General features: G+C 45.6%; 2 protein-coding genes across 2 annotated transcripts in view; one reads left to right on the forward strand and one right to left on the reverse strand.

Moving 5' to 3' along the window:
• The window catches only part of LRRC10B (leucine rich repeat containing 10B), a 13,106-nt gene extending 11,323 nt beyond the window's left edge, over positions 1–1,783 (reverse strand). The window contains exon 1 of the mRNA XM_068259784.1: positions 1,657–1,783. Coding sequence (XP_068115885.1) covers positions 1,657–1,783 — 127 coding nt within the window. The remainder of the gene's footprint in view (positions 1–1,656) is intronic.
• A 28,928-nt stretch (positions 1,784–30,711) lies between these two features.
• On the forward strand, positions 30,712–60,013 carry LOC137538860 (6-pyruvoyl tetrahydrobiopterin synthase-like). Its single transcript, XM_068261242.1, has 6 exons — positions 30,712–30,994; positions 37,303–37,382; positions 41,442–41,464; positions 47,128–47,184; positions 53,179–53,249; positions 59,328–60,013. The coding sequence occupies exons 1-6, from the start codon at positions 30,900–30,902 to the stop codon at positions 59,449–59,451; spliced, it is 450 nt and encodes a 149-aa protein (XP_068117343.1). The 5' UTR covers positions 30,712–30,899; the 3' UTR covers positions 59,452–60,013.
• Positions 60,014–60,948: the final 935 nt, after the last annotated feature.

Consider the following 60,948-nt stretch of genomic DNA (forward strand, 5'->3'; position numbering starts at 1 on the left):
AAAAGATGTAGGGGGGCATGGCGGAGTGAGATAAACGCCAAAAGTCACGGGGAAAAATCTGGATTTGATGCAAAGCAGCGTTTTAAGGGCAGAAATCACATTGAATGCTAAATTGCAAGCCTAAAGTGCTTTAAAACATCTTGTATGCGTATACCTCAATCAGGGAGTGTAACTAGAGTACTGCTTCACACTGACACACCAAACTCACTGTGTAAGGTACCGCAAACAGCTGTTTGTGTTGTGACAGCCGTGCTGGAATGGTGCGCACCATGATGAAGAGTGCAGGTGATGGCGGCTTTCCAGCCCATATGGTCGCCGGGCTGAGGTAGCTGATTTGATCAGCTGGACAGTGACTGTCCAGCTGATCAAATTTGGTCTGCCCACAATGAAGCAGTGACCTTATTATCGTGGGTGTGCAACCCCCCCCCCCCCCCCCCCGAGAGAGACACTCATATAGCCGGCGGTCATTGCTTCATTGTGATACGCAAGCCCCTTCACCGCGGAAAGGTAATGATCACGAAGGGGAATTGGCACATGTACATGCCTTTTGGTTTTGTTGTTGCGGAGAAGGCAGTCAAGCAACCTGCGGGCAGAGGTGCTGTGTGGGGAGCAACTTAGTCTTGAGGCATGCAGTCACATGGCGTGCAGGCAGAGATACTGTGTGTGGGGACGGACTTAGTCTTGGGGCGGACAGTAGGCCTCCGGGATCCATGCCTCATTCATTTTGATAAAGGTGAGGTACTGAACACTTTTGTGACTTAGGAGACTTCTCAGTGACAATGCCTACAGCTGCGCTGAAGGTCCTTTCTGACAGGACACTTGAGGCAGGGCAAGACAGAAGTTGGATGGCAAATTGGGACAGCTCTGGCCACAGGTCAAGCCTGCGCACCCAGTAGTCCAAGGGTTCATCGCTGCTCAGAGTGTCTACATCCACACTTAAGGCCAGGTAGTCGGCTACCTGCCGGTCCAGGCGTTGGTGGAGGGTGGATCCTGAAGCGCTAAGGCGAGGCATTGGACTAAGGAATATCCGCATGTCCGACATCACCATGAGATAGCTGGAACGTCCTGTCCTTGCCAGTGTGGACATGGGAGAAGAATTACTGGCAGTGGTACCTTTATTGCGTTGTGCTGTGACATCACTCTTAAACGCATTGTAAAGCATAGTTGCCAGCTTGTTCTGAATGTACTGCATCCTTTCTGCCTTCAGGTGAGTTGGTAACATGTCCGCCACTTTGTGCCTATACCAAGGGTCTAGTAGCGTGGCCACCCAGTAGAGCTCATTCCCCCTGAGTTTTTTTTATACGGGGGTCCCTCAACAGGCTGGACAGCATGAAAGATGCCATCTGCACAAAGTTGGATCGAGACGTACTATCCATCTCCTCTTGCTCTTCCTCAGTGACGTCAGGTAAGTCCTCCTCCACCCCCCAGCCACGAACAATAACACGGGAACGTTGAGCAGCACAAGCCTGCTGCGGTTGTTCTTCTTCTGCCGCCGCCTCCATCCTCATCATCCGAGTCTGACTCCTCTTCCCCACACAACATTTCCTCCTCCCCCCCCCCCCCCCCCCCTCTGTGCTGCCACAGGTTTTGAGGAAAAATCTGTTTCTGATGACAATTTATCCCACAACGCTTCCTCCCATAACTGTTCCTCTTCACGCTCCTCCACAGCTTGATCGACCACTCTACGCACGGCGTGTTCCAAGAAGTAAGTGTATGGGATCAAGTCGCTGATGGTGCCTTCACTGCGAATCACCAGATTGGTCACCTCCTCAAACGGCCGCATGAGCCTGCATGCATTTCGCATCAGTGTCCAGTTGTTGGGCCAGAACATCCCCATCTCCCCAGATTGTATCCTTCTACTGAAATGCAGGGTACATGTGTCAGCTTTCCCAAATTCAACGCGTAAATGAGATTGCTGCCGTTGTCACACACCACGTTGCCGATCTCCAGCTGGTGCGGGGTCAGCCACTGATCCACCTGTTTGTTAGAGCAGCCAGGAGAGCTGGTCCAGTGTGACTCTCCGCTTTGAGGCAAGACATGTCTAAGATGGCGTGACACCGTCGTACCTGGCATGCAGCATAGGCCCTGGGGAGCTGGGGCTGTGTAGCTAGAGAGGAGATTGCAGCACCAGGAGAGTTGAACTGCCACTCAGCCAAGGAGGAGGAGGATGACGACAGCGAAGAGGATGTAGCAGGAGGAGAGGAGGTGGCAGGAGGCCTGCCTGCAAGCTGTGGAGGTGTCACAAGTTGGTCCGCTGCACAGCCACGTACTCCCTGCTTGCCATCAGTCATCAGGTTGACCCAATGGGCTGTGTAAGTAATGTACCTGCCCTGACCGTGCTTGGCAGACCAGGCATCCGTGGTCAGGTGGACCCTTGACCAAACGCTGTGTGCCAGGGATGACACCACTTGCCTCTCAACTTCACAGTACAGTTTGGATATCGCCTTTGTAGAGAAATAATTGCGACCTGGCATCTTCCACTGCGGTGTCCCAATGGCCACAAATTTACTGAAGGCCTCAGAGTCCACCAGCTGGTATGGTAACAGCTGGAGAGCTAACAGTTCCGCCAAGCCAGCTGTCAGACGCCGGGCAAGGGGGTGACTGGCAGACATTGGCTTCTTCCGCTCAGATTTCCTTCACTGGCACCTGGCTGCTGTGGGCAGAGGAGAAGGAACCGCCCAAGGGCAGAGGCAGAGTGGAGGAGGGTGGCTGTGAAGGTGCAAGGGAGAAAGCGGCTGAAAATGAAACACCTGAAGGAGGAGGAGTAGAAGGAAGGTGGCTTTTTTTTTTGTGTGCTGCTTTTGCTCAGGTGCTCTTCCCATTGCAGTTTGTGCCTTTTCTCCACGTGCCTTCATAAGGCACTTGTCCCTACGTGGGTGTTGGCCTTTCCACGGCTTAATTTTTGGAGGCAGAGAGAACAGATGGCATTGCTCTGATCTGAGGCAGACACACAAAAAAAATTCCAAACCGCTGAGCCCCCCTGGGGTGATGGCACTATGGTGGCATCAGCAGCTGTCGTTGCAGGACATGTTGGCTGGCTGTACATAGGTGGCGATACATGCCGCCGGACACTGCCACCAGCTGTTTCTGACGACGAGCTCCCCTTGCTTCTTTCAGGAACCCGTCTCCTCCTACTCCTCTCTGACTCCCCCTCTGAACTATCCCCCTGTTCACCCCCTCTATTGGTAACATACGTGGGATCCGTGTCATAATCATAATCATCCTGCCCAGCTACGTTTGCCTCAGACACCTCCAAAACTGCACCAACAGCAGGTACTTCATAATCCCCCTCCGCACACGTTACGTCCATAGTGTCGCCTAACTCAGACATATGAGGTGATGTAACTTGCTTAGCACCTTCATCTGTAACAATAATGGCTGTGCATCAGTGATTTCCCCACCAAATAACTCCTGCGAACTGTCAAATGTAGCGGATGTGGTACTTGGAGTAGTGCTGGTGGCTGCGGAAGATGAGGTTTTCTGTGTTAGTCAACCACGTCCTGACAATCTTGGGAGATGATGGGACGTGCCTTCTTCTGAGCACTGTACTTTGGCCCAGGGCCGCACAAAATCACATCACCACGACCTCGCACAGACCTGCCGGGTGGCCTTCCTCTGGGTCTGCCTCTGCCTCTACTTCTTCCTCTACCTGTTTTGTCCATATTGAGGGGGGGATGAAGTGAAAGGTATGCATTGACTTGCGTAATACAATGTGCAGTCACACAGGTGCAGTTAACAGGTATGCACGGAGTGGTGTATCACACTGCATGCGCTCCTGTAGGTGGGTGGTTGCACAGTGAACAACAGGTAGGTATATGCAGTGGGTATTACAATGTGCACCTGTCACACACACAGGTAGTAGTCATTGAATGTGCTGGGCCTGGCAGTGGCACACACAGTTGGAATTACCAAGGCTGTCTATGCAACACAAGTGTCAGTGGGACACACACACACAACAAAAATAGATCACAAGAACAAGATTAGCTCTCAAAAGAGCTGTTGTGGGGTGTTTTTTTAGCAATAAGAATCAGCAAGGAGTAAGCTAAGAAGCCTACAAGGGCCTAACTAAGCTTTCCCTATAAGAGTCTGCAGCAGCTATCTCTTCACTAATTACTGCAGGCACACGAGTGAGTGAAAATCCTGATGCTGCCTGCCTTTTATAAGGGGGGGGGGGAGCTCCAGGAGGGAGTGTAGCCTGATTGGCTACAATGTGCCTGCTGACTGTGATTTAGAGGGTCAAAGTTGACCCTCATGATGCACTATGGGGGCGAATCGAACTTCCGGAAAAGTGTGCGGTTCTCCGCGGTCGCGAACCACGGATGTTTGCCAGGAACCATTCACCGCCAAACCGTTCGGGCCATCTCTACTGTGTGTCTGTATGAATGGCTGTCACGGTACAAAGATTTTGGTCTTCTTTGGTGCTCACTGCCTGCTGGCTGAAAGTGGTAAAATGTAAATAGTCATGTATAATAGTTTACACTTATTTAAAAGAAAAAAACATGCATGGAAATGTTTTAGTACAGTACACACAATCTATATAAAGTGAGTTGCAAAAGTATTCGGCCCCCTTGAAGTTTTCCACATTTTGTCATATTACTGCCTCAAACATGAATACATTTTATTAGAATTCCACATGAAAGGCCAACACAGTGGTGTACACATGAGAAGTGGAACGAAAATCATACATGAATCAAATTTTTTTTTTTTACAAGTAAATAACTGCAAAGTGGTGTGTGCATAATTATTCGGCCCTCTTTGATCTGAGTGCAGTCAGTTGCCTATAGACATTGCCTGATTAGTGCTAATGACTAGAGTGCACCTGTGTGTAATCTAATGTCAGTATGAATACAGCTGCTCTGTGAGGGCCTCAGAGGTTGTCTAAGAGAATATTGGGAGCAACAACACGTGAAGTCCAAAGAACACACAAGACAGGTCAGAAATCAAGTTATTAAGAAATTTAAAGCAGGCTTAGGCTACAAAACGATTTACAAAGCCTTGAACATCCCACGGAGCACTGTTCAAGCGATCATTCAGAAATGGAAGGAGTATGGCACAACTGTAAACCTACCAAGACAAGGCCAGCCACCTAAACTCACAGGCTGAACAAGGAGAGCGCTGATCAGAAATGCAGTCAAGAGGCCCATGGTGACTCTGGACGAGCTGCAGAGATCTACAGCTAAGGTGGGAGACTCTGTCCGTAGGACAACTATTAGTCATGCACTGTACAAAGTTGGCCTCTATGGAAGAGTGGCAAGAAGAAAGTCACGTTTGCAGTTTGCCACAAGCCATGTGGGGGCACAGCAACCATGTGGAAGAAGGTGCTCTGGTCAAATGAGACCAAAATGGAACTTTTTGACCAAAATGCAAAACGCTATGTGTGGCAGAAAACTAACACTGCACATCACTCTGAACACACCATCCCCACTGTCAAATATGGTGGTGGCAGCATCATGCTCGGGGGGTGCATCTCTTCAGCAGGGACAGGGAAGCTGGTCAGAGTTGATGGGAAGATGGATGGAGCCAAATACAGGGCAAACTTGGAAGAAAACCTCTTGGAGACTGCAAAAGACTTGAGACTGGGGCAGAGGTTCACCTTCCAGCAGGAAAATGACCCTAAACATAAAGCCAGGGCAACAATGGAATGGTTTAAAACAAAACATATCTATGTGTTAGAATGGCCCAGTCAAAGTCCAGATCTAAATCCAATCGAGAATCTGTTACAAGATCTGAAAACTGCTGTTCACAAACGCTCTCCATATAATCTGACTGAGCTGGAGCTGTTATGCAAAGAAGAATGGGCAAGGATTTCAGTCTCTAGATGTGCAAAGCTGGTAGAGACATACCCTAAAAGACTGGCAGCTGTAATTGCAGCAAAAGGTGGTTCTACAAAGTATTGACTCAGGGGGGCCGAATAATTACGCACACCCCACTTTGCAGTTATTGATTTGTAAAAAATGTTTGGAATGATGTATGATTTTCGATCACTTCTCACATGTACACCACTTTGTATTGGTCTTTCACGTGGAATTTCAATAAAATTTCTGCATGTTTGTGGCAGTAATGTGACAAAATGTGGAAAACTTCAAGGGGGCCGAATACTTTTGCAACCCACTGTATATAAAATCGTGTGTGTGTGTGTGTGTGTGTGTGTGTGTGTGTGTGTGTGTGTGTGTGTGTGTGTGTGTGTGTGTGTGTGTGTGTGTGTGTGTGTGTGTGTGTGTGTGTGTGTGTGTGTGTGTGTGTGTGTGTGTGTGTGTGTGTGTGTGTGTGTGTGTGTGTGTGTGTGTGTGTGTGTGTGTGTGTGTGCCGCGATCACGCGAAAACGGCTTGACGGATTTGAACGAAACTTGGTATACAGATCCCTTACTACCTGGGATGATATATTCTGGGGGTCTCGTGTCCCCCCTGCACACCTGGGCAGAGCTACAAACAGCAAATCAGATTCCACCCATTTAAGTCAATGGAAAAAATGTGAAAGGCTGCCATTCTCACAGTAATCAAGGCAGAGTCCCCACACATGGCACAGTTGGTCACTTGGTGACCGAGGTTACAAATCCAGGAAAAGTGGGTGGAGCATAAAACAGCCAATCAAATTTCAGCCGTTCATTTTAAATGGGAAAATGTAAACTGCGGCCATTCTTAGACAGTTAATCACAGAGTTCTCAAACTTGACACAGTTGGTCACTGGGTGAATGTGATTAAGATTCAAGAAAATAGGTGGAGCCTACAACAGCCAATCAAAATTCACCTGTTGATTTTCAAGGGGAATATTTAAACTGCTGCTATTCTTACACTTTTAACCACTTGCCGACCGCGCACTCATACCGCGCGTCGGCAAAGTGGCAGCTGCAGGACCAGCGACGCAGTATTGCGTCGCCAGCTGCAGGCTGATTAATCAGGAAGCAGACGCTCGGGCGAGCGGCTGCTTCCTGTCAATTCACGGCGGGGGGCTCCTTGAATAGCCTGCGGGCCGCCGATGGCGGCTCGCAGGCTAAATGTAAACACAAGCGGAAATAATCCGCTTTGTTTACATTTGTACGGCGCTGCTGCGCAGCAGCGCCGTAAGGCAGATCGGCGATCCCCGGCCAATCAGCGGCCGGGGATCGCCGCCATGTGACAGGGGACGTCCCGTCACTGGCTGCACAGGACGGATAGCGTCCTGTGCAGCCCTGATCTCCGGGGGGGGAGCAGGTAGGAGAGGGAGGGGGGAATTTCGCCGCGGAGGGGGGCTTTGAGCTGCCCCCCCCCCGCCAGCCACATGCAGGCATGAGAGATCGGACCCCCCCAGCACATCATCCCCCTAGTGGGGAAAAAAGGGGGGTGATCTGATCTCTCTGCCTGCTACATGATCTGTGCTGGGGGCTGCAGAGCCCACCCAGCACAGATCACTCAGCACAGCGCTGGTCCTTAAGGGGGGGTAAAGGGTGGGTCCTCAAGTGGTTAATGGCAGAGGCTTCAAACATGCTACAGTCGGTCATTGGGTGACTGGGGTCCAAATTCACTAAAGGGGCGGGGCCACATACAGCCAATCAGATTTCCTTGGTGGATAAACTGCTTCCATTCACAAATTTTTGATGCCAGGAACCTGACAGCTCTCAAACTTGGTCATTGAGTGACTGTGTGTCAAGGTTAGAAATAGTGGGCAGAGCCAAAACAACTTTTACTGGGAAAATATAAACTGCAGCCATTCTTACACCGTTAATGGCAGGGTTCTCAAACTTTGCACAGTTAGTCATTGGGTGACAGATTAAGATTTTGGAAGGTGGGTGGAGCCTACAACAGCCAATAAAAATTCACCTTTTGATTTTCAAGGGGAATATTTCATCTGCTACCATTCTCTTATACTGGTAAAAGCAGATGCCTCAAACCTGGTACAGTTGGTCACTGGGTGACTAGAGTCCAAATTTAGGAAGGGGGCGGAGCCACAAACAGCCAGATTTGTTTATTTGTCAATGGGAATATACAAAGTATTGATACCAAGGACCCCAAAGCTGATAAACTTGATAATTGAGTGACTGTATGTCAAGGTTAGAAAAAGTGGGCGGTGCCAACAACTTCATTTTTTACATTGCAGGGTTCCCAAACTTTACACAATTGGCCACTGGGTGACTGGGATGAATATTCAGAAATGTGGGTGGAGCCTACAACAGCCAATTAAAATGTACCTATTGATTTTCAAGGGGAATATTCACATTGCTACCATTCTTACACTGTTAGTGGCAGAGGCCTCAAACCTGATACAGTCAGTCATTGGGTGACTGGGGTCCAAATTCACTAAAGAGGTGGAGCCACAAACAGCCAATCAGATTTGTTAGATTGATTTCAGCCATTCTGTTATTGGCAGGGTTCTCAAACGTGACACAGTTGGCCACTGGGTGACTGGGACTAATATTCAGAAAAGTGGGTGGAGCCTATATCATCCGATCAAAATTCACCTTTTGATTTTCAAGGGGAATATTTACATTGCTGCCATTCATGCACTCTTAATGGCAGAGGCCTAACATCTGCTACAGTCAGTCACTGGGAGACTGGGGTTTAAATTCTGAAGGGTGCGGGCCAAAAACAGCCAATCAGATTTGTTTAATTTCAATTGTAAAATGCAACTTATTGATGCCAAAGACCCCAAAGCTCATAAACTTGGTCATTATGTGACTGTATGTCAAGATTAGAAATAGTGGGCGGAGCCAAACACAACTAACTTTACATGGGGAAATGTAAACTGCAGCTTTTCTTACACTGTTAATGGCAGGGTTCTCAAACTTCACACAGTTGGTCACTGGGTGACTAGGATTAATATTCGGAAAAGTAGGTGGCGCCTACAAGAGCCAATCAAAATTCACCTATTTATTTTCAAGGGGAATATTGAAACTGCAGCCATTCTCACACTGTTAATAGCAGAGGCCTCAAACCTGCTACAGTTGGTCGTTAAGTGTTTGAGGTTCAAATTCAGTAAAAGGGCGGAGCCAAAAACAGCCAGATTTTTTTGCTTGATAAACTGCTTCCATTAGCACAATTTTGATGCCAGGAACCCAAAAGCTCACAAACTTGGTCATTGAGTAGTGACTGTGTGTCAAGGTTACAAAAAGTGGGGGGAGTTACAAACAGATTTTTCTGGGAAATTGTAAACTGCAGCCCTTCTTCACTGTTAATGGCAGGGTTCTCAAACTTAGCATAGCTGGTTACTGGGTGACTGGGATTAAATATTCAGAAAAGTGGGTGGAGCCTAAAATTGCCAATCAAAAATCACATGTCACTTTTCAAGAAGAATATTAAAATTGCTGCCATTCTTGCACTGTTAATGGCACAAGCCTCAAACCTGGTACAGTCGGTCATTGGGTCACTGAAGTTCAAATTCAGAAAAGGGGACAGAGCCACAAACAGTTAATCAGATTTGTTTCATTTCATGGGAAAATACAAATTATTGATGCCAAGGACCCCAAAACTCACAAACTTGGGCTTTGATTAGTGACTTTGTGTCCAGGTTACAAAAAGTAGGCGGAGCCAAAAACAAATTTCACTTTGAAAGTGTAAACTGCAGCCTTTCTTACACTGTTTATTTCAGGGTTCCCAATCTTTGCCCAGATGGTCACTGAGTGACTAAGATTAATATTCAGGGAAGTGGGTGGAGCCTATAATGGCCAATCAAAATTCACCTGTTGATATTCAAGTGGAATATTTAAATTTCTGCCATTTTTACACTGTTAATAGCAGATGCCTCAAACCTGCTACAGTTGGTCATTGGGTGACTGGGGTTCAAATGCTGGAGAGGGGTGGAGCCACAAACAGCCTATCTGATTTCTTTAATTTCTATGGGAATATACAAATTATTGATGACAAGGACCCCAAAGCTCACAAACTTGGTCATTGAGTGTTTGTGTGTTAGGGTTAGAAAGTGGGCGGAGCCAACACCAGTCAAATACATACCCGGGCAACACCGGATCATCAGTGGGTGGAGACAAATACAAATTTCACTGGGAAAATGTAAACTGCAGCCATTCTGTTAATGGCAGGGTTTTTAAACTTTGCACAGTTGGTCACTGGGTGACTGGGATTAATATTCAGAAAAGTGGGTGGAGCCTACAAAAGTGAATCAAACTTCACCTGTTGCTTTTCAAGGGGAATATTATTTAATTGCTACCATTCTTGAACTGTTAATGGCACAGGCCTCAAACCTGATACAGTTGGTTATTGGGTGACTGGGGTTCAAATTCAGAAAAGGGGGTGGAGCCACACACAGCCAATCAGATTTGTTTCATTTCAATGCAGATTATTGATACCAAAGACCGCAAAGCTCACAAACTTGGTCAGTGAGTAATTGTGTGTTAGGGTTAGAAAAAGTAGGCAGAGCCAACACCAGCCAAATACATACACGGGCAACGCCGGGCAATCAGCTAGTACAGAATATAATTGTTGTCCCCCTCAGTGACTTATAAAGTTAAAAATAATAATTTTATCAAGATTGTTGCCTTAAAGGAGTTATCAGGGCAAATCTATGAAAAAGAGTGGTACTTACCGGGGGCTTCCTCCAGCCCCAAGCTCCCAGGACCTCCCTTGCCGCAGCTCTGAAGTCAGCCGTTCGCCGGAGCTCCGACCCGGTCCCCGGCAATGACATCAGAGCGACCTCCAGGTCGCTCTGTACTGCGCGATCGGCGCTGTCAATCACCGCCACGTGGGCCGGAGCGGACTGCGCAGGCGCAGAATTACTGCGGAGGTCGCTCTGATGTCATTGCCGGGGTCCGGGTTGGAGCTCCGGGGAACGGCTGACTTCAGAGCTGCGGCGAGGGAGGTCCTGGGAGCTTGGGGCTGGAGGAAGCCCCCGGTAAGTACCACTCTTTTTCATAGATTTGCCCTGATAACTCCTTTAAACAAAACCCCACATTTCTGACACCAGCATCTAATTCTGCTGAATTTAACTACAGTGCTGTCAGATCTACTGTTGCTACTTTGACAAGCATAAGGCCTCATTCAGATCATTTACCACAGATGACTGTGCGATCGGAACGCAATGCGTATGATCGCACGTCATCTGCGCTACTATGCCGTGCAGATCCCATTCACTACAGTGAATGAAATCTCTGCTGCGATTTCCTAAAATGCATGCAGCAGTGCGACAGCGCAGCCCATATTATTATTATTATTATTATTTAGTATTTATATAGCGCCGACATCTTCCGCAGCGCTGTACATAGTATATATAGTCTTGTCACTAACTGTCCTTCAGAGGAGCTCACAATCTAGTCCCTACCATAGTCATATGTCTTATGTGTACGGTATGTATCATGTAGTGTCTGTGCTGTAGTCTAGGGCCAATTTTTTAGGGGGAAGCCAATTAACTTATCTTTGTGTTTGGGATGCGGGAGAAAAACGGAGTGCCTGGAGGAAACCGACGCAGACACGGGGAGAACATACAAACTCCTTGCAGATGTTGACCTGGCTGGGATATGATGGGAACTGTAGAAGGGCTGTCTATGCCCTTCTACCATTCTTGCATGTCGCACACTATATGCACGCTGCCAAATTGCACATGGCAGTGCGTATAGTCTGAACGAGGCCTAAATGGGAGCTGCGTATATAGAGAGAAGTAGGTGTCTACTTATTAACTGGAGCTCAGCGGCTCCACCTAGGGACCAGTGGAACAACTAACCATGTGTAGCAGCCTAGATGCTCCTCTATATTCCCATCCTTAGGTGTTTGTTTAGTTCTGCCGAGCACATGGTATCATCTGAATTAGCAGCCTTAGTCTATATACAAATACATATGTAGTTGCTTTATAATGATAGGGCAACCGTCCGTGTGAACCGGCCTTAACTCATGAAAAGTGTTACAAAATATGAAGTCTCTTCTGGTACAATGCGTAGGTTTTTCTTTGCCTGGACTTGGGTGTCAGTTATTCTGCCATTACTATGCAGTCACATTTTGTTAGAAATGTTATTTTTCTCCTTGTTATGTGTGTCTGAAATAGCTGGCTGTGTGACATGGATCTGATTTTCTGTAACAAATGCTGTTACTCCATTCATTTTCACACAGTCAGCTGAGATCTTGATGACTGAGCGGAACCACCTCCGGAAAGTAATGTGCTGATCACATGGGCTGGGATGGAACTGTTACTGGAAAGTGGAGGGCATAGGGTCCAGTGAGAAGGGATAACAAAATCAATAGGATATCCAAAATCCTACTAGGCTATATCCAGGGTATAATTCGTACATTTTGTATGAATGTAACGTACTGTACACCTTAGATATCAACACAATAAGATCAATTACTATCGTAAACATCACGCCATAAAATCCCTGTAAACCCTAAAAAAGCCTGACCAAAGGGGCTCCTCAATGCAAACCAAGATATTCCATGCATGTGGACTGCAAGATCCAGTCCAGAATTTGTTAGTACTGTAATCGTATATCTCTTGCGCCCAAGAAGTATGTATAGCCGATTACAATGAAAATAGATTGCTTCCAACACATATCATTGGATCCCACTTCAATAACCACTAGGGATAGTCAATGAGGTGCAGATAACTCTGGGTTGATGCAGGATTATGCAAATATAATGCAGCTTGAAAATGGACTTATCAGATTCCACCTTGGCAGAAATGGATAGGTCCATTTTCAAGTTGTATACGAAGTTTGCATAATCGTGCATCAACTCAAAATTATTTGCATGTCATTGATCATCACTACTAGCTACCAAATGTGGTAATCCCACATTAAATGCATTACTCGGTCCTGGTAGTGTCGGTCATTGGGTGACTGGGCTTCAAATTTTAAAAGGAGGCGGAGCCACAAACAGCCAATCAGATTTGTTTGCTTGATTTTAATGGGAAAATGTAAACTACTTCCATTCTCACATTATTTATGCCAAGGACCCCAAAGCGCACAAACTTGATCATTGACTGTGTGTCAAGGTTAGAAAAAGTGGCCACACCCAACAACAACAACCAAATACATACCCCAGCAATGCCGGGTCTTCAGCTAGTAATTACATTAAATACATGTTTTAGTACGACTAGGGTAACTGATGGGTTTCTGACCAGAGTATTGCTGGGAATACACCATGAATTTTTTTTTTTTTTGCAGGCAGATGGTTTGATCTGATTTTCGATCGTTTTACTGATCGATTTCTCATAGAAGTGAATGGAAATCGATCAAAAAAACAATCGGAAAAACAATCGGACAGTAAATCAGCTGTTTCTGCTGTTTCTGAGCTCTTCAGAAAGCCGCTACTGCGCCTGCGCAGGATTACGGGAGGTAAATATTGCAGGTGCTACATCCATGTCGTCTGTAGTTTCAGGGGAGACTGCGCTCGATCCCGGAGGGTGAAGAGGATGAGGCAACCCTCATTAGGATCCAGAGACTTCCCCCTCCTGTTGTAGGTATCTCCCAAGGTTGTATTTTTTTTTGTTTTGTTTTGTTACAGTGTCTCTTTAATTACCTCTTCTGTGAACCTCTTGATGCAGCCCCCTCCTCTTGTCACCCACCCTCCCCCTTAGATTGTAAGCCTTTGGCAGGACCCTCCCACCTTGTGTATCTTACCTTATTGTGCACTCTGCCCACAGAATAACAGGGACTTGAATTACTGGGACTGCTACCCCAGTGTATTGTCTGGCTTTATCTTGCTGCTTATTACCTGTGTTGCGTTATCCCTCCTATTATCAATGTTTGTAACTTTATCTATTGCCCAATGCTGCGTAATATGTTGGCATAATATAAATCCAATAAATAGTAAAATAATTTGTTAAAAGGAGGACACTATTCTTCTTCTTGTGATTAATCACTGGGGAATGGGTGGCCCAGCAATGCATTGCTTAGATCACAAATCTAATCCGAAACAGTGCTGCATATTATGGAGTTAAGAGTTCATGGGGTATATTTCATGGGCTAATTATTTTAATGGGGAAAATGCAATAAAGTGTAATTTTAATAGGGGCACATCTGCTGGTCTACAAATTTAAAAAGGTTACATGTGGAGTTCAGATTTCACAAGGATGCGCATAATGGGATACAGTTACTGGGGACACATGGGGTTGCATATGAATGTTTGTTTTTTTTTATACAGAAAGGGATGAACATGAGAATTGCATATGTGAGGGAGCTCTTAATGTATTGAAAAGTTCTCCCATGCCCACTTCTGGGTTACCCCTACTAGTTGCTGTGGTGCTCCACCAACTTGGAATTAACGGTAACTCATGTCACCCAGCTGAATAGCATTGCATGCTGCTACCCTCACTGCATCACCAGCAGGTGGTTTGTGATATACGAAATGGGTGGTGGGGGGGCACGCCTTCCATCTTACACTTTTGGGAGGGAAGAGGGTTCAGTGAATTACTGCATCTTCTCAGTGGAACTTAACTTGGGGATCACTGAAAGGTTAATCCTTAGTTTTTATTGTGTGAGCAGGGCCGGCCCTCTCATGAGGCGGGGTGAAACGTTTGCCTCAGGCGGCAAACTTCTAGGGGCGGCACCCGCCCGTCCGTGGGGGGGGCGGCCGCTGAGCCAGAGGGGTAGCGGGCAGGACGGGGGTATTGGGCCTAGCGGTGGGGAGGGGGGTCGGACCCCCCCCCTCCCTCACCTGGGTCCCCCGTTCTGCGCTCCCCTCCAGCTTAAATAGGAAGCAGCCGATGCCCAATAGTAAGAGGCACGGGCGGGAAGGACTCACCTTATCCGCGTTCCAGCGTGCGCTCCACTGACGTCACTTTCTGCTTCGCCATCCACTTAGAATACAGTGGGCGGCGATGCAGGAAGTGACGTCAGTGGAGCGCACGCTGGAACGCGGAAAAGGTGAGTCCTCCCCGCCCGTGCCTCTTACTATTGGGCATCTCATTTAAGCTGGAGGGGAGCGCAGATCGGGGGACCAAGGCGAGGGTCAGGCGACCCCCCCCCCCCTCTCCACCGCTAGGCCCAATACCCCCGTCCTGCCCGCTACCCCTCCGGCTCGGGGGGGGCAAGGGGGTTATGCGGCGGCGGCGGCAATTTTTTTCTAAATTTGCCTCAGGCGGCAAAAAGTCTAGGGCCGGCCCTGTGTGTGAGGAGAGCTGCCTTGACAGTGCTCCTGCCGTCTATTCACAGCTACTAATAAGAACTGATTAGATGCTTTATTCTGGCTAATTAAACACAGAACACAGAGCAGTGAATTTCTTCAACTATGTGGTATAAAGACTTTTCAATGTGTGCTATGAAAGAGTTTGAGTCTGCTTCAAGTTTATGAAAAGAGGGCTAGAAAGATGACAAAGCACAGAATACACAAATGATGGAGGGACCGAATGTATAACTGTTGCCATCCTTATGTACCTAATACAGAAAGTGATCATGGAGATAAACAAGGGGTGAAAGTTTTGGCCGTGACTTTTTACCAGCTGATTTGCCTCTTTACAGCGGTCAGTTTTAAATACAAGTGTCTGATTCACCATTTGTTACGTCCTTACAAGAAATACGGATGAAGCTGAGCTGGCCATAGATGGATGAAGGAGCCCTTTATCTACAGATATATAGCATTGACGTCACACTGCATTACCATAACAGGATTATTACGCAGTGTGATGGAAACATTAGGCCCATGACTGGAAGAGATTGGTGTTGGTGAAGATGTGGTCAGACCAGATGTCATAGGGTTTGATTTTTGCTTCGCCTGAGCTGATGAAAATAAATGACCCAGAGAACCTGGCCGAATGTATTATTGTCTGTTTTTCTAAGGCAAATGATTTCTACTCTTATCTGACTCGTATCAAACAGCAAGGCTAGCAAAGGTGTGTGTGTGTGTGTGTGTGTGTGTGTGTGTGTGTGTGTGTGTGTGTGTGTGTGTGTGTGTGTGTGTGTGTGTGTGTGTGTGTGTGTGTGTGTGTGTGTGTCACACATGTTTTCAGGCCCAGATTTACACAGGAGCCTATAGGCACAGATGTCCTGGCACCTTAGACTTCGCCCTCCCGAACCTACAAATTCCCACCAATCCGCACCCCAAGTGTGCTGGCTGGTTCAGCTGTCACTTCTCCCTTATTTCTCTTGCCTATCATAGGTAGCTACAAATGCCCCTTAGCATTAGGTAGCCAGAGCCATCCTCGGTATTAAGTAGCTAGAGGTGCCCCTGACTGAAGGGAAATCTGGTCAGTGGACTGCTGAGAGCATGGTCAGTAACCTCTCATTTCCATTTAGCATAGGGAATGAGAGAGCCGCCTTTCCAACAGCAGGCGCTTGTAGGCACGTGCCCACAGTAGTGCCTTATGGTAAATCCAACCCTGCATGTTTTGCTATATGTGTGTATTGGAATCAAACAAACAAAAAAACGGAGGAAAAAAAGCAAATTGAACAAAATGTCACACAAAACTCCAAAAATGGGCTGGACAGAATTATTGGCACCATTTCCAAATTGTGGATAAATAAGATTGTTTGAAGCATGTGATCCCCCTATAAAACTCACCTGGAGCAAGTAACAGGTGTGGCCAATTTAAAAATCACACCTAAAAGCAGAGAAAAGGGAGAGCAGTTCATTTAGTCTTTGCATTGTGTGTCTGTGTATGCCACGCTAAGCATGGACAACCGAAAGAGGAGAAGAGAACTGCCTGAAGGACTGAGAACCAAAATTGTGGAAAAATATCAACAATCTCAAGGTTACAAGTCCACCTCCAGAGATCTAGCTTTGCCTTTGTCCACAGTGCGCAATATTATCAAGAAAGTTGCAACCCATGGTACTGTAGCTAATCTGCCTTAGCATGGACAGAAGAGAAACATTGATGAAAAGTTGCAACACAGGTTAGTCTGGATGGTGGATAAGCAGCACCAAACAAGTTCCAAAGAAATTCAAGCTGTCCTGCAGGCTCAGGGAGCATCAGTGTCAGCACAAACTATCTGTCGACATTTAAATGAAATGAAACACTATGGAGGACCCCACTGCTGACATAAAAAGCAGGACTACACTTTGCCAAAATATACTTGAGTAAGCCAAACATCTTGTGGACAGATGAGAACAAGATAGAGCTTTTTGGTAAAGCACATCATTCTGTTTACCAAAAACTGAATGAGGCCTACAAAGAAATTAACACAGTACCTTCAGTGAAATATGGTGGAGGTTCAATGATGTTTTGGGGTTGCTTTGTTGGCTCTGGCACTGGGTGCCTTGAATGTGTGCAAGGCATCATGAAATCTGAGGATTATCAAAGGCTTTTGGGTCGCACTGTAGAGCCCGGTGTCATAAAGCTGAGTTTACGTCTGAGATCTTGGGGTTTCTAGCAAGACAATGACCCCAAACATACGACAAAAAGCACCCCGAAATGCATGGCAACAAAGCGCTGGAGAGTTCTGAAGTGACCAGCAATGAGTCCAGCTCTAAATCACATTAAACATTTGTGGAGAGATCTTAAAGGGAACCTTAACTGAACGGGGGGTAAAGAGTTTCACTTACCTGGGACTATTACCAGTCCCCTGCAGCAGTTCTGTGCCCTCGGAGCCGCTCTGGAATCCTCCGGTCCCCCGCTGTCACTTAGTTTCGTTTTTGACGACTCACCCGTCGGCCGGCCGGCATGCGTATTATTGGATGCATTCCCTACTGCAATTAGCGTCCATTGCGGACCGCAATGCATACAAAAATATGTGTTGCCACATTCCGCATGCGTAGATATGCGGCTATTTTTGTACGCGTTGCGGTCCGCAACAGCGCTAATTGCCGTAGGGAATGCGTCCAATAATACGCATGGCGGCCGGCCGACTGGTGAGTCGTCAAAAACGAAACAAAGTGACAGCGGGGGACCGGAGGATTCCAGAGCGGCTCCGAGGGCACAGGACTGCTGCAGGGGGCTGGTAATAGCCCCAGGTAAGTGAAACTCTTTACTCCCCGTTCAGTTAAGGTTCCCTTTAAAATTGCTGTTGGGAAAAGGCGCCTTTCCAATAAGACCTGGAGCAGTTTGCAAAGGAAGAGTGATCCAAAATTCCAGTAGAGAGATGTAAGAAGCTTATTGATGGTTATAGGAAGTGACTGATTTCAGTTATTTTTCAAAAGGGTGTGCAACCAAATATTGAGTTAAGGGTGCCAATAATTTTGTCCAGCCCACTTTTAGAGTTTTGTGTCACATTATGTCCAATTTCCTTTTTTTTTCCCTCGTGGTTTTTTTTTTTTTTTCAATACACACAAAGGGAATAAGCAAGTATATAGCAAAACATATGTTACTGCAATACTTTTCTGTTAGAAATACTTTATTTTCTGGAAAAATGTCTGAGGTGCCAACAATTTCCACCATGACTGTAGCAAGGATTGCTGAAAGGTTAGCAAAGCAGTGTGTGTGTCTGTAGCTCTCAGATGCATCATAACAGAACATAGCAAGGATTGCTGGAAGGTTAGTGAAGCAGTATGTGTGTCTGTAACTCTCAGATGCTTCATAACAGAACATAGCAAAAGATTGCTTGAAGATTAGTGAAGCAGCGTGTGTGTCTGTAGCTCTGATGCTTCATAACAGAACATAGCAAGGATTGCTGGAAGGTTAGTGAAGCAGTGTGGTGTGTGTGTCTGTACCTCTCAGATGCTTGATAACAGAACATAGGGCTGGTGCACACCAAAACCCGCTAGCAGATCCGCAAAATGCTAGCAGATTTTTAAACGCTTTTTTTTATTTTTATGAGGCGTTTTGCTAGCGTTTTGCGGATTGCTGCTGCGGATTTCAGTATAGTAGATTTCATATATTGTTACAGTAAAGCTGTTACTGAACAGCTTCTGTAACAAAAACGCCTGCAAAACCGCTCTGAACAGGCGTTTTTCAGAGCGGTTTGCGTTTTTCCTATACTTAACATTGTTTCTACGCATCCAAAATCCAAAAAATGCCTCACCCAGGCATTTTTCGTTTCTGCAAAACGCCTGCCGCTCTGGTGTGCACCACCCCATTGAGATACATTGACCAAGCAGATCCGCAGCCGCAAGCGGATCTGAAAACGCCCAAAAAGCCGCTCGGTGTGCACCAGCCCTTAGCAAGGATTGCTTGAAGGTTAGTGAAACAGTGTGTGTGTGTGTGTATGTCTGTAGCTCTTAGATGCATCATAACAGAACATAGCAAGGATTGCCAGAAGGTTAGTGAAGCAGTGTGTGTCTGTAGCTCTGAGATGCATCATAACAGAACATAGCTAGGATTGCTGGAAGGTTAGTGAAGCAGTGTGTGTCTGTAGCTCTGAGATGCATCATACCATAACATAGCAAGGATTGCTGGAAGGTTAGTGAAGCAGTGTGTGTCTGTAGCTCTGAGATGCATCATACCATAACATAGCAAGGATTGCTGGAAGGTTAAGCCTTGTATTCATATTCAATGGAATGTCACCCGGCAGGGATTGGCACCTGACCCCTCAGGCGACATTGCAGGGCCAAGGATTTACAGATGTGTCTCTAGCCTGGTTCTGTCTCTATGCAGGGCGCAGGAGTGATATCAGCTGTGGCCAGAGTAAGTGGTCAACTCTCGGCTGAGTTTCATCAAGTTTGTGTACGGGGCTTTAGTGTAACACTCATCTGTGTAATATCAGATCATAGCAAAGCGTGATGAAAGATTAGTGAAGGTATTATGAGGGTCAACAGATATTGAATACCATGTGCTGAATGTGTAGGTAAGCCCTCATACTACATGGAGGTGGTAAAATTGGTCAGTGATTGGATATTCATAATTGAAGTGTGTACCAGGCTTTACTCTCCTCTATGACCCAGGTGATAGTGGCAACATTTGCCAGTTATAGGAAACTGAACACCTGGGTGCTCCTATGTTAGTCAAGTATAGAAAACACACTTCCCCCAAGGGAGGTTTGTAAAGGATGTGGACTTTTGTGGGGGGCAGCGTGTCTTTTGCACAGATGAGGGGCTACAGAGCACATAATTTGAGAACCTCCCTTAGAGGCAGGATCTTTCTATATAATTGTTAAATTTGGTGCTCTGGTCCCTTTAAGGCAGAGTTCCCCAATCCTGTCCTCAGGGCCCACCAACAGTACATGTTTTGCAGAAAACCACAAACATGCACAGGTGGGGTAATTAGTGTCTCAGCAGAGCTCATTAACTACCTCTGTGGATTTCCACAAAACATGCACTGTTGGTGGGCTTTGAGGACAGGGTTGGGGAACACTGCTTTAACCACTTGATGACCCACCCTTTACCCCTCCCCCCCCCCCCTTAAGGACCAGCGCTCTTTTTAGTGATCTGTACTGGGTGGGCTCTGCAGCCCCCAGCACAGATCAGGGTGCAGGCAGAGCGACCAGATCGCCCCCCTTTTCCCCCCCTATGGGGATGATGTGCAGGGGGCTCTGATCGCTCCTGCCTGCCTGAGGTTTGCGGGGGGGGGGGCACCTCAAAGCCCCCCTCCGCAGCGAAATTCCCCCCCTCCCTCTTCTACCTTTCCCCCCTGGTGATCCGGGCTGCACAGGACGCTATCCGTCCTGTGCAGCCAGTGACAGGCTATCCCCTGTCACATGGCGGCGATCCCCGTTTACTACGTTTACATCCCCGATCCTACGTTTACATTTAGTCTGCGAGCCGCAATCAGCGGCTCGCAGGCTATTCACGGAGACCCGCTCCTTAATCTAACAGGAAACAGCCGCTTGCGCGAGCGGCCTTTCCTGATTAATTAGGGAGGCACCTGGCGACGCAGATTTGCGTCGCTGGTCCTCCAGCTACCACTTTGCCGCCGCACGGTATGAGTGTGCGGTCGGCAAGTGGTTAAGGTGCCAACTAATGATACAATTTTGATTGTACAATCTTCTATACAATATGAGGGAATACTGAAAGTATCGATTTAAAGTGTATTCACTTCAGTTTACCCTTCTACTACATACATTTGGTAAAATTGTACAATCAAGATTGTATCATTAATGGGTACCTTTAGTATCAGGCAAGTCTTAGTAACTGCAGGCTAGGTTTGCTTTATCACCTTTGTTCTCCAATGTGATCCAGCTCTTTGATTTATTACAGCTTGCTAGGATGGGTGGATGGAGTAATCTGACAAGCATTTTGAGGATTGATTTTTAGGAAAACCACTATATTTAAAGAGAAACCGTGACCAAGAATTGAACTTCATCCCAATCAGTAGCTGATACCCCCTTTTACATGAGAAATCTATTCCTTTTCACAAATGGATCATCAGGGGGCGCTGTATGACTGATATTGCGGTGAAACCCCTTCCACAAGAAACTCTGAAGCCCAAGGTACTCCTGGCAGTTTCCTGTCTGTGAACCTTGTTGCATTGTGGGAAATAGCTGTTTACAGCTGTTTCCAACTGCCAAAACAGCAAGCAGCAGCTACATCACCTTCCAGCAGTAAAAATGTCACCATGTGATAAATGTCAGAATGTAAATCAGGGATTTAAAAGATTTTACAATGGGCAAACACTGACTAACTAATTTATACATAATTATTGTAAAAATAAAGCACTTTTTTATTACATTATTTTCACTGGAGTTCCTCTTTAAGAAAGGTTTGCAGACCTTGCCTGGGTGAGGCTTGTTTTCCATGAGCAGCTGAAGGTAGTGAATTCACCACCTGTCAGCTGCTCTTGGCCGGCCACTTGCTGGCATGGGTGGTGGACAGGCGCCCCGCGTGGAGTTGCATCAGAGCACAGCGTTTTGTGGCCGCTGGGTAACGCTGCAGCATGTCAACGCCGCCATTTGGGTGCATGTAATTGCAGCTGAATGGCGCTTGTGGCTGGCAGCCGGGCTGCTGAACTGCTTGACAAACAAACAGATCAGCTGCATGTGGGAAAGAAAGCATCGGACAGATTGGGGCGCGTGTGTCTCCTGCATATATCTGGTGCTGCCATTGACTTAATTGAAGTTATCGGTAAGCTGTCGCAAAAGCAGAATTTGTTTTTTTGGGGGGTGTTGTGCAAGGGGAAGGAGGTGCAAGTAAGAATTAGGAGTCAAGGAGGGGGTTTGTGCGGGGCGGTTAAGGGCTAGACACCAGGAAGGGGCTTTGAGGGGAGCAGGGTTAAAGGTTAGGTATCAGGAAGGGGCTTTGGGGGGAGGGCGGGTAAGGATCAGGAAGTGGATTTGTGTGGGGGCAGCGGTTAGGGGTCAGGCAGGGGGTTTATGCAAGGGGGTGGTTAAGGGTTAGGTGCCAGGAAGTGGGTTTACGGGGGCGGGGGGGGGGGGCAGGGTTAAGGGTTAGGTGTCAGGAAGGGGGTTTATGCAAGGGGGGTGGTTAAGGGCTAAGCGTCAGGAAGGGGGTGTGTGCTAAGAGGGGGTGGTTAAGGGTTAGGCGTCGGGAAGGGGGTTTGTGCGGGGGGGGGGGGGGGCTGGGCGGTTAGGAGTTAATAGTCAGGAAGGGGGTTTGTGCGGGCAGTGAGTAGGGGTTTGGCATTAGGTAGGGGCATTGTGCTGGGGAGGGGGACGTTTAAGTGTAAAGGCTCATACACACATCAGACTATAGTCTTTGGAAAATGAAAGATCACAGACCAATCTTATCACCCTTCATGTAGTATGAGAGCCATACTCTACACAGTCCACATCAGAAAAAAATCTTTGCAAGATGCTGCACACACAGATGCTGTACAGACACAAAAGATCAGTATCTGCAAAAGATCTGTTCCTGCCAAAAATCCATTCCTGCAAATTGCAATGATAGTCTATGAGATCTGCAGATCATCATACACACATGATTTAACTGACATTCATCTGCAGATCAAGCAATCATCTGCAGATCTGAAAATCCATCCTGGTGGATCTGATCTGCAGATGAATGTCAGTTAAATCATGTGTGTATGATGATCTGCAGATCTCATAGACTATCATTGCAATTTGCAGGAATGGATTTTTGGCAGGAACAGATCTTTTGCAGATACTGATCTTTTGTGTCTGTACAGCATCTGTGTGTGCAGCATCTTGCAAAGATTTTTTTTCTGATGGGGAGTTCAGCTCCATAGAATAGACTGTAGGTATGGCTCTCATACTACATGGAAGGGGGTAAAATTGGTCTGTGATCTTTCATTTTCAAAAGACTATGGTCTGATGTGTGTATGTGGCCTTAGCAGTAGTAAAATATCGGTAACATTTACTGATATTTTACTATTGAACATGAACACTGTACATAGCAGAATATTCTGTGTATGCGGAAAAGAGATTTTTTTCAAATGCCTGTAAAACAACTCATTAGCACTGTTGCCTTGCAGCGTTAGTGTCCTAGCCAGGAATTGAACCTGGGATCCTATCTGCGAGGGTAGTTATATGTCCTTGTCATATTTCCTTTGAAAACACCATCTTTCTCCCTCAACCCAAAAAAACATACTGATAATGAATAACTGTTAATTAGCTTCTCCTCAAAAACTGGCCTAGACTATAACATGGATGCAAGTGCCCATAATGGTACAATTTTTAGTGAACGATCGTATTTTCAATCATTTTTGGGGCTGTGTTCCTTTGTGACAGTTTCTCTCGAGGCCTAATTGGACTATACAGTGGCTTGCGAAAGTATTCGGCCCCCTTGACGGTTTCCACATTTTGTCATATTACTGCCACAAACATGAATCAATTTTATTGAAATTCCACGTGAAAGACCAACACAAAGTGGTGTACACGTGAGACGTGGAACGAAAATCATACATGACATTTTTTACAAATTAATAACTGCAAAGTGGGGTGTGCGTAATTATTCGGCCCCCTGAGTCAATATTTTGTAGAACCACCTTTTGCTGCAATTACAGCTGCCATTATAACCATAAAACTATTTCCTGGCAGAGAACAGCACCTGAGTTCAGAGGATAGCTTTAAAAAAGGTTAATAGTTTATATAATTTTCTACTTCAAAAATAACCAACACTACTGAAGCTTTTCTGACCTTCTACCCAAATCCATAGTCAGACATATTGCTTTCTATGAGGGAGAATGGATGCGCTGCTACTAGTCTCCACCCCTAATATACCGATTTGCAAAGTGTAAATGCCTGATATGCCTCTCATCCTTCCATATATTTTAGCTCAGGGACACTGGAAGATGACGTGAAAGACTGTTATTGAGCAAAAATTACAAAACATTAAAACCCACTTTTTCAGCTTTTAAACATAAAATAAAACTGGGGTATCTAAAAACAACAAAACTTTTTTTTTTTTTGTATGAGGATATATACATTTGTTTCATCAATTTATTTAAACCTCAAGTTTACTTTTAAAGTACCGCTAAACTGGGTTTTGAACAATTTACTTTTTATACAGTTTAATTTCTGGTGCTGTGACATATGTCACAGCGCCATCCTCCTCCACCTCCAATACCCTCTGTGTCCCCCACTTTTCTTAGCTTTCAATTATGGGTGGGGAGGAAGTGTCCAATCCTCCTCTCTGCTTGTCCTTAGCTCTGCCCACTTTATGCATAGTTTATAGTTCCTGATCTGAGTACTGCACACAGCGTACAGGAGAACTGTTGTGTACAGGCTTGTGATAATAAAGGTCAGAGCGATATTGTACTAATATACACCTATGGCTGACTGGCTGACCTATCCTGGGGGCACCTTTTCGCTAGCTAATCTATACTGGGGACTCTTAAGGCTGGCTGGCTTAACCTATAGTGGGGAAACCAATGGCTGACTGGCTAACCTATACTTGGGACAAATATGGCTGGCTGGTTAACCTATACTGGGGGCACCTGTGGATGACTGGCTGACCTATCCTGGGGGCACCTTTTCGCTAGCTAATCTATACTGGGGACTCTTATGGCTGGCTGGCATAACCTATAGTGGGGAAACCAATGGCTGACTGGCTAACCTATACTTGGGACAAATATGGCTGGCTGGTTAACCTATACTGGGGGCACCTGTGGATGACTGGCTAACCTATACTGGGGGCACCTGTGGATGACTGGCTAACCTATACTGGGGGCACCTATGGATGACTGGCTAACCTATACTGGGGGCACCTATGGATGAATGGCTAACCTATACTGGGGGCACCTATGGCTGACTAACCTATACTGGGAGCACCTATGGATGAATGGCTAATCTATACTGGGGGCACCTATGGCTGGCTATCCTATACTGGGGGCAGCTATGGATGTCTTGCTAACCTCTACTGGGGGCACCTATGGCTGGCTAGCTAACCTATTCTGGGTAGTAACCTTATTATGTATAAACGGAAACAAAAAGAACAATATCCTCTGAAGAGTACCACAACCACCACATAGACTTTATACCAGTACAAGGATATGTATATCAAAAATATTGAAGAAACTTGAAGAATTTATATGCAAAAATACAAAAAGTCTTTATTGAAGACACCACTTGTGCAAAAATGTTCATAAAACAGAAAACATTTCCCATAGCAAAGAATGGTGAACATACAGCCGTGATAAACATCACACCTATACTGGGGGCACTTATGGATGACTGGCTAACATATACTGGAGGCAACTATGGCTGCCTGGCTAACCTATGCTAGGAGCACCTATGGCTGGCTAACCTATACTGGGGCACCTATGGATGGCTGGCTAACCTATACTGGGGGCACCTATGGCTGGCTGGCTAACCTATACTTGGGGGCACCTATGGCTGGCTGGCTAACCTATACTGGGGGCACCAATGGCTGGCTGGCTATCCTATACTGGGGGCACCTATGGCTGGCTAATCTATACTGGGGGCACCTATGGCTGGCTAATCTATACTGGGGGCACTAATGGATGACTGGATAACCTATACTGGAGGCACCTATGGCTGGCTGGCTAGCCTATACTGGGGGCACCTATGGCTGGCTAGCCTATACTGGGGCACCTATGGATGGATGGCTAACCTATACTGGGGGGCACCTATGGATGGCTGGCTAACCTATACTGGAGGCACCTATGTCTAGCTAACCTATACTGGGGGCACCTAAGGCTGGCTAACTTATACTGGGGGCACCTATGGCTGGCTAACCTATACTGGGGCACCTATGGCTGGCTAACCTATGCTTGGGGCTCCTATTACTGGCTAACCTATATGGGGGCACCTATAGCTGACTACCTATATTGGGGCACCTATGGCTGGCTGGCTAACCTATTCTGGGTAGTAAAAATGTACAGGATAAAATTCGCTAAAATCGTTTAAAAAGTTCGGGAGGCGGTGGTGGACCAACCAACCCAAAACAGACACGATGCTGTTAATTAAGATAGTAACAATGTATTCACATACTCCTAGATATAATTTTTTAAACAACTTTTATCCTGTTGGTGCCTCTGTACATCTCTACAAATCAAGATATCCACCCCGGGTGGAGGGGTGTTGCACCCTCTTATTCCTCTATCCACAGAGAGCGACATCTTAGTCCTGAATGAGGACAGGCCTAAACTCCTCACCTGCCTCTACAGTGGTTGCCTTAGTGGTAACGTTGGTTTGTAAGTATAATACTTAAGATTCATATTTTCTCCCCTTTTCCAATACATACTACACTACGGTATATTGGGCTCTCGGTTTTCTGCTTTCTATTCTGGGTAGTAACCATATTCCGTATAAATGGAAACAAAAAGAACAATATCCTCTGAAGAGTACCACAACACCCACATAGACTTTATACCAGTACAAGGATATGTATATCAAAAATATTGAAGAAACTTGAAGAATTTATATACATAAATACAAAAAGTCTTTATTGAAGACAACACTTGTGCAAAAATGTTCATATAAGGTATCCTTCAGGAAACATTTTCCATAGCAAAGAATGGCGAACATACAGCAGTGATTAACATCAAGATTAGTGCAGTTGTAAATATTGAGGCGACAACATTGACTTGTTTTGTGATAGATTCTTCATCAGGCCTCCACATATAAAGACAAATCTGTGTAGTTGACACATGTTCTTAAAGGGACTCCGAGGAGTAAAAAAACAAACAAAATCAGAACTTACATGGGGCTTTCTCCAGCCCACCGTAGGTCGGGAGGTCCCCCGGCGTCGTCCTGGCTCCTCTCCCGGTCCCTCCGCAGAAATCCCGACTGGCGACACCAGGGCCGATCACTGCTGTATGTTCGCCATTCTTTGCTATGGAAAATGTTTCCTGAAGGATACCTTATATGAACATTTTTGAACAAGTGTTGTCTTCAAGAAAGACTTTTTGTATTTTTGCTTATATTTTTGCTTATAAATTCTTCAATTTAACACCCTCTCCTTGGGAGCAATTTAGCCGAGAAACCGCCCTGTCTTCACCTACTATCTTGCTGCCGTGGGTTACTGTGTTTATCCTATTAGGTTAATATTTTTAGTTAGTTCTGATTTCGGCAGGGAAGTGGGGTACATAGAGGGGAGCAAATGATTGTAATTCAGCATGAAATTACAAAGCAACCTGTAAGGGCTTATTTGACCTGTGGTTCCACAGAATGCTCTGAAGATTGTATTTTCATGATCTTAAAGGGAAGTTCCGAGGAAATTTAAAAAAAATAAAAAATCCACTTACTCTGGGGCTTCCTCCAGCCCCTGGCAGCTGACCTGTGCCCTTGCCGCAGCTCCGTTAGCTTCTGATCCCCTCCGGTGCAGATGCCAACCACGCCTGCATCCTCCTGCGTTCCACTGTGCGGCTTCCTGAGTCACACTGACGTTATCCGGGCTGTTCTGCTACTGCGCCTGCGCAGTACAGTCCGGATGACGTCAGTGCGACTCTGAGAGCCGCTCGCGCAGTCGGCACATTGCGCCAGAGGGGACTCCGGACCACCAGCGTGGAGCGGAGCTGCAGCATGGGCACAGGATGGCTGACAGGGGCTGGAGGAAGTCCCAGGTAAATGGATTTATTTTCCTCAGATGTATCCTTTAAGGATGCGAGCTGGGTATGTACTCTTTCTTATCCAGAGATATGGATCTGTGATACATTTGTCTTTATCTAAGAAGTAATGAGTGGGAGGTCAATAAGAAACTAATTTGCTCTTTTGGATCTGTTGGGTTATTATTTTTATAATGCCAACATCTTCCGCAGCGCTGTACAGAGTATATTGTCTTGTCACTTAACTGTCCCTCAGAGGGGCTCACAATCTAATCCCTACCATAGTCATATGTGTATGTATCGTAGTCTAGGGCCAAATTAGGAGGAAGCCAATTAACTTATCTGAATGTTTTTGGGATGTGGGAGGAAATCAGAGTGCCCAGAGGAAACCCACACAGACACGGGAAGAACATACAAACTCCGGTCAGATGGTGCCCTGGCTTTGATTAGAACCAGGGACCCAGCGCTGCATGGCGAGAGCGCTACCCATTACTCCACTGTGCTTTCTAACGATGCTGTACACATGCACACCATCAGTTCATTCAAAAGACCCAAAGCCTGCTTTTGTAGTCTATTTATGTCCTTTTTCGTGTATGTTCTGTACACACAGGGGTTAAGAAATATCTGGTGATGTCATACACACTTTGTTAAATGAACAATCGTCTGCAGACTATATATGCCGGGAAAGAGTTGAGAGATTGAGACACCTAACTGTGGACACTATTTTTGGAGGTCTTTTGTAAACTTTTTGTTTTACGATTATTGGCACATCGATCACTGATCGTTCATTTTCCAAACACTTTTTTTTTCTTTTTTTTGTATGCAGCTTTAGTTGCATGATTGTTTCAGGTGTGTGATTCCGACACTACTGCAACCAAAGAGACCTCTTTCACCGGATCAGTGAATAATGGCGCACAGCGCCTATGCATTTAAATGGCGCCACATTAAAAAGATACGCTTATCGCTCTTTCTCGTTAGTACTGCATAATAGTGGCGCACAGGGAAAAAAAGAAGAAAAACGGCACACAGTAACGTTATTCATCAATAGTGCTGTTCATTTGCCAAACAGCACATGTTATTGCCCACAGTAACGTTATTTATCAATCGCGCCCTACATAAGCCAAACTGCAGACGTTGTTTAACTGCAAAACGGTGAATGGATTTAATGTAACACTGTCAAGGTTAGGATTAGGCACCACTGGGAGGGGGGGGGGGGTCTTAGGGTTAGGCACCACCAGGGGGTGGTTAGGGTTAGACTCCACCAGGGGGGTGGTTAGGGTTAGACACCACCAGGGGGGTGGTTAGGGTTAGGCACCACCAGGGGGTGATTAGGGTTAGGCACCACCAGGGGTGATTAGGGTTAGGCACCACCAGGGGATGATTAGGGTTAGGCACCACCAGGGGGGGTTTAGGTGTTAGGAATAGGTACAGAGAGGGTTCTGTGTGTTAACGCTAAATAACAATAAGGCTTTAGCGTTAAAGCCTTAGGGCTCGTTTCCACTATCGCGAATCTGCATGCGTCCAACGCATGCAGATCCGCACATGTAATACAAGTGGATGGGCCTGTTTCCACTGTAGCGTTGTTGAGGTGCGTTTTTTTCAGCGTGAAAAAAACGCACAAAAGAGCCAACGATTTCGCCTGCGTCGGGAATCCGTGCGAATCGCCGCTAATGTATTTAATAGTAAAAACGCATGCGTTTGTTACATGCGTTTTTACCCGCGATTTCGCGTGCGATTTCGCACCTTTTTCAATTTTATTTAGCCCTGGCAGTGTCATGGTTAATTTCGCATGGCACCCTGCCATGCGAAATCGCAGGCGAAATCGCGGGTAAAAACGCATGTGGAAACGCATCCGCATGCGTTTTTACAAGCGTCGGAATGCGGCCGAAATCGCGTCGCAACAGTGGAAACAAGCCCTTATTGTTTTTTAGCGTTAAAGCCTTATTGTTATTTAGCGTTAAATAACAATAAGGCTTTAACGTTAAATAGCGATAAGCGCCAAAGTTATTAGCGGCAACACCGTGTGCCATTATTCGCAGGCGCCATTTTCAGATGGATCCCTCTTTCACAGTGCGATGTTAAAGTTGCACGTTAGAAAATGTATAACACAAACTAACGCACAGCAATACTAAGTCTGTGCGACATTCACAGTGCACACGTTGCGTTTGTGTGTAACATGTAGTGTTATTAAAAAGTGCTGCATGCTGTGCGTTTAGCAATGAATCTGCTGCGTTATTTGTGTTGCACATGCTCAGTAATGTTGTTTTTTTTTTGTAATGTAACGCATGCACTGTTTTCGTTCCATCATAAATACACATGCTTTGTGTTTATTTTGTTATTGTTCATGCTCCAGTTTTTTTTTTAAATATTTTTTGGGGGATAGTCATCACTGTGCAACCAAAATGGCGCACCAAGAGACGCACAAAGAAATACGTCATAACACTTAACGCAGTGTTAAAGAACGCACAATAACGTCCAAGTAACAGTCTGTATGCGTTGCGTTAGGGCTGCGTTGTGCGACTCAAACGCAACGTCCTACTGTGAAAGTGGCCTTAAAGCACAACTAAAGTGTTAGTGATATGGAGGCTGCCATATGTTTCCTTTTAAACAATACACATTGCCTGGCTATCCTGCTGATCCTCTGCCTCTAATACTTTTAGCCACAGACGCAGACCAAGCATGCAGATCAGGCGTTTCTGACATTTTCAGATCTGACAATTAGCCACATGCTTGTTTTTGGTGTGATTCAGACACTACTGCAGCCAAATAGATCAGCAGGACTGCCAGACAACTGGTATTGTTTAAAAAGAAATAGATATGGCAGGCTAAATACGCCTCTCACTTCAGGTTCCCTTTATTAAGTAAAATGTGCAATAAAACGTATCTCGATTCTTACTTCCTTTCATTTGCAGTAAAATCAGAATATTTGGATGTTTGAAGCAAATAAAAATCTCCTCTGTACCTCTCTAATAAACCGTTTCCTTTCCTTTTATAGTTCTATGTAGCTGTGCTGACAGTGTATGGAGAAGGATACTATAGAATATTTCTGTGGACAGATACTTATCTAAGCCTGGAGGGGTTAACATGTGACATCAGTGTGACAACGTCTTGCTGAGCCAATCACGGGCTCTGTTTTGCAGCCAATCCAGAAGCATGTGGGCTTGTCTGCCCAGCTGGCTTTTAATCAGCAGGAACAGGAGACTGAGACATTCACAGTTGCAGCTGCAGCCTGTGTGTTCCCATCTCTTTCCTCACTATGCAGAACAGCAACGCTGTGGAAGAACCGCGGAGAGCGCGAATTATTGAGATCTCTCGCAGTGTGTCATTCAGTGCTTCTCACAGGCTGCATTGGTGAGTACTGCTCTGCATGCACATCTCTATTACATGGCTAGCAGCAGGAAGATGCCAAGTGAAGCTGGCCATACAGATATAATAATAATTCCTTTTTTTGTATAGCGCTTTTCTCCTGCTGGACTCAAAGCGCTTGCGAGGCAGCCACTAAAGCGCACTCAATAGGCAGTAGCAGTGTTAGGCCCCGTTCACATTACAAACGCAGATGGCCGTGCGTTCGGAACGCAACGCATACGACCGCACGCCATCCGCTTTTGTATGCGTTCCGTGGCTGATCCCATTCACTGAAAGTGAATGGGACAGTCGCGCGGTTTCTGAAGAAATGCGTGCAGCATGCGTTCCCGGACCGCACAGGTGCGGAACGCATGCAGTGTGAACATCAGACAGTGCAGTCTATGCACTGTCTGATGTGCGTGCCGGCCTCCTACACGCATTGCCGAAACACGGACGGAAACGCGTGCAGTGTAAACGGGGCCTCAGGGAGTCTTGCCCAACGAACTCCTTACTGATGGGTGATCAGGTAAGGCGATCAATGGCTGCATGGAACAGTACAGCAATAGCAGTTTAATCAATTCTCAGATTACTACTTACTAGTTCATATTAAAGATGGCCCTAAACCATACACTTTTTTTTTTTTTTTTTTTTTCCTTTTTGTTTCAGATCTTTTAAATTAGGTCTTATGCGTTCGCTCAGTTTTTTTTCTTGATTGTATTGTTTGAAAAATTAAACCAACCCACCACACACTATTCCATTTTTTTTTTAAATAATTGATCAATGTCCCACCCCAGCTGATAATTATCAAACAATGTGTGACCATACACACTTTGCTTTTTGTGTTAGAACATTTAGATTAAGTCAGTTTTCTTGTTTGATTGTATTTGTTTGAAAAACCAAACTAATTCACCACACAATTACATTTTTTTCCCCTAAAAACTCCAGTATCAAAATTTCCCCCCATGACCAATGAAACATTTATAAAAAGGTTTTGAAAATTCAACCAATTCTTCCCAATGTAAAAACTATTCTTCAGATTTTCCATACAATTGATTGATTTTATTGGAACAACTGGAAATGTTCTAGTTGAATTGTGTGTGGGCACTTTTGGAATGCTAATGATTGATACTTAACCATTACCCCTACTGATGTTTGTAGCCTATGCAAAGTTCCAGTTCAGCCCAGGTAAAGTTCCAGTTTGTGTGATTTTTGTTGGCAACCATTGGTTGCAATTTGAAGGTGAATCGCTGTGTATGGATGGAAGCGTCAGGCAGTGCAGTCTTTGCACTTCTGATGTCCATGTGGATTGCATCACTGTGTGCTTCTGAAGACCAATCAGCAACGCATAAGTGTGGAAGGGGCCTAATTGGTTGCTTGTCATGTCTTCCCCTGACCTCCTGTGTGGCTAGTATGAAATTTTATTGGCTAATGGAGGTGAGCTTAAAGCGGGAGGAGTACGGAGGATGACCATGCACTTGTACAAGACCATCTTACACTCTGGATCTCTCGGCAATGCTTTTGCTGAGAACCCTCCAGCCACGTATGTGGGCAAGATTAGGGGCAAAGCAGACCTATGAAGTAGTGAGCGTGGCTAGATGTTTGCGCCAGGGATCTGCAGGAATTCAGGAATGCTCCTTTAATGACAGCAGGAAGCACTGATAGTATGTAGCCTTAAAGGACTTCTGAGACGAGAATGGTAAAAAAAAGTTAAATACCTGGCTACATGTTTTATCCTCATTCCGCCATGGTTTTTCTCTTATTTTCAGCCTCTGGTCGGGTCACGACCCAATCCCTCGGGTCGTCTGCTTTAGCCCAATTTAAGATGGCCGCCAGGTCTTGCCACACCTGCACAGTTCTCATGGTCGCGAGTGCGGCTGTGCAGCTCGGAGTCCTCCTACAGCCTCGTCATGGCTCCCGGCGGTCTCGCGTGCTTTACGTCCACTGAAATGGGGCTACTGCAGATGACCCTATTGATCAGGTGGGGACCCGACCAGAGGCTAAAAATAAGAAGAAATTAAAAAAAACAACGGAGGAATGAAACGTAGGATGGCGGATGGCGTCCTCGGAGGATAAACGTGCAGTCAGGTATTTAACTACTTCTTTTACCATTCTCGCCTCGGAAGTCTTTTAAACTATGTAACAAACTGGGAGGGAGGCTCCCCTCAAAGTGGTTAAAGTTTAAAAAGCAAGATGAACTTACCTCAAGAGTGAGCGTCTCAGTTCAACAAGCAAATAATAAAGCCACACATTTTTGAAGAATTTCACAGGTCAAAAATCGCTTCTTCAGGTCAGTATACAATGGGCTCTATTCTCAATGAGTTACCGCATGAGTTAAATTAGGTAGTGATAAACACCGACCAAAATATCTCCATTTTCAAATTCACAATTTTTTTTTACCTCATGCGGTAAAAGTGAGGTAAAAGTGTGGTAATTACCTCAAATTTATCTCCAATTTGAGATTCTCAATTGAAAAGTTGGTGTTAATTAAGGATGTTTTTATCACCTACAAATGGTAGGTGATAATTATCACTTTTCTGTTTTTGGCCTTCAGGATGGAGCCTTTTGAGCTTTTTTTTGCTCGAGTTTATGTCAGTTTTACATAGAAGGCAGAAAAGACGAGTGTGTCTAATCTCAAAGCGCACTTTCAGACCTAGTACAGTCTTTTAGATGATTTAATAGATGCCGAGGAGGAAATTCATCTCTGCTCTAAAAGATAAGCAACATCATAATTACCTTTAAAGAAAAACATTTCTTTGTTACAGCTGATACAAATCCAGCAAACAATTTCCAGTGTATGTACTTCCTGCTTTCATGGAAGCAGACATAGGGTTAACATCCTGTGTTTACACATTAGCTGCTCTGCTGAGGCAGCCAGCTGGCACAGCTGAGAGCTCAAATTATAGTTGTGATTATTCACAGATGAGGGGGAATTAGACAGGCTAAATTATATACATACAGGGTGCATTTCTATATGTTTTCCTTCTGTCCTGTGCAAGAGTTGAGGTCCCACTTTAAATGTGACTGGCTTTCCTGGGTCGTCTCTGTATAATGGGTGGCAAGCATATGGGCTGCCCTACAGTGGTCAAACAAGCTTTATTTCCGTACATATTACTGACAGTTTTATCACCTGTTTTATCACCTGTTTATCACCTGTTTTATCACCTGTTTTACCGCACTTTTATCAAACATTTATCACACTTGGTACATTTTTAGTGAATACTCACTTTTTTCACTATTTTTAGTGAATTATCACTGGAGGTAATTTTTCACCCAAAAAAGAGTTACCGCACATGGTTTTGTGAATAGAGCCCAATGTCTTTTATTGTTTTAATTGCATACAAGTGTATTTTTTGTAGATCAATTACTTGGGGTGATCCTTCTAGGCCTGTACAAGGAACAGGTAGATGTGGTTGCCACTGTTGCAAGGCTGTTTTGTTGGAATCCTCTTTCTTGAATGAATAAATCTGGTTACAGGGAAATTAAATTCATTTATTGGGGGGGGGGGGAGGGGATAAAATGGTTGCACATGTTGAGGGATGGACTGGTTACTAAAGAGGGATTGTCAGCCACAAAATCAAATTTCATTTACCCACTGCAGTGTGTTCATTATGCAGCCTGGAACCTCACCCTGCATTGTAAGCACTTCAATCTAATCATAAATCTTTCTGCTGTAATAAATCTCAGTCAGCCTGGCTCTATTCTTTCACCGTCGCCGAAAAAGGGAGCTTGTGTTTACCCCCCCACATTTCTGCCCCTCACTGATTGGCTGAGGGCACTTCAGTGTGAAGCTGCTGAGCTGATGCCTGATGCTGTGCTCACACGTGTTTACAAGCATTCTAGCTATGACAATGCAGATTGGAGGAGAAAAAAAAGTTAGGCCCCCTGCACACTGCAAATCCGATTTGCGGTTCCAATTTTCTCTGGATGCTATCAAAACAAGAAAAACGCCCAAAAAAAATGCAGCATGCAGTACTGATTAAAAATGTAATGTAAAATTGCACCAAAATCCCAAATCAGAATCCCATGTAGTGTGCAACGGCCCTAAAGCCCCATCTACACGATACAATTCTTTGTGTGATTTGATTACGATTCTATTTACGATCCGATTAAATCCAACATGTCCGATCGGGATTCAATTCGATTTGCCATTGTTTTGCAATGGCGAATCGAATCCCGATCGGACATGTCGTATTTAATCGGATCGTAAATAGAATCGTAATCAAATCACACAAAGAATTGTATCGTGTAGATGGGGCTTTAGGGCCCTTGCACACTACATGGGATTCTGATTTGGGATTTTGATGCGATTTTACATTACATTTTTTTAATCAGTACTGCATGCTGCGGGGCCTAAGGGAGGAAATTATACCAAGATTGAATTCAGTCAGTGGGAATCCAAAATGGCAAATGCTAGGAACATAATTTTATCTATTTACTATATACTATATATAATTTTATCTATTTACTATATTCACTGAAATATAACCTCCTTGCCGACCGTTCCATGCCAACTGGCGTGAACGCGGCGGCAGCCCCAGGACCGGGAGAGCACGCGCATCTCCGCTCTGATGACGGCGCTCTGCTCCACCTTCAGTCTCCCAGCGGCGATTGACACTCGGAGACTGTTAGACAGCGAAACCGCTATCTAATAACTAAGTACAGCGCTGCCTTAGACACAGGAGCGATCACAGCCGATCGCTGTGATAGGCTGACTGGGGGAGGGAGGAGGGAAAATTATTTAAAAAATAAAGTAAATTTATTTAGTAAAAGAATAAAAATATTTTACAAAAAAAAAAAAAAAAAAAAAAACACTGGGGGAGCTATCAGACCTCACCAATAGAGAGCTCTGTTGGTGTGGGGAAAGGTGGTGGGGGGAGGGGGGGTAGCGCGGGGAATCACTTGTGTGCTGTGTTGTGCGGCCCTGCAGCGAGGCCTTAAAGCTGCAGTGGCCCATTTAATAAAAATGGCCTGGTCATTAGAGGCGTTTAACACCGCGGTCCGCTTGTCCATGAACGCCGCGGTGGATTGCTCAGGCCCTGGTGGGCCGATTTATTTTTTTTTATTTATATTTTTAACACGCAGCTAGCACTTTGCTAGCTGCGTGTTGTGATCGGCCGCTCGTTATCGATGCGCCGCTACCCGGCACATTACAGCCCCCCCCCCCCCCCCCGAGACCCCTTGCGCAGCCTGGCCAATCACCGCCAGGTTGCGCTATGTGGTGGATCGGGACTCCCTCCAACGCAATTACGTGGATGACATCATCCCGAACATCGCCATGGCGATGGGGAAAGCCAAACGGGAAATCCCGATCTGAACGGGATTTCCTGTTTGCTTTGATCGCCGGAGGAAGGGGTGGGGGGGATGCCGCTGCACAAAAGCTATCATGTAGCAAGCGCTAGGCTAGCTACATGATTTAAAAAAAAAAAAAAAACCCTGCTGTGCCGCCACCCTGCCGATTTTAATAGAACGCCAGGGTGGTTAAGTGGTTAAAATGTGGACAGTACAATACTTCTGTTATGTAACTAGAACAAGTATTTATCTACTTACGGTATGTACGTGTTTTTTTGTTTTTCCCACGGCATAGTATGATTCTTCTGCTTTACTAACCCTAAGTGATCTTCCAGCAGCAGCTGACATATAAGCCACTGAATGAGGTACTTTTCCTTAATTTCGTACATCTGCTGACCATAGCTCCCAAACATTAACACTAGGTGGCACACATGCATGACTTGCTTTGATCTATGGGTGCCAGGTCAGATGAAAATAAAAGTACTGAAATGGGCCACTGCAGCTTTAAGGCCTCGCTGCAGGGCTGCACAACTCAGAACAAGTGATTTCCCCCTCCCCACCCCCTTTTCTGTCCCCCTCCCTTTTCTGCTCACCAACAGAGCTCTCAATATACAGTTGTTTTCACTGATGGTAGGCTCATAAACTTTTGATATGTAGTTGTCACTAAAGGTAACCTTTAATATAAGGCGAGCTTTTTGACAATCCTACCCTTGTTGCCAGACCCTGGTACAATATCCTCCAGTGATTACACACGCTTCTCATAACTGATGTGTCCTCTGCTTTCTGTCTGCTTGTACATTGACCTCTTCTCCTCAGACAGCAAGCCTGATGTGTGTCTGTGTGTGTGTCTGTGTGATCATAGTAATCTCTGTGCATTTTCATACAAGTGGGGCAGATCTTTAAATATCAGCACAAAGTCCATGTCTGGGGTTACAGCAAACCACTGAATGCAGAAAAATGCTCAATAGTTTGACATTTTCAGGTCACTGATGTCAATGCGTTTTGTTTTCTTTCCTGTGAGGCAGCAATTCCTTGAGTGATGAGGAAAATGCGAAGATTTATGGCAAGTGCAACAACCCAAATGGACATGGTCACAATTACAAAGGTTAGTACAATGCAGTGGCTCATACAAGATACAGGTATTGTTTTGAGTGTGATGATGCCATGTCCACTTATGGCGGAGCAGGAAGTTGCATGGTGTCAGAAAGCTACACTTTTACAGGACTGTCAGTAAATGTGTTCACATGAATGGTGGTTTAGGCTGTAAACTGGTGAGTGGCTAGCCCATAAGTGAGGTCTCACCCATTAGTCCTGCTCACAGTAATGTTCCAGAGTGAAGCAGGCACACCATCAAACGTGTTTTTGGGGGGTGCTTGATAAAGTGGTATAGGCAGTGCCAAAGTCCATCCATAGATATCATCAGCACACCACGGATTAAAGCACACACTTTATTGTGCCAGCTTCCACAATGTATTCCAACAATTGTTTCGGGGGCCACACAGGGTCCCACTTTTAACCACATGCCTTGATAAAGGGGGACCCTGTGTGCAGGGCCGGGCCGAGGCATAGGCTGGAGAGGCTCCAGCCTCAGGGCGCAGTGTAAGAGGGAGCGCAGAATTCATTCAGCTGTCATTCCGAATTGTGTTTGATACATGGATACATGGCAGTGACTGCAAGCCAGATAACTAGATATTAAGGTGTTGGGGAGGTAATGGGCCATGTGGCGCCTCTTAGTCTAATAGCAATCAGTGAGTGAAGGCTGGGGTGGCAGGGATGGAGGGGCGCACTTTGGTGTCTCAACCTTGGGTGCTGGAGAACCTTGTCCCTGCTCTGCCCGTGTGGCCCCCAACATAATTGTTTGAATACATTGTGGAAGCTGGCACAATAAAGTGTGTGCTATAATCCGTGGTGTGCTGCTCACAGTAATGGTAGCTCTAAGGGCCCGTTTCCACTAGTGCGGTGCGAATCGCTGGGATTCCACCGCTGACAAAATCGCATGTGGATGCGATTCCGCATGCGATTTTTGCTGCGATTTCGCATGCGATTTCGCATAGGCAGGCTATCAGCGATTTTAACCATGTCACTGCCTGGCTCAATGTACATTAGTTTTAGTGCGAAATCGCGGCAAAAAACGCATGTGCGATTTCCCCTATTAAATACATTGCCTGCGAATCGCCTGCATTCCACACGCAGGCGAATTCTGCAGGCCCTACCGTGCAGAAAAACGCACCAAAAAACTGACAAGTGGAAACAGTCTCATCCACTTGTATTGGTTATGCGAATCCGCATGCAGACAACGCATGCGGATTCGCTCTAGTGGAAACGGGCCCTAAAACTGCAGCACAGAAATGTCACACTACATTTCCCCCCCGTGTAACATTTTTACCTTTTACCTCTATATTTAGGTAAAGAGAAGTAGTTCAAAGCAGTGTTCCCCCTACCCTGTGCTCAAGGCCCACCAACAGTGCATGTTTTGTGGAAATCCACAGACCTAGTTAATCAGCTCTGCTAAGACACTAACACACCTGTGCATGTTTGTGGTTTTCTACAAAACATGAACTGTTGGTGGGCCCTGAGGACAGGGTTTGGGAACTCTGGTCCAAAGGTTTCCCACATCATAGTTGAGCCCACTGATTCAGTACTGGGACCCTCCAAGAAGGGCTTGTTGGTTATGCTCTTGTGGCCACACTCCTGTTCATGTACAAGTGTGGCCACACTGCACAGGTGAGAGTCTGGTCTGCGCTGTTGCACAATGCCACTCATGCACAGCTTTTTCCTCCATGCACAAGCGACTTTGTGCTACTGCCACGTTCATACAGGGATGGGAATGCAGCCGAAAAGACGGTCCCTGTTAGTTGCGGTGGGGTCAAAGAGGATGTGTTAAGCCCCTGAATCATCTAGAGACTTCGCTCTACCAATGCCTTCCTGGTGACATGGCTCATGCAGAGGATTGCCACCAAGAGTTGAGTGTAAAGCTGTCTGCCCCTAGATACCAGCAATGTGATGGACCAGCACCCAAATAGGGAGAGATGTAAGCTCAGCAGAGAGGACTCTGTAACCCACCAAGGTCATAAACAGTAAGCAAAGAAGAAGCAGCACCACGTCGGTGAATACATTTTATTGACATAAAAACAGAGAGCCCAATATACAGCGACGAATACTGTTTTGGGCTCTCTGTCCTTTCTCAGTGGGAGAGCCAACACAGCTTGAAAAAAGCCCAAAACAGCCTCTGTTGCTGTTTATGGCTATCTCACTCTTTATATACTGACGTGGTGCTGCAGACTACTTCGCTTACTGCCCCTAGAAACCATGCAGTTAATGTTTACTTTAGTTTACATTTTGGCAAATGCATATTCTGTTTACAAATTATTTTATAATCAACATAAACACCAATAATGAGGAAAATCTGAAAGAAATCACTTGCAGATTAGCAATATTTGTTAACTATCAGAAATACAGTGGGCCAGATGTTTCTTATGGGAAGGCCTTTTCTCTAAGCTACTACAAAGAGGGCAGTTGGTGAAAAAAAAAAATGCCTGTGCAAAAGCTCATAATGGGTTGATTCTTCAAATAGCGGTAATATTGCAGTGGGCACACAGTGCACAACAGTATTACCTTCACTTCCACATGCAGCACCGCGAGTGACGCTAGTAGTGATATTCGCGGTACAAGAGTAGCGCAACCATTGCTACGGGAGACTTAAAAAAAAAATCTCGTTGGTTTTGCAAAGGAGGGGGGTGGAGTTTCTGGCAATGAATAAGGGGCTAGCGGGTGAGTAATTAACCTTACCACCTGACGATCTCTGCAGCCTTAGTTCACACTTGCGTTTTTGGGAAAAACGGACCGGATGTCCGGACCGGACCCGTACGGTTCCTATCCGGATCTGGTCCGTTTGCATACGTTTTCAATCAGGTATGAATACGGCTGAGATCCGGATCCGTTTTTATAAAGAGATAACACACTATATAAATTCCTGGGGTCTGGGAGGTCAGCAGAAGCTGCACCTGTAGAATCAGGTCCTCCGCTGTGTAGGCCTCACCTCCACGTCCGACATACTGCCAAACAGCTCCAGCACAAAAGTCACTGCTGCTCCACTCCAGAAATGCTGGGCCCATGTGTCCCCATCCAAAATGGGCGCTAGAAAACGCATAGGAAGTGGGGTAGAACGTCCGTTTTTTTTTAGCCAGTGTGTTCTGTGCTTTCCGTTTCCCATTGGTTTCTATTGCCGGACGGTGCAGTCAGGCTCTGGTCCGGACCTTAAAAATGGCGCATGTTGGAAAAGTGTCCGGATCCGATCCGGCTCCGTTCTGTACGGAACGGACGCATGTGAACGTCCGCATAGACTTTGCATTGCTATGCCGAACGTCCGTTCCGTTTGTACAGTATACGGTCCGGATCCGGTCCGGCGAATCCGGACAGCGAACGCTAATGTGAACCGGGCCTTACATGGCAGGCTCTTTATTTATCACCAATGGTCCTCTTTAAGCTACATGCCAATCTATTTTGCCGGAATATGTCAAGCCAATTGATTGGATGCTCCTTAAAAGCTCATTCTTGATAGATTTCAGCAGAAATCTACCGAGCATCAGTGAAGCTGTAAGCATTGTGGCTTATGGGCCTCGATCCCCGGCCCGCTTGTCCAAAAATGTACTAATATCCTATCAGATTTTTGATTGATTAACCATATATAATCGACCAAAAGGGAGTTGATCAGATATGTTGAGTCAATAGATGATTGGCAGATCCGATCAAAGTGATAAGCCAGGGGGTGGAAAACTGATGAATTAAAAGACAAGGCTGAGTGTAAAATTGTTGAATTTGGGATGTGCAGAACAGGAGGTAGCACATTACTGGCAGTCTGAGTGGCTGGATAGTGGACTGTTTAAGGGATCTGCCTCTAACACAGGTGACCTGGGTTCGAATCTCTGCTCTTCTTGTTCAGTAATCCAGCACCCACTCAGTAAGGAGTCCTTGGGCTAGACGCCCTAACACTGCTACTGTCTATTGAGCGCACCCTAGTGGCTGCAGCTCAAGTGCTTTGAGTCCTCCAGTAGAAAAGTTCAATATAAATGTTACTTGTCTTGTCTATTTCATAACTGAATGCTAAACTGAGAGTAATACAAGGTTTGTGTAACTCACTAAAACTTGTTTCTGTATTTCCTAGTGATCGTCACAGTGCGGGGAGAGGTAAGTGGTGCATACAGTAAGTGCATTGTGCGGTCTGCGGTGCAGATATATTCCTAATCTTTCACCTAAATCAGAGATTACTATCTTCATAATTCCCAGCATACTTTATACCATGAACTTAATGCCTCAACATCAGATGCATGAATTCTCCTACAACAAGGTTTAAGTTATTGGCATTTCACTCTACATATTTTATCACCAGGGCCGGATTTGCCATAAGGCGCTCTGTAGGCATGTGCCTTCAGGCCCTTGATGAAGAAAAGGCTGCTCACTCCCCTGTAGGGATGCTCATTCGGATTCCGCGGAAATGCAATTTCCGAAATTCCGATCGGAAATTGCATTTCCGCATCGAAATCCGGAAATCGGTAATGCAAGTGCCGCAGGCGGATTTCCGCCGGAAATCGCTGAAATTTCCGCCGGAAATTGCGGAAATTCCACCCGACTTTAACATTGATTTTCTCAAAAACTATAAGGTCTTTTTGAAAACTTTTGTTTTGCATCGTGTTCACAAGATTCGGTTTAATAAACGCTGAAAATTTGGTGTTTCTAGGACTTAAGGGGGATTTTCTATTAACCGCTAAAGTAGGCAGATTTTTACTGTAATGTAAAATGCAGAAAATCTGCATCTGCCTATTTTCTGCATTTTACATTACAGTAAAAATCTGCCGACTTTAGCAGTTAATAGCAAAGCCCCCGTAAGTCCTAGAAACACCAAATTTTCAGGGTTTATTAAACAGAACCTTCTGAGCAAGATGCAAAAAAAGTTTTCAAAAAGACCTTATAGTTTTTGAGAAAATCGATGTTAAAGTTGGGCGGAATTTCCGCGATTTCCGGCGGAAATTCCGCCTTGGAATGCGGAAATTGGTAGCGGAAAGCGGAATCGGTAATCGGTACATGACGGAATGCAGAATTACCGCGGAATCGGAATTTGGCATTCCGACCATCCCTACTCCCCTGCCCCAGTGCCTCCCTCCCTATGCAGGGTCCTGAGCAGGGTAAATGAGAGGTTTCTCCTCCAGCTCTCAGCATTCCATTGATGAGATCTCCCTTCAGTCGGGGGCACCTCTAGCTACTTAACACTGAGGATACTTCTGGCTACCTATTGCCAAGGGGCACCTGTAGTTACCTATGAAGGGCAAGGGAAGTAAGGAGTGACAGCTGGGCCAGCCAGCACACTTGTGGCGCAATTCTGAGGGGTTTTGTAGGTTCATGGAGGGAGTAATCTAGGGTGCCAGGTCATCTGTGCCTGTAGGCTCCTGTGATGTAAAACCTAGCCTGGTTATCACCCTAAAACCAAGTCCAGGCATAAAAACCCCAGGCCTGTAACCATACATGATTCCTGTATGGATGGTGGTGGGTTTTTCTGGGTCTGCAAGATCCCTGGTTACCAGTCTGGAGCTGGGCAACATTTATATGGGCGTCTTAATATACTAAAAGGCAGATGTAATATGCATGGTGTAGACGCAGTGCTGCTTGCGCATATTACAACTGCCTGTGTAATAATAGTGGAGTGCATGCAGGCAGGGAAGGGGGGGGGGGGGGCATGGGGTAATCTTTACAGGTTCGGGGGATTAGTGGTGTTCCTAAACAAGGAGATTCCATATTAATGGGACACAGGGATGAGGCATAACCATAGTCCCCAACCGTCCCGTTTTCGTCGGGACTAACCCGATTTCGGAGGGCAATCTCGCTATGACCCCCCCCCCAGTGTCCCGGCTGGCTGGGGGGTCAGATGCGGGGAGGACTAACTATTTGTGCAGGAAGGGAGGCAGCCAGTGAAAGGGAGCTGGTGGCAAAGTTGGAGAGAAGGGGGGGGGGGAAGTCTTCCCCCCCCCCCCCACTCCCTCACCTTGGGGCTCCCTTTCCTGGCTCTCCCTTCCGGATTAATGTGTCTCCTCTAATGGCGCAGCGGCTGACAGCGGGCGGGGAGGACTTACAGCTGTTACGCAGCCGCCGGAGAGAGCTGTGATGTGTGTGCTGAAAGTCTAGTCTACTCAAGACCAGACTAGCGGTGCACAGATCACAGCTCCCTCTGCCGGCTGGAAGGACAGCGGTAAGTCCTCACCGCCCGCTGTCAGCCGCTGCGCCATCCGAGTAGACACATTAATCTGGAAGGGAGAGCCAGGAAAGGGAGCCCCAAGGTGAGGGAGGGGGAAGGGGAGGCGACTCCCCCCCCAAACCCCCCCCTTTCTCCGCTACTTTGCCACCAGCTCCCTTTCACTGGCTGCCTCCCTTCCTGGGGGGCACCTATACACCTGGCTGCATATACTGGGGACACCTATACACCTGGCTGCATATACTGGGGACACCTATACACCTGGCTACATATACTGGGGACACCTATACACCTGGCTGCATATACTGGGGACACCTATACACCTGGCTACATATACTGGGGACACCTATACACCTGGCTACATATACTGGGGACCCCTATACACCTGGCTATACTGGGGACACCTATACACCTGGCTGCATATACTGGGGACACCTATACACCTGGCTGCATATACTGGGGACACCTATACACCTGGCTGCATATACTGGGGACACCTATACACCTGGCTGCATATACTGGGGACACCTATATACCTGGCTGCATATACTGGGGACACCTATACACCTGGCTGCATATACTGGGGACACCTATACACCTGGCTACATATACTATGGGAGACCTATACACCTGGCTGCATATACTGGTGAGACCTATACACCTGGCTACATATACTGGGGACACATTAATCTGGAAGGGAGAGCCAGGAAAGGGAGCCCCAAGGTGAGGGAGGGGGGGGGGGGGACGACTCCCCCCCCCCCCCCCTTTCTCCGCTACTTTGCCACCAGCTCCCTTTCACTGGCTGCCTCCCTTCCTGGGGGGCACCTATACACCTGGCTGCATATACTGGGGACACCTATACACCTGGCTGCATATACTGGGGACACCTATACACCTGGCTACATATACTGGGGACACCTATACACCTTGCTATACTGGGGACACCTATACACCTGGCTGCATATACTGGTGAGACCTATACACCTGGCTGCATATACTGGGGACACCTATACACCTGGCTGCATATACTGGGGACACCTATACACCTGGCTGCATATACTGGGGACACCTATACACCTGGCTGCATATACTGGGGACACCTATACACCTGGCTGCATATACTGGGGACACCTATACACCTGGCTGCATATACTGGGGACACCTATACACCTGGCTGCATATACTGGGGACACCTATACACCTGGCTGCATATACTGGGGACACCTATACACCTGGCTGCATATACTGGGGACACCTATACACCTGGCTGCATATACTGGGGACACCTATACACCTGGCTGCATATACTGGGGACACCTATACACCTGGCTGCATATACTGGGGACACCTATACACCTGCCTGCATATACTGGGGGACACCTATACACCTGGCTACATATACTGGGGACACCTATACACCTGGCTACATATACTGGGGACACCTATACACCTGGCTACATATACTGGGGACACCTATACACCTGGCTGCATATACTGGGGACACCTATACACCTGGCTATACTGGGGAGACCTATACACCTGGGTATACTGGGGAGACCTATACACCTGGCTGCATATACTGGGGAGATACTTTAAATTAATATATATTACTAATTTTAAAATGTTAATATGAGGGAAAATGAACCAGGATAGAAAGGACGAGTGTGGTTTGAATTATAAAACCACATATTTTTCTTAGGAAATCTTTGGTATGCGTGACTAGGGGTGTGACGGGGGCGTGATCAGGGGTGTGGCTTAAGTGTCCCTCTGTCTGATCTCAAAATGTTGGGAGGTATGCATAACTGTCTTGTTCCCTTCAATGCCAGAGCTGTGTGTGTCTCTATAGTGGTGGTAATTATAGTGCGTAGCGCCCTCTATTCCTAACTACAGCCAGTCTTCCCTGATAGACCAGATCAAATCAATCAAACCTTGTCCTCCACCCATAGACACTTGGCCTTCCAAAATATCCCTTTAGGTGCAATCTATCAGTAATAAAGAAAAATACAAGGCAGATTTCCAGCTACAGAGTAAAGGCACAACATTTTTGGGTGAACTTTGTGACTGTTGTCTGCCATAAATTTGTCTGGAACAAATAAAGGTACGACATCCACACAGTTGTCTTCACCCTGTGCCTAAGGAAGGGGAGCCATCAGCTTTAAAGGGAGGTAAATTCACCCTCTGTACTCAAGCCCGTCACAGCAAGAACACTAGCAGCAATACAATCAACTAGGTTGCAAATTGTATTCAGTTGCAGAAATCGACACACCTGCTTCCAAATTGGACAGCATGCAAAGCATCCTGTACTTCACCCTTTCACCAGCTTTGAGGCTTCTTCTTATGGAAAGGGTCACCCTGTGCCTGACTCAAACCAGTCCCTTTGGTGGCTAATTACACCCCACCTGGGGAGGACAAAAAGACCAAAATCCAGTAATTACTCATGTAAGATGCACATTCCAGCTGCAGTCTGGTGGCAGAAATGTGAAATTTGCATGTTGCTTAAAGAGGAACTGTCGCAAAAATCTTAAAATGTAAAACACATACAGTACATACAAATAAGGTTCTTCCTGAGTAAAATGAGCCATAAATTGCTTTTCTCCTATGTTGCTGGAATTTACAGTAAGTAGTAGAAATCTGACATTACCGATACATTTTGGGCTAGTCCATCTCTACAAAGGGGATTCTCAGCATGACCTTTATTCTTTATAAAGACACTTCCTGAAAAAGATTTATACAAAGATGCAACTGCCATTCATTAACCTCCTGAGCGGTATGGACGAGCTCAGCTCGTCCATCACCGCCGGAGGCTGCCGCTCAGGCCCTGCTGGGCCGATTTTCTTCAAATAAAAAGCAGCACACGCAGCTGGCACTTTGCCAGCCGCGTGTGCTGCCTGATCGCCGCCGCTCTGCCGCGAGCAGCGGCGAAAGAGGGTCCCCCCAGCCGCCTGAGCCCAGCGTAGCCGGAACAAAAAGTTCCGGCCAGCGCTAAGGGCTGGATCGGAGGCGGCTGACGTCAGGACGTCGGCTGACGTCCATGACGTCACTCCGCTCGTCGCTATGGCGACGATCTAAGCAAAACAAGGAAGGCCGCTCATTGCGGCCTTCCTTGTTTATTCTAGGCGCCGGAGGCGATCGGAAGAACGCCTCCGGAGCGCCCTCTAGTGGGCTTTCATGCAGCCAACTTTCAGTTGGCTGCATGAAATAGTTTTTTTTTAATAAAAAAAAAACCCTCCCGCAGCCTCCCTGGCGATCTCAATAGAACGCCGGGGAGGTTAAGTGCATTTTGAAAAAAAGGAAATCCCTGTGAACCCACATGAGGAGATGGGCTAGTCAACAACCTGTCGGTTCTGTCAAATTTCTACTAACTACTGTAAGTGACAGCAACATAGCAGAACAGTAATTTATGGCTCATTTTACTCTGGAAGAAACATACTTTTTTTTAATTGTATATGTTTACATATTTTTTTTAAACATTACAATTTTCACAACCGAGGTCCTTTTTAAGCTTATCTGTATTGTCTCAAAACCAGTTACCAGGCATTACATGAGATTGCGGTCTACCTGTGTACAGCTCTGATGTCTGTCTGATTATATCTCTTTCATCCAACAGATTGACCCGGTCAATGGGATGGTGATGAACCTCACAGACCTGAAGAAGCATATGGAGGTATCTGGGATCTGCATGTGTGGAAATGAACTGCATGTTGCATATAGACTTTGACATTCTATGGGCTTGATTCACAAAGCCGTGCTAAACAGTTAGCATATGAAGTGCCGCGGACATTTGCAAGCGATAACGCGGACTTTGCACGTGATCACGCGGACTTTTGCGCGCAAACACGTGCAAAAGTCCACGAGCGGCACTTCACGTGCTAACTGTTTAGCACGGCATTGTGAATCAAGCCCTATGTGTTGTACTATGCAGAGCCTCTGTCATTTGCACTGTGCAGTACTCGGGTCACTGATTTGTGTTTGTACCAGTATCCTAGGACTGGTCTGATTTTCCTCTATTTCCAAATCATTTTTCCTACATATGAAATATGCATGAAACGAGCTGAATTACAAAGACAAGTTTGCATCTGCTTGTGTTGTACTGTAATACGCCCCTGATGCTGCTGCTGATTACTAAAAAGGCCTCATATGCATCACAGGAGTATTTGTGGTGTGCTTGATTCCTCCCTATACGAGTGAGTCACTGCAGTAACACTAGAAACTGTAGCCTATACAAACCTTTGCTTTGTGCAGACTCTAGTCCTGAACCAATGACAGAAACATGAGAATTCTGGGAAGTTTTTTTTGTTAGTATGTTTATATGAAAACTCAAAGTAGGTTTTAAAAAAATTGCCTAACTTGGTGTTCTCACTGCTTTACCCGCAAGAGTATAGATTGCCTTTGGCTTACTTGTGGTCACAAACAGTAGTGGGTACTTCATGTTAACAATATCCAACTACAACCCCATTCCCCCCCACCATGCTTCTTCTTTCATACCACCTCACACTGACCCTGTCCCTTAGATTTACATTAGGTTGGGTCTATTTCTAGCCTGCCCAATGTCACTTGTAATTGAGCCATAGGATACCAAGCAGAATATTTTATAGCAATCTGTCAGTAGCTGATACCCCCTTTCCCAGGAAAAATCTTTACCTTTTCTCAAACGGATCATCAGGGGGCTTTGTATGGCTGATATTGTGGTGAAACCCCTCCCACAGTGTGATGTCAGCACCTAGGCACTGACATCACACTGTGGGAGCCTTCTTGCATTGTTGGAAAGAAAAGCTGTTTCCAACTGCCAAAAATGCTTCCTAAGGAGGGAACATAATTTTCCAAAATCATTGACATATCCGAATGCAGAGTTTTTTTTATATTTTGTTAAATGTGAATTTTTCTTGGAATATAAACATCAAGTGTGACTCTCTCCTATCCCTCCCTGTAATGGTGTCCCTTTTGTTAGTTTTTAATACTAAATGAATATATTGTACTCAGGCTACACAAAATGTGGATCGGGTTTGGGCACCCATATTCATTCTAATCTGGGTTGGGAAGCAGTTGGTAGTGGTACAATCTTGTACTTTTTGTGTCCCAAAATATGTGATGGCTGCTGGAAGCAGACTTCTTACTTGTTTGTTGTTGTAATGCCAGCAGCAAGGGCATAACAATACCCATAGCAGCTGCTATGGAGCCCTGGAGCAGAGGGGGCCCAGGTGGTACTTGATGTATTCACTAATAACTTTCTTGTGTTCCTCCACCTTATGCATTTTTCTAAGTGCCCATGGACTATATGCAGTGAAGATTGCCCAGTTAACTCCTATCCATAGGGTACGGGGAGGTGGCATTGCTTAAACACTTGAGGACTGCGGTGTTAACCCTCCCCCCCCCTAGTTACCAGAACATTTATGACTAAAATGGCCACTGCAGCTTTAAGGCCAAGCTGCAGGGCCGAACAACTTTTTTTTTCCCCAGATCGCAGCGCTGTACAAAGTAATTAGACGGCGATCGCCACTTGGAGACTGAAGGTGGGGCGGAGGTCTGCCCCACAAGCAGGAGATGCGTGATCTCCTGCTAGCCCCATAGAAGACCGTTCATGCCAATGGGCGTGGAGCGGTCCTGGGGCTGCCGCACTGCTCACGCCAATTGGCATGGAGCAGTCGGCAACAGGTTAAATGACTTACCAGCTCAAAGTAAATAAAAAAAAAAAAAGTTCTGTACCTGCTTCAATTTTGAATGCACGGGGACGCCATCTGCGCCCTCCTTGTAGTTCCGCCGCCTCCCCCCCCCCCCCCCCCCCCTTCCCCTGTTTAATTGCTATGAGGCTAGCAAAAGATCGCGCATCTGCTGAACTTTTTTTTTTTTTTTTAGCTCATAAGTCCTTTAACTGCTTGCCAACCGCGTCACGCCGAAGGGTGTGGCTGCGGCGGCAGCCCCAGGACAGGCGGACAGCAGGTTGCGCGTGCATCTCCTGCTCCACCCCTCCTTCAGTCTCCGAGCAGGGAGACAGACGGCGAAACCGCCATCTATTTACATGTACTGCGCTGCGATCTGCAGCAGCGCTGAACTGGGGACAGCCGTGTGGCACGGCTGTCACCTCCATTGCCTCAGCAGTGATCAGCTGTCATAGGCTGAAGCCTATGACAGCCGATCACAGGGATTGGCTGGCGGAGGGAGGGCAGGCGTAGGGTAATAAAATAGACATATATTTTTAATAAAAAAAGAAACATAAATATTGATAAAAAAAACAAACACTGGGGGAGCAATCAGACCCCACCAACAGAGAGCTCTGTTGGGGAGAAAATGGAGGGGCAAATCACTTGTGTGCTGTGTTGTGTGGCCCTGCAGCTTGACCTTAAAGCAGCAGTGGCCCATTTTACATAAAATGGCCTGGTCACTAGGGGGGGGTTAACACTGCAGTCCTCAAGAGGTTAAGATTGCCTACATCTGAGGGCCCCATGAAAGTTTTTTTTTTTTTTTTCCTATGGGCCCCCATTATCTCCAGCTACGCCACTGGCCAGCAGACTCCATCCAAATCCCAAGCCGATTAAAGATTTGTTTCATAGATTGCCACAACTCATTGGGCTCAATTCTGGTAGCGTTTAGTAAATAATTACCTCATGGAATTGGGTTTACCTCATGAGGGAAATCAACTTTCAAATTCTGGTAGTTTAAGTAAAGTTTTACCTCATGTAATTTCATGAGGTAATTCATGTGGTCTACTAAAAATGTGTGAAACTTGGTAGTGAAATACCTTACACTTGAATTCTGAAGTGAAATAAGGTGCGTGTTTGCATGTCTTTTACCTCACATAATTAGACCTACCTCTACCACATGATAAATGCAGTGCTGTGACAGAATTGTGATATCTTTCACATAACATGGAGCCTTTTCAGTTTGCTCTGTGTTCAGGGCCCCCCATATTTTGCTGAAATAAGTAAAAGTGATCTGACCAACGAATCCCTCCCCCAGCTTCCATTTTGTTTTAACCCATTCAGGTTCTGTGGTTTTCACGTGAGAAATGTTCACCTCCCATTCATTAGCCTATAACTGTATCACTACTTATCACAATGAACTGATCTATATCTTGTTTTTTCCGCCACCAATTAGGCTTTCTTTGGGGGGTACATTTTGCTAAGAGCCACTTTACTGTAAACGCATTTTAACAGGAAGAATAAGAAAAACATGGAAAAATTCATTATTTCTCAGTTTTCAGCTATTATAGTTTTAAAATAATACATGCCTCCATAACTAAAACTCACGTATTGTATTTGCCCATATGTCCCGGTTATTACACCGTTAAAATTATGTCCCTATCACAATGTATGGCGACAATATTTTATTTGGAAATAAAGGTGCATTTTTTCCATTTTGCATCTATCACTATTAACAAGTTTAAAATAAAAAAAATATAGAAATATTTCATCTTTACATTGATATTTAAAAAGTTTAGACCCTTAGGTAAATATTTACATGTTTTTTTTTTATTGTAATGATTTTTTTTTGTTTTTTTTTATAGTAAACATTTTATTTGGGAAGTTTTGGGAGAGTGGGAGGTAAACAATATATTTATAATGTAAATGTGTGTTCATTTTAATTTACTTTTACTTTCAGTTGTAGTATTACTTTTTGGCCACAAGATGGCGGCCATGAGTTTGTTTACATGCCGTCACTCTAAGCGTAACACACGCTTAAAATGACGCATCGGGGAGGGAACGGCCAGAAAAGGCGCAGCTTCCGAGAGAAGCTGTCGCTTTTTCAGCGGGGGAGAGGAATCAGTGATCGGGCACCATAGCCCGATACATTGATTCCCTGGCTACCGAATCCGCGGCCGGGAGTGCGCGTGCACGCGCGCGATAGCGCGCATGGTTCCTGGACGTAGTTTCTACGTCCAGGAACCAAAATAGGTTAAAAAAGAAAAAGTGCTCCAAACCCTGTACAAGCCTTCATCTGCCCCCCCCCCCCCCCCTCAACATTGCTATTCCCTAACCTCTGGTTGAAAAAAAAAAGTAAACATGCTCCAACCCACAGCCTCTATTTTTAAAAAAATTAAGTAAAACTGCGGCAAACACCGATTCCCACCCCCCCTCCTCCAGCAGCCTCTAAAAGTAAAAGTGCTGTAACCCCCCCCCCCCCCCTCCAGACACCCAGCCTCTACAAGTAAAAGTACTCACACCCCCAGTCTATAAAAGTGCTGACCCCTCCCCCAGCCTCTAAAAGTGCTCCGACACCCCCCCCTGACCCCCTCCCCTCTGGCCTCTAAAATTGCTCCTAACCCCCCCCCCCCCCCCCCCCCCCCCCCCCCCCGCCTCTAAAGGTAAATGAGCTGGGTTTTTTTTTTATTTTTTATAATGGGTGCCTATAAATTTACTTTTCATAGGTTGCTACGTAATCAAATACACCTTCCCTCCTCAAAAAAAAACATCTTCCAAAGACTATCCTAACTTATGGAAGACAATTAAAGACTTATTACTTATTTGCTGCAGGCTTACCACTGAAATACCTCATGTTTTACCTCACTCTATGCATTTACCTCATGTTTTACCGCATGTTTTACCTCATGTTCGGAAATGAAGAAAAATCTTTCAGAATTGATAAAAGAAGAGGAAAATACAGCATGAGGTATTTTACCTACAAAAAAATATTTACCTCACATAGCTACCAGAATTGAGCCCAATGAGTTATAATTTCTATGGTGAAAGGGGAGGGGGTAGTGTGTAAGAAGCTCTTCCTGTTAGTGTGTGGGGAAATTTGATCAGATAAGACCTAGAGAATGTTCTAGGCATGTTCTTTACAGCTGGAGGGAGGAGGCACAGAAGCACACGGGAGGCAGGGAAACGCATGGGACTGGCAGAGCTGTTTAGCTGCATCCACAGCCATCCAGATCCTAAGGGCCCATACACATGCCTGACTTAAGTCCACTAAAGTGGCTGATAAGGAGCGCCTCAGCCAACAATAAGGCGTGTGGCCTGTGTAATGCCTGTGGGCATTACTACGGAGGACTGTGCCCAGCACATCCAGCATACAGAAACAGTCCACACTGGCTCTAATAATGTGACTGGAATTTGTTCAGAAGGATAGAAAGCAGAAATATAGCTTCAAATGTGTGTAAATAAATCATCAGCTGAAGCTCTGTGTCCCTGTCTGTGTCTCTCTCTGCCTCACAGTGTAAAGTAAACAGTTTACAGTCAGGTTATAGTTCAACTCTGCCTCCCCCTCCTGATGCAGACTTACAATTGTTACAAAACAGCTGGTGAACAAGGCTTTTTTTCACACAGGCTGTGCTGAGAGACTTCGAAAAAAGCATTTTAATGTTGCTGGCTAAAAGCTCTATAGGTATGTGGGGTTTACAGAAAAAAGTTTCTTCGATATTTATTCTTTAATTAGACTATATTGGAAATCATGGTAGCTACTCATTGAGGATTTTGCTGAATATTTTAGGCTGTAGTCACAGTGGGACATTGCATTTAATGCGATGTATCTGCGTTAAGAGGTAACTCACTGCAAGCAGCGAGTTACCACAACGCAACAGTTTTAACGCGACTCTAACGTCGCACTGTGAACGGCCCATAGGCTTAGCATTGCAGTGCGGTAAGCTGCGTTATGGTCGCACATTTTAAAGTCTTATAACGTCCCACTGTAAATGCAACTTTAATGTTTTGTTATTCCTCGGCAGGAGGCTATTATGGTTCCAATGGATCATAAAAGTTTGGATAAAGATGTTCCTTTCTTCCAGAATGTTGTCAGGTAAATAGTTTTATCTCCATCTTATAGAAAGGTCAATGTGATGCAAATTCCAGTTTGATGCAGATTTCATGGTAACTGTATGCTCCTTATGCCAGGTGCACACTGAGGTTTTCTGGCAGATTTATTGTCAGATCGATTATTTCCAACATGTCTGATCGATTTCCGACTGTTTTACATTCACTCCTATAGGAAATCTTTCGGAGATTGATCGGACGTGTAAATCTGCCAGAAAATCTCAATGTGTGTAGCTAGCATTAGACATGGACCAGTCTTGTGTAACTGCTGCTGATTGGTTTATTTTCAAGTTGCATGTATAGCTCATGTCCAATTATTATTCTCAGTCTCCACCATGTTACTTCTGTAGATGTTTACTCCATAATTTGATGAAAGTAAATGATTTGCCACCATATGTAAAACATGGTCCAGACATTTGTTTATGCAAGTGATCTAGATTTACCAGCATATTTCATCAAGAACAGCAGGTATGAAATATAATTGCTGTTCCTAATGAACCCTGACCTTGTAAGTCGAATCTGTTTGTCTTGCCTACCAAGCAACACAGGTGCCCAGGAAGCGGTCTTCGTCCCGCGATCTACCAGCACCTCTGTGATTGCTCGGCGGAGATCAGCGTGGGACACAGCTGTGGATACATCCGGCGTCCTTTGACTCTGCCCATCTACATGTTTCAGCCTTCCAATCACGGCCTTCCTACACCCCGAGGAAGGCTGATTGGCCAAAACAAGTAGGTGGGCAGTGTCAAAGGACGCCAGATGTATCCACAGCTGTGTCCCACGCTGATCTCCGCCGAGCAATCACAGAGGTGTGGGTAGATCGCAGGACGAAGACAGTCATGCGCAGGGGATCACCTTCTCTTCACTCGTCCAGCCGGGACGTCTACGAAGTGTGAGTACTCACAAGAAGATAACAGGCGGCTATTACAAGTTTGTGTGAGTGGAGGGAAGCGGGGCGTTTGCTGCCCAACCAAGGAACTTTTAGCCTTCCCAGTTGTATTTATGTCACCCACACTGCTATCGCTGCTTTATGCTGTTGTGCAGGGCAAATGTCTTTTTCAAATTGTACGGTGCCAAGTTCATTTCAAGTTGCTTTGAACTCTCTCTATAAAGACTGCATGCAATTGGAAATGTCTATTAGGCCCAGTGCACACCAAAACCGCTAGCAGATCCGCAATATGCTAGCGGTTTTGAGAGCTGATTTCAGAGCGATTCTAGGTATGTTTAGAGAGGTTTTCTAAACATACCTAGCGGTTTTGGGTGCGTTTTATGTGTAGCAGATTACACATATTGTTACAGTAAAAGCTGTTACTGAAAAGCTTCTGTAACAAAAACGCCTGGCAAACCGCTCTGAAGTAGCGTTTTTCAGAGTGGTTTGCGTTTTTTCTATACTTTGAGGACGAAACGCTTCAGAAAACCGCAAACGTGCAGCAGGAGGCTGGGCAAAAACCTCAAACCGCCGGTGTGCAACATCCCATTGCAATACATTAGCCAAGCGTTTTTACAGGTGGATGCGGCCGGCGGATCGCTCCAAAAACCGCTCGCTGTGCACTAGGCCTTAATAACGGAAAGCTGTTTATGGACTGGCTTGCTGTGTCCAATTAACATCTATGCTGAGAGTTGTGCTCCCGATTTGTGCCTTAAAGCTATACTAACCCACTAACTGATGGAACAGTTGGATTGTGCACATCCATAATTCCTTTAAGCCCCATCTACACGAAGGGACATTGCAGCGATCCGGCGGCTCGATTAGCCGCCGGATCGCCTCTTCCGCGTGCCCACCGAGTCCCCGCTCGCCGCGCCGCATTCGATTCCCCGCTCGTCCCCGCTGGCGCCGCTTATCTCCCGCACGATTCCCTGCCATTGTCCCCTCGCGGGGATCGAGCAGGGAATCGGCGGTGCAGAGATCCGTCCTGTCGGATCTTATCAATCGAGCTGCATCAGCGGCTCGATCGATAAGGTGCATCGCGGCTGCATCTACTCCTGTAGATGCGGCTTTATGTATAGTGATCTATATGCAGTGAAGCTGTACTAATAGGGTGATTTGTATTCTACTGAGATGACAGATCCCAGGAATATGTGTGCTGGTGTGTGAAAGGGAGTTCGGAATGTGAATGTTGGTGGAAATCCGGATGAGCCTTTATCCCTTGATTTTAAATGGTTTTAATTTGTGTGACTTGGTGTCTGTCTTGAAGGTATCCCATTAAAGTTTTTCTATTTTTGATTTGAGGTCTCATGTCACCTTCTTTACCTTTTAAAATTAAGTTTTATATAACTAGTTGGAGATCTAATCTAAAATTAATACATGGTGGTCAGAGGGGTGTGACACCCGACGAACTGTGTGCATTTTTATTTATTGAATTGAGAGGACCCATCTTTTTCTAATTCCTGGATTATTTTCAAAACTGACAGATTAGCTCCATGCTTGTTTCTGGAGTAAATCGGACACTACTGCAACCAAAGAGAGCAGGGCAGCCAGGAAACTGGTATTGTTTCAAAGGAAATAAATATGGCAGCCTCCATATACCTCTCACCTCAGGTTCACTTTAAGTGCAAATGTGCGACACACCCCCTATACCTAACTACAATCACTCTCTCTTCCAGATCCGGATTAAATAAACCTCATCCAACCCACACACCCCTATTGATTTCTGTATCTCACATCCTGCACACAGAGCACTATTAGCCCTTACACTGTCACTGGCAGCTGTAGGTCTTTGTGTTTCCGCATCCATACACAGCAGACAACTGTCTTAGAGACACTGAAGCGGAAAAAATTATATGATTTGTATGTGTAGTACAGCTAACTAAGCATTAGGAGTAGAGACATAAGTCTAATATGTTTCCAGTACAGGAAGAGTTTAACTCCAGTTGTTATCTATGCAAATGGCCATTGAGCTCTGTTGCAGAGTCCCAGAGAACTCTTGACTTCAGATTAGGTCATCTCAGTTGTATTGTGTTTTTCTTTTGCAGAGAACCATTCAGGACAGGTCAAAAGTTCACTGCCTGTTCTGTAAAAACTTTTAGGACCCGTAGAATGCTGAGTAATGTGTAAACTGCAAATATTAGAGAATTATGCAATGTTATAAAAAAAAGCTGTATAACTGGTAGCAAAAAAAAAAAATCTCATTTTTATTTTCAATGTTCTAGTAATTACCCCTACTACACAACCAATTCATTATATCATAATTTTTTAAATTTTTTTTGCTTAAGTGTCTCTTTAAAGGGAACCTAAACTGAGAAGGATATGGATATTTCCTTTTGAAATACATGTTGTCTGGCATCTTTCTGATCCTCTGCCTCTAATACTTTTAGCCACATCCCCTGAACAAGCATGCAGATCAGGCGCTCTGACTGAAGTCAGACTGGATTAGCTGCATGCTTGTTTCAGGTGTGTGATTCAGCCACTACTACAGCTAAAGACCTCAGCAGTAGAGTCAGGCAGCTGGTATTGTTTTTTTTTTTTTTTTTAACAATTTTTATTGTTTTAACCACTTCAGGATTCTGCGTACGCTTAACTACGCCCCTGAATCCTGAAGTGGATTGCATGGAAACAGCCGCTCGTATGAGCGGCCGTTCCATGTCAGTTCACGGAGGGTGTCTCCGTGAACACCCTACGAGCCGCCGATCGCGGCTCGTAGGGTAAATGTAAACACGCGGGGAAGATCTTCCCCAGTGTTTACATATATACGGCGCTGCTGCGCAGCAGCGCCATAGAGGAGATCGGCGATCCCCAGCCTCTGATTGGCCGGGGATCGCCGGCATCTGATAGGCTAAAGCCTATCCTATCCGGCGCAGGACGGCTTTCCGTCCTGCGCCGCACACAGGGGACGGGAGAGGGAGGGAGGGAAGGAGGCAGAGGGAGGACTAGTGCTGCGGAGGGGGGCTTTGAGGAGCCCCCCCCCCCCACTAGGCACAGCAGCGCGGCGGCGATCAGACCCCCCCCCAGCAGGACATCCCCCTAGTGGGGAAAAAAGGGGGGGGAAGTCTGATCGCCCTGCCTGATTTCTGATCTGTGCTGCGGGCTGAAGAGCCCTCGCAGCACAGATCAGCCAAACCACCCAGAATCCGGAAGTGGTTAAAAGGCAGCTGGTATTGTTTAAAAGGAAAAATCCATATTCCTCTCAGTTTAGGTTTCCTTTAAAGGGGAACTGAAGAGAGAGGTATATGGAGGCTGTCATGTTTATTTCCTTTTAGATAATACCAGTTGCCTGGCAGCCCTGCTGATCCTCTGCCTCTAATACTATTAGCCATAGCCCCTGAACAAGCATGCAGCAGATCAGGTGTTTCAGTGGTTCAGACTTATAAGTCTGATCTGACAAGACTAGCTGCATGCTTGTTTCTGGTTTTAATCAGATACTACTGCAGAGAAATAGACCAGCAGGGCTGCCAGGCAACTGGTATTGATTAAAAGAAAATAAACATGACAGCCTCCATATACCTCTCTCTTCAGTTCCCCTTTAAGGCTGGTTAGTACAAAACTACTTCCACCTGCCTCTGACGTCTTTGGGTGTTTATACTTAAAGGACAACTGAATGGAGAGGGAGATTGAGGCTGTCATATTTATTTCTTTTTAACCACTTGATGACCCAGCCTTTACCCTGTCTTAAGGACCAGCGCTGATTTTGCTGATCTGTGCTGGGTGGGGGCTCTACAGCCCTCAGCACAGATCAAACACCAGGCAGAGCGACCAGATCGCCCCCCTTTTTTTCCCCACTAGGGGGATGATTTGCTGGGGGGTCTGATCGCTCCTGCCTGCGTGTGGCGGGGGCACCTCAAAGCCCCCTCCACCGCAGGATTCCCCCTCTCCTCCCTCTCTGCCCCAGAGATCGGAGGCTGCACAGGAACGGATCTGTCCTGTGCAGCCTCTAACAGGCTCCTGCCTGTCATGTGACAGCAATCCCTGGCCGCTGATTGGCCGCTGATTGGCCGCTGATCTGGTACAACGCTGCTACTGTTAGCAGCGATGTACAAATGTAAACAAAGCGGATTATTTCTGCTTGTTTACATTTAGCCTGCGAACCGCGATTGGCGGCCCGCAGGCTATTCACGGAGTCTCCCGCCGTGAATTGACAGGAAGCAGCCACTCGCGCGAGCGGCCGTTTCCTGATTAATTAGCCTGCAGCCGGCGACGCAGATCTGCGTCGCTGGTCCTGCAGCTGCCACTTTGCCGACGCGCGTTATGAGTGCGCGGTCGGCAAGTGGTTAAGCAATACTAGTTGCCTGGCTATCCTGCTGATCCTCAGCCTCTAATACGATTATCCATAGACCCTGAACAAGCATGCAGCAGATCAGGTGTTTGACATTGTCAGATCTGACAAGTTTAGCTGCATGCTTGCTTTTGGTGTGATTTAGACTACTGCAGCCAAATAGACCAGCAAGGCTGCCAGGTAACTGGTATTGCTAAAAAGGAAATAAATATGGCAGCCTCCATATTCTTCTAACTTGTCCTTTAACGCCTTTAGAGGCATGTGGCACAGGAATATGAGGAAACAAAGTTTAGAGTAGGCTACTGGAGATGCTTATGTTACTTGATGTCTGACACTCTTGCAAGGGTTGCATTATATATTCGTGTATGCACATGTATTGTTTAGTTTTTAATAAATTCATAAAATGTTCAATAAACATTTTGAAACCAAAGTTTGGATTTAGTGCCAGCTTTTCTACTTGGTTTGCGTTATCCAAATCATTCTAAGTTATTGCAGAATTATGCTTGTTACTGCAAAACTATGCAGCTTGACATGGACCAATCAAATGCTTGCACTGCTAGATTGTCTTTTTTCAATAGATTTTTATAATATTTAGGATACAAAATGTTATCTCAAGTTTAACCTTAATGACAATCCTTGAGTATTGTGGACTTTGAATTGTTTGGTACATGCAGATTTGTGCATACACAGTTGGCACCAGAATGTACCATTAAAAAAAAGATTACCACAAAGATCACAACTGAGCCTTGTGGGAGCAGGAAATTAGGTTTCATGGGCATCACAGCACTATATTGCCAGTAGCACAATATGTCTAAACCTCTGCTAAATACGGTGTTTTTTTCCCCCTCTTTCCAAAGTTCTGTGGAAAATGTGACTGTATTCATATGGGACAGTCTTCAGAAGATACTTCCACAAGGCCTTCTGCATGAGGTTGTTGTACACGAAACAGACTCCAACAGTGCTGTATACAGAGGGGAATGACTGCAATCCTGATACCTACAGCTGCAAATGCCTGAAGACTGGGAGCCTCTATTCTACCAACTGTCCTGTCTGCACTTTACCTTGCCTACTTTTCAGCCTAGCCATACTGTATGTCAGTAAGTGTTAAGGTAGGCATATACTACAGTATTCGATGGTTCACCTGATCCAGCATACATCTTTCTCCCTAATATCCGTCATTTACCCGAGATGCCACCTTGACCAGACTGCTGCTACCACCTCAATCTTTGTACCGCTAGATGTGAGACAGAGCTATGTAGCCATTGATCACACAGCACTCATCAACCCCCAACATGCTACCAAAGAAAAAATCAACCTTTTCTAATGTTTTCAAGAACAGATTGACGTTTTTTTTTTTTTTTTTTTTTCAGTTGAGGTGGTAAAAACCTTAAATTCCTCTATTATGGCTGCAGGTATGATGAATCTCTTGTGATTCTATGTTGTAATGCAAATTTATAGATAATTGTATTAGCCACCTTTTTATAAACAAGCTAATGTATTCCCAGTGTTTACAACAGTAATAAAAAAAAAAAAGTTTTAAGTATCCTTTTGCAGCAGCATTTGATTTTTAAGCTGAATAAATGTATGAAGATGGCATGATCCCATCATACATTATACATGAAAATGATAAATTTTGGTGCCCACAATCAATTTGTCCAATTTTACCTTTCCTATGTAAGGCTGCATTTCCACTTGTGCGGTGCGAATCGCCGTGGTAAAAATTTGCATGCGGATGCAAATTTCGCATGCGGGTGTATGCGAATTTTCATACGAAGTCGCATGCGAATTTAACCATGGCAGTGCTGGTGTGATTTTTTTTTCCCCCATTGTTTATATGCGAATTCGCATACCCCAACCGCATGCGAATTTCCTATTAAATACATTGTATGCGATTCGCATAGCGGTATGCGAATTCTGATGGCTTTGCCATCCGAATTTTTTATGCACAGAAAAACGCAAAGGAATCCTGACAAGTGGAAACAGTCCCATTCACTTGTATTGCTATGCGAATTTGCATGCGAAAAACGCATGCGAATTCGCGATAGTGGAAATGGGCCCTAATAGTACTACCTAAAATATACATCCAAGGTATAAACACTCACTTTACAATACATAGATTGGTAAGACTGGGAAAAAAACCTATTGTTTAGTGGGCACCATAATACAATTTAGTCTTAAAGGGAACCTAAACTGAGTATATGGATTTTTCCTTTTAAAATACCACCAGTTGCTCGACTCTCTTGCAAGAGAGTCCTTCGTAATGCAAGCTTGTATAGGTTTTCTTCAACCTTAGTCTATTATGTACACCATTGGTGTTGCTTGTGTGCACCCAAACTCAGGAGCTGAGATGGTTAATGATATTGCTAGATGTCAATACTTTATCACTTCAGTTGCTGCATGAAACCAATGTGCATGATTTTGTTTAGGTCAATTTCAAGCTGCATACAATAAACAATATAAACTTTCTAATGATTACTG

This window comes from Hyperolius riggenbachi, chromosome 11 (genome assembly GCF_040937935.1).
Source record: "Hyperolius riggenbachi isolate aHypRig1 chromosome 11, aHypRig1.pri, whole genome shotgun sequence".
Classification (NCBI taxonomy): Eukaryota; Metazoa; Chordata; class Amphibia; order Anura; family Hyperoliidae; genus Hyperolius; species Hyperolius riggenbachi.

What these genes read in the sequence shown, in the direction of transcription:
- LOC137538860 (XM_068261242.1), top strand. Translation starts at nt 30,900, where the DNA reads ATGCAGAACAGCAACGCTGTGGAAGAACCGCGGAGAGCGCGAATTATT. An exon ending in GCTTCTCACAGGCTGCATTG is followed by an intron (nt 30,995 to 37,302) that starts GTGAGTACTGCT and finishes CCTGTGAGGCAG; the next exon opens with CAATTCCTTGAGTGATGAGG. An exon ending in ACCTGAAGAAGCATATGGAG is followed by an intron (nt 47,185 to 53,178) that starts GTATCTGGGATC and finishes ATTCCTCGGCAG; the next exon opens with GAGGCTATTATGGTTCCAAT.